Here is a 72,089-nt window from a genome sequence, read left to right as displayed (position 1 = left end):
CAATTTAGCTCAGCCCTAAAGGGAGGGTGTATCAGTGATTGGGATGGGGGTGGAATGAAGCAGCTTCATGGTAGTTTGGCCCTAGGGGGTAATACATAGCAGCACCTTGTGTCAAGGATGGTTTGCTACTGGGCAATTGTGCTGAAGTGGCAGCAAAACCTCAGAGATGGAGGGGTGAAATGGCTACTCACCCCTAGAGCAGGACATACTCTAGTAGTGGCTCCAATTCCAAGATGGTGCAGCACAGGCCACAGGGAGAGGGGAAGTGGTAGGACACAGCATCAACTCCTTCTCTGAGGGTAGCTCTAAGAAGCTCCCTGAGCTAGACTCAGAGCCTGTGAGGAATGCGGGAGTTTCTGCTAGTGAAGATGGCAGGTGTCTGCAGTGGTGATGGGAACTGCTGGGGTCCTTTTGCTTACCTTTGTGCTGCAAGAAGGAATCCCACTTGGTTCTGAGGTAATTCTAATCGAAGGAATGGAGTGACAGAGGCAAAATATTTCCTCCCCTTCCCTATGCAGCCATCTTGGGTTTCTGTACTTTACAGGACTTCTGATGCATTTTTGCTGTTCCCCAGAGCTCTTGTCTAGTTGTTTTGGTCAAAATGTAGTTTTTTTATTGTTTTTGTGTGTGGGGGAGCAGGGACAGAGAGTGCTAAGAGCTTCTAGTTGGCTGTCTGGCTAACGTCATTCACTCACATTTCTCTGATTTTCTTCTCTATATTTATTGTGGATATATTCTGTTATCCTTTTTTTAATATCTTATTTTGGACCCTCATCTGGCTCATTTTTATTTCATCTTTCCTTCTTTTTCAAAGATATTGATTTAATCTTATACATTTTATTTTACACACTACTTTAAGTGTATCCATCATTTCATCATTTTTATATTTTAATATAAAATCTTTCATTTTTTAGTTCCATTTTCTAATACCCATTTATGACTTCTCCTTTGTCTGTGAGTTGTTTAGAATAGTGTATGTTTATGGATATATCTGTGTGTTTTAATTTCCAGAAGTTTGGAGGTATTAGTTATCTTGCTTATTTTTAACTTTATTGAATCATGATCAGAGTTTGACGTCTCTATGAGCTAAGATTATTTGAAATGTGTTGAGACTTGCTTTATATCACAGAATATGGTTCATTTTCATAAATGAAATATTTTATTTTACCATATTTTGCACTAGTCTCTTCACTGTAAAATTTAACATAAATTTCTTAGATCATGATTGTTTAATTCTGTTTTTCAAATCATCTATAAGTTTAATTATTTATTTGTACTTATGCTTAATTACTGATAAATGAGTAAAACTCTTCCATCATGATGTTGCAAATTTCAATTTAAAAGGTTGTCAAGTTTTGCAATATATTTTTTGATGCTTTTATTCCTTTGGGTAATTTTAAACTTTTACACACACTCTTTAATCCTAGTAATAATTTTTACCTTAAATCTTACTTAAATGTGAAATCATGTAGCTATGCAAGCTTTCTTTTGATATTATAGGCCAGTATACATTTTTCCATTCTTTTATTTCAACCTTTCTGTATTATTATATTTTAGATATTTATTTCCTAAAGAGTATATACCTGGATCTTAGTTTTTTATTGAATCTGGAAATCTCCATATATTAACCAGAAAATGCACTTCATTCACATTTATTGTGATTTCTGATATATCTGGATTTATTTCTACCATTTTTTTTTGTTTGTCTGTGTTTCTGCTTTTTTCTAGATTGTGCCTTCTTTGGCAAGCAGTAATTTATTTATAATACTTATTTCACTTTATTATTTTTATTTTGGTAAAAAGCAAGTAAAAAAATAGAAAATTCACACTCAAAGTTTTTTTTTTTTTTTTTTTTTTTTTGAGACGGAGTCTCGCTCTGTCACCTGGGCTGGAGTGCAGTGGCCGGATCTCAGCTCACTGCAAGCTCCGCCTCCCGGGTTCACGCCATTCTCCTGCCTCAGCCTCCCGAGTAGCTGGGACTACAGGCGCCCGCCACCTCGCCCGGCTAGCTTTTTGTATTTTTTAGTAGAGACGGGGTTTCACCGTGTTAGCCAGGATGGTCTCGATCTCCTGACCTTGTGATCCGCCCGTCTCAGCCTCCCAAAGTGCTGGGATTACAGGCTTGAGCCACCGCGCCCGGCTCACACTCAAAGTTTAAGTGTACAGTATTGTATTGTCAACTATAAGTACAACAAATTTACAGAACATTTTTATCTTAAATGACTAAACTATAACAAATTTACAGAACTTTTCATTGTAAATGAACAAACTCCGAAACAGTCAGCAGAGTACAAAGACAACCCACAGAGTGGGAGGAAATCTTCACAATCTATACATCTGACAAAGGAATAATATCAAGAATCTAAAAGTAACTCAAACAAATTAGCAAGAATGAAACAAACAATCCCATCAAAAAGTGAGCTAAAGACATGAATAGACAATTCTCAAAAGAAGATATACAAATGGCCAACAAACATATGGAAAAATGCTCAACATCACTAATGATCAGGGAAATGCAAATCAAAACCACAATGTGATACCAACTTACTCCCACAAGAATGGCCATAATGAAAAAATAAAAAAAGAATAAATGTTGGCATGGATGAAATGGGAACACTTCTACATTGCTGGTGGGAATGTAAACTAGTACAGCCACTATGAAAAACAATGTGGAGATTTCTTAAAGAACTAGAAGTAGAACTACCATTGGATCCAGTAACCCCACTACTGGGTATCTACCCGGAGGAAAAGAAATCATTTATGAAAAAGATACTTGCACATGCATGTTTACAGCAGCAAAATTTGCAATTGCAAAAATATGGAACCAGCCCAAATGCCCATCAATCAATGAGTGTATAAAGAAATTGTGATTATATATATATATATGATGGGAAACTACTCAGCCATGAAAACGAACGAATTAATGGCATTTGCAGCAACCTGGATGGAACTGGAGACTATTATTCTAAGTGAAGTAACTGAGGAATGGAAAACCAAACATCACATGTTCTCACTTATAAATGGGAGCTAAGCTACAAGGATGCAAAGACATGAGAATGATACAATGGGCTTTGGAAACTCGGAGGTAAGGATGGGGTGTGAGGGATAAAAGACCACAAATTGGGTTCAATGTATACTGTTTGGGTGATAGGTGCAGCAAAATCTCACAAATTACCACTAAAGAAGTTACTCATGTAACCAAATACCATATGTTCCCCCCAAAACCTACGGAAATAACAATTTTTAAAAGCCAAAAAAAGAAATTATCCTTATTTTTAAATATTAAATCAGACATCCACCATAGATTTAGTATGGCTATCCTCTGTCAGAATTACAAAGTTATATTTTTAGTTTGCTAAAAGCTATTATCATAATGGACTTTGAATTTTATCAACTTTTTTTCCTTCCATTGAAATGATCATGTAATTTCACTCCTTCAATTTGAATTTATTATATGATCTTCAAATGTTAAACAACATCCCTAAATAAACTGAACTTGGTAATTAAAAAATGAACTCTATTTCCACTAAACTCTATATCCACTAAAAAGAAATTGGCCATTTCCCCTTCTACTCTAACCCCTGGAAACAATTATTCTAGTTTCTGCTTCTGTTAATTTATTGCTTTAAATATCCCACATAAGTGGAATCATGTATTATTTGTCCTTATGTGACTGGCTTATTTCACATGTCATAATGCCCTCAGGGCTCATCTATCTTGTAGCATAACACAGGATTTTCTTCTTTCGTAAGGCTGAACAATATTCCACTGTACGTGTATGCCACATTTTCTTTATTCATTCACCCATTAATGAACATTTAGGTTGTTTCCACCTCTTGACTATTGTGAATAATGCTACAGTGAACATGGGAGTGCAAATATTTCTTTCAGATCCTGTTTTCAATTCTTTTGGTTAAATATCCAGAAGTGGGATTGCTGAATCATATAGTAATATTATTTAAATTTTTTAGGAAACTTCATGCTGTTTTTTATAGTGAATATACCATTTTGCATTCCAGCCAATGGTGCACAAAGATTACAATTTTTTCCATGCCTTTGCTGACACTTGGGATTTTCAGATCTCTCTCTCTTTCTCTCTCTGCCTCTCTTTCTCTCTCTGCCTCTCTCTCTCTCTCTCTCTCATGTGTGTGTCTGTGTCTGTGTGTGTGTGTGTTTAAATAATGAATAATGACCATCTTAACAGATGTGAGGGGGTATCTCATTGTGATTTTTATTTGCATCTCCTGGATGATCAGTGATGCTGAAAGTCTTTCCATATATTTGTTGGCTCATCGTATGTCCTTTTTGGAGAAGTGTTTAATCAAGCCATTTGCCAATTGTTTAATTGGGTTATTGTTTTATTGCTACTGAGTTATAGGACTTATGTATTTTGGATGTTAACCCCTTATCAGATATATGATTTGTAAATATTCTCTCCCATTCCATGGTTGCATTTTTAATTTATTGATTGTTTCATTTGTTGTGCAGACACTGTTTAGTTTGATATAGTCCCACTTATCTATTTTTTCTTTTATTGCCTGTGCTTTTAGAGTTATATCTACTAAATCATTGCTAAGACCAATGTTACGAAGATTTTTCCCGATGTTTCCTCTAGTAGTTTTACAGTTTCCATTCTTATGTTTGTCTTTAATATTTGGAATTGATTTTTCTGTACAGTGTAAGACAGAGTAAAATGTTATTCTTACGCATGAAGATAGTCAGTTTTCCCAACACTATTTATTGAACCTACTGTCCTTTCCCTATCACATAGTATGACTCCCTTGTTAAAGATTAATTGACTGTGTATGCATGGATTTATTTCTGGGTTCTGTATTCTGTTCCATTGTTCAGTGTGTCTCTTTTTTTTTATATACTTTAAGTTCTGGGATACATGTGCAGAACGTGTAGGTTTGTTACATAGGTATACACGTGCCATGGTGGTTTGCTGCACCCATCAACCCATCGTCTACATTAGGTATTTCTCCTAATGCTATCCCTCTCCTAGCCCCCCACCCCCTGACAGGCCGTGGTGTGTCATGTTCCCCTCCCTGTGTCCATGTGTTCTCATTGGTCAACTCCCACTTCTCAATGAGAAGATGCAGTGTTTGCTTTTCTGTTCCTATGTTAGTTTGCTGAGAATGATGGTTTCCAGCTTCATCCATGTCCCTGCGAAGGACATAAACTCATCCTTTATTATGGCTGCATAGTATTCCATTGTGTATATGTGCCACATTTTCTTTATTCAGTCTATCATTGATGGACATTTGAGTTGGTTCCAAGTCTTTGCTATTGTGAATAGTGCTGCAATAAACATACGTGTGTGTGTGTCTTTATAGTAGAATGATTTATAATCCTTCGGGTATATACACAGTAATGGGATTGCTGAGTCAAATGGTATTTCTGGTTCTAGATCCTTGAGGAATCACCACACTGTCTTCCACAGTGATCAAACTAATTTACATTCCCACCAACAGCTTAAAAGCACTCCTATTTGTCCACATCCTCTCCAGCATCTGTGGTTTCCTGACTTTTTAATGATTGCCATTCTAACTGGCATGAAATGGTATCTCATTGTGGTTTTGACTTGCATTTCTCTAATGACTGGGGATGATGAGCTTTTTTTCATATGTTTGTTGGCTGCATAAATGTCTTCTTTTGAGAAGTGTCTGTTCATATACTTTGCCCACTTTTTGATGGGATTGTTTGTTTTTTTCTTGTAAATTTGTTTAAGTTCCTTATAGATTCTGGATATTAGCCCTTTGTCAGATGGAGAGATAGAAAAATTTTTCTCCCATTCTGTAGGTTGCCTGTTCACTCTGATAATGTTTTCTTTTGCTATGCAAAAGCTCTTTAGTTTAATTGGATCTCATTTGTCAATTTTGGCTTCTGTTACCATTGCTTTTCTTGCTTTAGTCATGAAGTCTTTGCCCATGTCTATGTCCTGAATGGTATTGCCTAGGATTTCTTCTAAGATTTTTATGGATTTAGGTCTTACATTTAAGTCTTTAATCTATCTTGAGTTAATTTTTGTATAAGGTGTAAGGAAGAGGTCCAGTTTCAGATTTCTGCATATGGCTAGCCAGTTTTCTCAGCACAATTTATTAAATAGGGAATCCTTTCCCCATTGCTTATTTTTTTCAGGTCTGTCAAAAATCAGATGGTTATAGATGTGTGGCATTATTTCTGAGGCCTCCGTTCTGTTCCATTGGTCTATATATGTGTTTTGGTACCAGTACCATGCTGTTTTGGTTGCTGTAGACTTGTAGTGTAGTTTGAAGTCAGGTAGCATGATACCTTCAGCTTTGTTCTTTTTGCTTATGATTGTTTTGGTTATACGGGCTCTTTTTTGGTTCCATATGAAATTTAAAGTAGTTTTATCTAATTCTGTGACAAAAATCAATTGTAGCTTGATGGGGATAGTGTTGAATCTATAAATTACTTTGGGCAATATGGCCATTTTTGCAATATTGATTCTTCCTATCCATGAGTATAGAATGTTTTTCCATTTGTTTGTGTCTTATTTCTTTGAGCAGTGGTTTGTAGTTCTCCATGAAGAGGTACTTCACATCCCTTGTAAGTTTTATTCCTAGGTATTTTATTGTCTTCATAGCAATTGTGAATGGGAGTTCACCCATGATTTGGCTCTCTATTATTGGTGTATAGGAATGCTTGCGATTTTTGCCAATTGATTTTGTATCCTGAGACTTTGCTGAAGTTGCTTATCAGCTTAAGGAGATTTTGGACTGAGACAATGCGGTTTTCTAAATATACAGTAATGTCATCTGCATCTTTTCACTTTGGGTCTGTATAACCTTAAATCTAAAATAAATCTCTTATAGACAACATAGAGTGTGATAATTTTTAATCCATTCAGCCACTCTATTTTGATTGGGAGCTCTAATTCATTTCATTTAAAGTAATTATTGATAGGAAAGGACTTACTACTGATATTTTGTTAAGTGTTCTGTCTATCCTTTTAGCTTTTTTGTTATTCTTTTCCTCTCTTGCTGTTTTCCTTTGTGTTTCTTTGAAATTTTTGTAATTTTGTAATGGCATGCTTTATTTCTTTCTCATTTTCTTTTGTATATATTCTGTAAGTATTTTCTTTGTAGTTACCATGGGGTTTACATAAAACATTGTATAGTTATAGCAATATATTTTAAACCAATAACAACTTCAATCTCATGAAAATACTCTACCCTTTTACATCTCTCCTCCTACTCTGTATGTTATCTATGTCACAAATTTTATTTTTATGACATATTTTAAAGATGTAGTTATTCTTTATAGTTTTGTCATTTAATTTCTATAGCAGCATTAAAAGTGATTTGCATGCCACTGTTACAGTATTACAGTATTCTGTAATGCTTTATGCTTTGTACTTAATGCTTTATACTTTTATGTTGCTGTTTAGTGTCCTTTCATTCCAGCTTGAAGAACTTTCTTTAGCATTTCTTTTTGGGCAGGTCTAGTGATAATGACCTCCCTCAGCTTTTGTTTATCCGAGAATGTCTTTATTATCCTTCATTCTTGAAAAATGTTTGGCTGGATATAGTATTCATGGTTGACACGTTTTTTGTTTTTTCTTTCTGCACATAGACTATATCATCCCACTCTTACTTGGCCTGCAAGGTTTCTCATGAAAAATCCTCTGATAGTCTTATGATGATTCCTTTGTACATGGTGGGTCACTTTTTTACTTGCTGTTTTCAACATTTTCTCTTTGACTTTTGACAATTTGACTATAATGTGTCTCGACAGGGATTTCTTTGGATTTATCTTAGTTGGTGTTTTTCAGCTTCTTGAATATGGATGTTCATTTCCTTCTCCAGATTTGTGAAGCTTTCAGATATCATTTCTTTAAATAATCTTTCTGGCCCTTTCTGTCTTTCTTCTCCTTCTTTAACTTCCATACTGCATAAATTAATTGGCTTGGTAATATGCTACAAGTCCCTACAGCTTTCTTTACTCTTTTTCATTCTTTTTTGTTCCTTTGACTGAGTAATTTCAAATGGACTGTCTTCAAGTTCACTGATTCTTTCTTTTGTTTTATTAATGCTGCTGTTTAATCCCTCTAGTGAATTTTCAGTTTGATTATTGTATTCTTCAGCTCCAAAATTTCTGTTTGTTTCTTTTTATATTTTCTGTCTCTTTGTTGATATTCTCATTTTGTTCATGCATCATTTCCTTGAGCTCATAGAGTATCTTTATAATGATTATTTTAAATTTTTGACAGATAGTTTATGTATCTTCAACTCTTTAGGATTGGTTTTTGGAGATTTGTTCTGTTCCTCTTTTGGACCACATTTCCCTGTTTTGTTTTTGTTTTTGTTTTTTGTGTGTGTGTATTTTATAACTTTTTGTCAGGATCTGCACATTTGAAAAAATGGCCATTTCTACTAGTGTTTATAGACTGGCTTTGTACAAGGTAAGAACTTCGCCAATCAGTTTGGCTCAAGATTTGTGTCTATCTGTGGCACTGAAAGTTCTCTATTTCTATAGCAGGAAGTCACTTTACTCTCTCCTGTTCACATCAGCCACCAAGTAATTGGCCACATCTTCAGTCAGTCAATACAGCAGATATCAGTCCCTCAAATAGCCCTCTAAAAAGCCAGAATGCTGAACAATGCTCCATTGCTCCTCTCTCTGTCTTCTGAGGAGAAGTCTCAAGTTGTGCACCTTCTCCAAGTTGTGTCAAGCCATGCCTTTTGCAGCAAACTGTCCCCTGCTCTTATTGTTCTCAGCAGTCCCTAAACATCTAAATGATATCAGTTGTATTAGCACTCCAAATGAGGCAAGACAGAAACCCGTACCTTGAGCAGCCCTTCAAAAGCCAGAACATTGGACACACAGTCCTCTCTTCTCTTCCATGAACTGGGGCATTCTCAGGAGTGAGCTGTACTGACTTAGGGAAGTGCTGACACTGGTAAAATAAAAGGGCTCTTCTTATCTATTTCAATATAGCTGTTCTCGGTTTTTATGCTTGCCTGGGGTACTATAGCTTCTTAACTGGATTCTCAAATCTCATAAAAGTATTTTGGCCCATATATCATTATTAAAAGGGTGTTTCAATGGGAGAACAATGTCTTAGACTTCCTATTATGTCATCTTGCTGACATCACTTCTCTGTATATATATTTTTAATTAATTGAGTTTTAAATCTCTTTCCTTCTATATTCAATGAAAAAAAAATTCATTTTTCTATTCTTTTCTTGATATCCTTGCAAATTTAGCATATATACCCAGCAATTTTTCAGCTTTTATTTTCTGGCCCTTTGACATTTGTATTCATCTCTTGTTAGCTTTTATGTGAATGTAAAGTGTTTGCTATATTTATCAGGGATGTCTAGTTTTTTGTGATACAATATTTTTCAGGATTTTTAGTTAGCTGTATTTCCAGAAACAGACTACCAAATACCTTTACAAAGGATTAACTTTATAAAGATACTTCTTAAATTTCCAGTGCATTTGAAATTTGATTACCATCAGGACAGATTTTATATCATTCTGTATTGTTTTCTGTGTATTAGTGAACAGAGATTATAAAATAATGAAACAAAGGAGAAATTGATGAGAAGATTGCTAACTAGATTTTTAATAGAGGGGAAATACATAACTGAAGAGGGGTACTTTTACTTTGAGTAAGGCCACTGAAACAATGAAAACATTCTCAGTCTGTTTTATCTAACTCTCAATCTTATTTATAAGCTCTTGTTTCTCCTTCTCCATTGTAATTGTTAGTTTTATGTGTCAGGTTTGCTAGGCTATTGAACTTCATTATTTAATCAAACAATAATCTTAGCTGTTGCTGTGAAGGTATTTCGTAAATGTGGTTAACATCTATAATTAGCTGCCTTCAAATAAGGGAGATTACTCTAGATAATGTGAATGGAACTCATCTAATTAGTTGAAGATCTTAAAAGTAAAACATAAGGTTTCCTGGAGAAAAAGAATTTCTGCCTCAAGACTACTGCATCAGCTCCAGGCTGAGTTTCCAGCCTCTTGGTCTGCCCTACAGATTTTGGACTTACCAACTCCCATGATCACATGATCCAATGCCTATAAATAAATCTGGAGAAGCCTGACTCTCTGCTCCCTCATTTACAATAAATGTCATCATCTTCCCCCTCTCATAAAACCATCTCTTCCTCATCATCACTGTTAACAACTGATTCTTTGAGTATAACTTCCCATGTATTAAAGACTTTGACATCTGGCTCAGCCTTTCTTTCCCAAATCACGTTATCCTCTTGGGTGACCCCAGAGTCCTTGTGGATGACCCATCCAACAACCTATTCTGTGCATTTTTTTGACCCCTCAATCCTAGTGACTTTTCAACTTCAGATTCACAGACATAACCTGAACATTAGTATCCTGGCTTCAAGGAATCAGTGTCACCATGGGAGCCAATTCCATTGCAGTACCGTCAGGTACCAACAGGGTATAGATACCTGGAATGATGTCAGAGTCGGAACATGATGGGGCAGTAGCCCGCTTATGCATTTTGCTGTTCCTCAACTTACATCATAGAAACAGATAGGTGTTCACACCTAAGAAGAATCATTCATACCAGGTAAATTGGAAAGCTAACATTTTGGGTAGCATGAAACACTTTTTTTTGTTGTTCTCTCTTCCCCAATTAAAAGAGTTATTCTCTCTGTCCCCTGATTTTTGAAAGTAGTATTTTCATGTACATATTTTTCTCATTCTAGTCTTCTAAATGCTTTCCCATTCATCTAATTGTACATTCCTAAGTGAGCTCTAATTTCCTCATTTCTGCAAGATTTTTGCGATTTATATGACACAGTACCCAATTCAACATCGTAAAATTCCTAGTGTCACAAAAATTACATTGAAAATGGGAGGAAATCACCTTTTTAAATGTAAGAAAATGTAAGGACATCAACTATTCAGGGACATTATGTTGAATTTAATACTCTACTCTACTATAGTTAACAATTAAGAGAAGGAGAAAAATATTTGATTCTTAGAAGGATAGAAAAAAATAAAGGACCTTAAGGCCTGTGATAAATCCTTAAAAAGAGGAAAAATAAATGCATACTGTACCACAGTGTCTACAAAGGATTTAGGACACCGTGAGTAGTCAAATGCAGCTAGGAAAACTCGAAACCATCTAGTTTTGAGCAGAGACAAACCAAAGTTACAGCGTCTTCTCTTTTCTCCCATATACCCAGAGGGTTAGAAAACTGGCAAAGGTAACTAATTTTCCTTTGCAAAAATTGAGAAGTAACATGTGTTCCTAGAAATCTCACAATGAACATTCTCTTCATCACCACTTTCAGAAAGTACAGCCAAATGGATTATCATTTGGACACCAAGGAGCTTATCTCTTGAGATTGGTTGTTGCAGGAAGTCAGGAACCCCAGACGGAGGTACTGGCTGAAGCCGCGGAAGAAGAACATAAATTGTGAAGATTTCATGGACATTTATTAGTTCCCCAAATTAATACTTTTATAATTTCTTATTCCTGTCTTTACTGCAATCTCTGAACATAAATTGTGAAGATTTCATGGACACTTATCACTTCCCCAATCAATACCCTTGTGATTTCCTATGCCTGTCTTTACTTTAATCTCTTAATCCTGTCATCTTCTGAAGAGGATATATATCGCCTGAGGACCATGTGATGACTGCGTTAACTGCACAAATTGTTTGTAGAGCAAGTGTGTTTGAACAATATGAAATCTGGGCACCTTGAAAAAAGAACAGGATAACAGCAATCTTCAGGGAACCAGGGAGATAAGACTTGGAGCCTGACTGCGCGGGTGAGCCAGGCGGAACAGAGCCATATTTCTCTTCTTTCAAATGCAAATAGGAGAAATATTGCTGAATTCTTTTCCTCAGCAAGGAACATCCCTGAGAAAGAGAATGCACCCTGAGGGTAGGTCTATGAACGGCCCCCTGAGGGTGGCCGCCTTTTATGGTCGAAGCTGAAGGGATGAACTAAGCCCCGGTCTCCGGTCTCCTGTAGCACTCCCATGCTTATTAGGAGGAGGAAAATTCCCTCCTAATAAATTTTGGTCACATAGGTTGTCTGCTCTCAAACCCTGTCTCCTGATAAGATGTTATCAATGACAATGGGTGCCCGAAACTTCATTAGCAATTTTAATTTCGCCGCATCCTGTGGTCCTGTGATCTCACCCTACCTCCACTTGCTTTGTGATATTTTATTATCTTGTGAAGTATGTGATCTCTGTGACCCACACCCTATTCGTGCACTCCCTCCCCTGTGAAAATCACTAATAAAAATTTGCTGGTTTTATGGCTCGGGGAGCATCACGGAACCTGCCGACGTGTGACGTCTCCCCTGGACACGTAGCTTTAAAAGTTCTCTCTCTTGTACTCTTTCCCTTTATTTCTCAAACCAGCCGAGATGCATAGGAAATAGAAAAGAACCCACGTTAACCTTTGGGAGCGGGTTCTCACGATAATGGGTCTATTATTTTCTGAATGTTCTAACCATTCAAAGTATTTGTAGTAATGCCCTCAATAGAAGAACTATAGCATAGTTCTGCAACCAGGACATTGTACATGCCCCCAAGAGCATATTTATTGTCATAATTCAGAAGAGTTAAGTTTACTTGTCAATTTCTTTACCCCTTAGGAGACATCAAAATGCTAAATTATCTATTAACAAGTTGCTTCCCAGGGTTATTTTAAGGTGGGAAAAGGCAGGACGGTTTCCCAAGCTCTAAATGCCAAAGCCACCTTTGATATCTATGTCTCACCGGGCTCTCCCCAAACATATCCTTTTACTAGCTCTTTCTTCACATTATCTCTTAGATCTTTAGATCTCGCCCTTCTTTTCCATATTCACTGCCTCAGCCTGGTTCTGCAATACACATCATCAAACTAGGAACATTACAATAATAGCCAGGCAGTACTATTCCCACATTTATTCTCTAGTATCCCTTCCAATTTATTACTCACACAGGACAAAGAGTCATATTTCTAAAACATGTCATGTCAGTCCTATATTCATAAAACTTCAATGATTGCCCTTTGGCTTTAAGATAAAGTTCAAAATATTGCAAACTGGTTTCTTGGCTGACTTGAGTAATTTATATACTTATATACAGCATAACATTTCAATTCTCTTTAACCATACCAACAGTTCTCTTTGATATCAAGTACTTAAAAGGAGGAGAGGGACTATACATTGAATGAGTAGACCAGACAGGAAAAGAGAAGCGGCGTGAAATTCCAGAGCTCTGGTTCCAAGTTTGAAGTTTCACTTAGACTTTGGCATTCTTTCTCTGGAGGATGGGTGTGGCTTATGGCTACCAGGGTGATATCGATGGATAAACCCCTATCTCTTCCAGTTTATGGAGAGCCAAAGGTTAGGGCTTTAACACTCAAAGCATGAGCCTAACTGAAAGGCTAAAAAACTTACTATGACTCTCAGTTCATGACAATGACTCAGACATTTTATAGTGCATAGAACTGCAAGGATCCTGTTCATTAGAGCAAAGCTAGCTTTTACCTGGTCCCTCTCCCACAGACTTTTAAGAACTAGAGGGACTCAAATCTCCTTCACTGAGTTTATTCTAAGACTCAGTACTAGAAATATGGTAAAGGGGGATCTCGACTGCCTACCTTACTTTTAGGGCCACTTTTAAGAAATCAAGGCATATTTTTCAGAATGTGCATTGCTGACCAAAATTATCTTTAGTGTTTAACACATGTTTGAGCCAAGCTTATTTACTATCTGAAACTTAAACATTAGTATGGCCTTTGCCATAAACGTTAGTATTGCTCTTTGGCTACAAGATAAAGTTCAAAAATACTGTAAAATAGTTTGTTGGCTAACTTCAGCAATTTACAAGCAGCCTAATATTTTAATTCTTCCTAGCCATGCCAGCTAAGGTAAATAACTCTAATAATATCCTGCCAAGGAAAATTCTAATTCACACACAGATAATGATGATATCTGATTTTTCAATTTTAGGAAACTTACAGAACTTTAAGAAATACCTTTTTCAAATCTCCCTTTTTCAATCAGTCCTTAATACACTTTAATTTTTTTCAGCCAGCATTCCCTCAGTTTTATTTAAATGAGCTAATATATGCAAAGAGTTTAGAATTATGTCTGGCACAAAACAAGCCTTATTCAAGTGTTTTCGATGATTAATATATTATTATTATTGGAAGTTGTATAATCTCTGGATGAAGACAGACCTTGATTTGGAGTCTATGTCTGGACTTACTAGGCTGGGTGATCTTGGGTGAATCATTTAGTCCTTCTAGGTCTTGGTCTTCTCTTTTGCAAAATAGAGATAATAATAACTACCATGAAGAATTGAAAAATAAAAGATAATGGAACCAAAATACCTAGTACAGGACCTGGTGATGCATATAGCAAGTGCTCCATAAGGAAAAGTTATTATTATTCATTGCTGTACTTTACTCGCTCTGCTCCCTAGACTAAAATACTCCTCACTCTCACTTCTATGCTCTCACTTGAATGAGGAACTAGACACAAGGGATTCATCCTTCTTCCTCCCCTTCCTCCTTAGATTTACCTGTACAACTCATTTGGCTCATACATGGCAAGCATATTAAATAGTAAGAACTCAAATCCAAATTTGCTAGACATCAAAGCCTTGTTTAGAAACAGTGTTATTGAAATATAATTTACATGCCATAAACTTCGCTCATTTAAAGTGTGCAATTCAATGGATCTTAACATGTCTACAGAGTTTATCCATCACCACAGTCTTCAGAACATTTTCATTATCCCAAGAAGAAACCCTACTCAATCATCACTTTCTTGTTTCTCCATCCCACACACCCCCAGCCCTAGGCAACCACCAATCTACTTTCAGTCTCGATGGATCTGCCTATTCCGGTCATTTCATATAAACAGAACTACACAATATGTGGTCTTTTGTGACTAACTTTTTTCACTTAGCATAATGTTTCCAAGGTTTATTCATGTTGTAATATGTGTAAATACATGTCTTCTTATTGCTGAATAATATTCCACTGTATGGATATAACATCAAAGCCTTTTTAGTTGTGCTTTTTAATTCAGTGTGCTACCTCTCAGAACATACTCCTCAGAGCCAATAGTTTCAATGTGAATGCCTATAGCAGGGGTAGGCAAACTATAGCTCACTGGCTAGTACCACCTTTTGCTTGTTTTTGTACAGCTCTGGAAATAAGAATTACTGTTACATTTTTAAAAGGTTGAAAAAAATCAAAAGAATATTTTGTGACACAGGAAAATTATATGAAATTTTAATTTTAGTGTCCATAAAAAAGTTTTATTGGAACACAACCATATTCATTCATTTAGGTATTGTATGAGTGTTTTCACACTACAATGACAGAATTGAGTAGGTGTGACAGAGATCACACGGCCCACAGAACCTAAAATATTTACTATTTGCTATTTTTTATAGAAAAAGTTTGTAGACCTCTAGTCTACAAAATCCAGGCAGGTAGTGAAGTTTGTGAAGTCAGTAGAGGTAATACAATAGAGAATGGTGGAAACTCTGGGAAAATGTGTGAATGTCAAGTACATGCCACCTATGTGAATGTATTCAAATATTGCCACACACACACCCACACACACACACACCCACACACACACCATTTTCAGGCAAAATTCAGCTACAACCTATCAGTTTCCTGCCTACTCCAATAGGCATAAAAGGTATATAAGAACATAATCATGAATTAGTTTAAACGTTTTTGAACACTTTATATCCTAGTTTGCGTTCCCTTAGGATTAGCCCTTGAAATAAGACAGAGCTCAAATGGTTTATTTGAGAGGTGATCCCAGGAAACACTAACAGGGGAGTGGGAAAATGAGACAGGGTAGGGAAGAAAACTAATACAAGATATGTGTTTCAAGAAAGTGTCCCCATAGGCAACTAGAGCTTAATTGCACTAAGGAAGTTCATGTAGAACATGCACCTCAGAGTTATACACCTCAGAGTTATACCAAATGAGAGGATGGAGGGAAGCTGAGGTTTTATTTCACCAACTCCTGTCAGCCAGTAGCTGATGGCTCCACCTGGAGAGTGTTAATTCTTTGCCTTCTGGCCTGTCATGTGCTGCAGAGAACAGGCTGTGATGGCCAAAGAAATTCCTTAGGTAAAGACATAAAAGTGCTGGCAGTTGTAGGTCAGGCTAGTGTTCTCTGAAGGGTAGACACTGAGGGTATAGGGGTGGGGAGGGGGCTGTGTCTCCTGCACTTTCTTCACTCATACAAAATGAAAGAAATATAACAAATATTAATTGATGTTTTCTATGTACCAGACAGTGTTCTAGGCACAGAGATTACAATTGCGAATAAAACACAAAAATTTCTGCTCTCAAGTAATTTATATTCAGGTGCGAGAGAAACAGTAAATAACATAATAAATCATAGAGTCTATTGGAAAGGGCCAAGGACTGGAGTGGGAAGTGAGATGAATAAGCTGGAGAGTGCCCTGCTAAATAAGGTGGTACTGGAAAAGTGATATATGAGCAGAGTTCAGGTTTCTTGTTTTATCCTCCATTCTCCTCTTAAAGATATTTTAAGATAACCACCAAGTTTAAAGATTTTTAAAATCACTTCCACATCCTGTCTTCCAGAGGAAGGGACTTTTGTTAATATTCAAGGACTCTCAGCAATGTTTCCCATTAATTAAGCTATGAGATACAGACAGCTAGGAAAATAATAGAAAGGAAAAGAGAAACCAGTCGTGACTGAGTTGTAAAGCTAGGCAGCAAATTCTCCCTTTCCCCCATCTCTGCTTCCATTTTTTGTTTGTAGTCAAAAACATATCTTAACTGCAGCCTCTCTGCAGACACTGTACTCCTTCTAAAGCTTCTCCTGGCACCAGTAGCAGCAGGTGCCCACTAAAAGAATAACAAGCAGGCACCTCCAAGGAAAGCCTTGAGTGGAGAAATCCATACTGCATGTAGAATCCAGAGCAAAGCAGCCTCTCTTCCTCTTCAAAGAACTCTTTCCAACTAAGGTCATTTCAGGTTTCACATGGTGGGTGTGTCTGTTCCTGGCCCTGGGGGGACACATTCTCATGGCTCCTAAATTTTCTGTGCCACAGTGTACGAGTTTGTACAATGAAATAAACTCCATAGGCTTCTTCCTGCCTCCAGTGACTAACACAACCTCTTTAACACTCTCTTCTGCCTGCTTTTTCAGGCTCATCTTTTGCTGTCTCCCAAGCAGCTGCTGGGCTGGAGATGGTGGTGGGCAGTGGGGAGAGATGCTGCTGACACACAGGACTATCTTTGGCTTTTGGAATGTTCCCTCTCTGTAAAACCTTTCAAGATTATTCCACCCTCCTCAGGCTTCATCTTCTCACACACGTTTCAAGTAGAGTTAGCCTCTCCCATTCTTTGAAAGCATCTTTACAATAGCTCATTGTGTTGAAGTTAATTTTTTACCACTCTTGTAGCAGCTAAGCTGTGACCATTTCCATCCATATTTTAGCAACCAAGGCCTTCTGCAGTCTGTCTTTCCTTCCTTCCTATCCAAGCTCATCATCTTTTTTTTTTTTGGCCACAGGCTCTCTGACTGACTAGTCTTTTCTGTTCATTATCTCTTTCACTTCCACCCACCTCAAATATTCTATGTTCATGAATCCCTTATGCTGTGGTCCTCAAGTGATGATTATTTATAGTCTGTCCCTCTGAATTTTGGAACAATTGGTAAAAGTATATAGGAATAGAATAGGGATCAAAACACCAGTTTCATTTCTAACTAAAGAGGCCTTGGCAAGTATGGCTGAAATCTAAAGCCAGAATGGACTTTCTACTTCTTTACCCCAAATCTAGATCTTCGGACCCACGCAAGGGGAACTGGATCTGCAAAGAAGGTGCTCAGCTAGGCAGGGAAACTTGGCCTGCCTCACACTTTGTCAAGCATAGATGGGCCAATTAAAAAAATGGCTCACAGACCGAATGATTTCTAACCCATCAGCGCAGTCCTGTAGAGAAGCATGGACCCAGGGTTGTCACAGTCTAACAGTTCACCACTCAGGTAAGTAATTTATGTTCACACGGAGAACGTTGTGTAAGAAGAATAAAAAAGAATGAACACATTCTCTTCAATACTCTCAGCAGAGTAGAGGTTTCCATTTTATGGACTGTGACAAGCATATGAGAGAGACAATTGATTCCCCCGTCAACTGTACATTTCTTTACTCATTTGCTTCCCTTATCCTGAAATCCTTCCCTCTTCCTCTCTGTTTTTACAAAACTTCCTCATCTATCAGGTCTGAATTTAAGTTCACCTTTTGCCTAAAGTCACATCTAATCACTTAAGCCTACATTTCCTTTCTTTTGGATACTGACTGTGTATTTATAAATGATCATGTAGGCCGGGCGCGGTGGCTCAAGCCTGTAATCCCAGCACTTTGGGAGGCCGAGACGGGTGGATCACGAGGTCAGGAGATCGAGACCATCCTGGCTAACACAGTGAAACCCCGTCTCTACTAAAAATACAAAAAAAACTTAGCCGGGCGAGGTGGCAGGCGCCTGTAGTCCCAGCTACTCGGGAGGCTGAGGCAGGAGAATGGCGAAACCCGGGAGGCGGAGCTTGCAGTGAGCTGAGATCCGGTCACTGCACTCCAGCCTGGGTGATAGAGCGAGACTCCGTCTCAAAAAAAATAAATAAATAAAAAAATAAATAAATAAATGATCATGTAGTTTTATGTGTGTTTATGTTATTTACTATTTGTTTCATATGATCGTTCTCTCCAATTGGATGCTATGCTCATTGAAGGTTTACAATGCTCACTTCACCTTCTAACTCAGAGCACCCAACAATGCTATGTACAGAGTAGATACTCAACTGGTAGTTGTGGAGAGGGATGGAATGAAATGGGATGGAATAGAATGAAAAGGAATGAAATATGATAGGATGGGATGGGATGAAATTGCATGGAGATGGAATGGAAAGCTAGATTAAAACATAAAAAGGCTGAAAGTCAATCAAGTACATGTTAAATAAAATGTTTTATTATAAAATGTGATTAAATATTCATTGAAAACTGTGATTTAATAGAATCCTTTAGGAGCCCAGACATTATGCCTTAAGAAGCAGAATAGCCATTTGAAGTTTACCAAGCCTACTTCCTTGCATTTGAGAAAGGCTGCACTCTATCTTCCCAGAACAGTAAACTCTCCATCCTGATGTCAAAGGTGTTCCACTATTGAGAATATTCCTCCTGCCCTAACGTGATTTCTCTTTAGAGAACTGAAGCCATATCACAAATAATGTCTTATTTCCAAGGGGAAAGTTTAAAGGCAAGTTTTTATGTCCACTTCCCATGACCCTTGAAACGGACTCCAGTCAAAATTGTGAAACTTAATAGGTTTATCTTTAGAATATTTCCATGACTGTGAAAAGGCTCCTCTTTTTCCCCTAATACTACCTGCACTTCAAGCATCTTGTTGATGGGATATTTTTGGGTGAAAGGATCGTTCTTGGTATCTCTCATACCACCTCACAAAGGCCTGAGATAGATCTTAAAGAAAAATCCAGGTAAGCTGACTTAACTGAGGTAACAAGAGCTTCAGAGACAAGCATAGAACCAAATCAAAGCGTTTCATAAATGCTATCTGACTCACCTAAAAAACACACACTTCTTCCCTAAGATTATTATATCCACACAGTCCCTGTTTTTAAAAATATATGTTGTTTTCAGGTCAATAACTATTTTGCAGTTTCCTTCTGTTCTTACAAACAAAAATACAATGTCCAAATAACAAGTATATAGCTCCAGATTTTTTTTTCAGAACAAACTTAAGGCTCAATGCTGTAGTGACAAATCAGTGTCAGCAAAGGCTAGAATGAGGTATAAAATAACAATAATGAGAGACCTTCTAGGCAGAGAGATGCAGACAACTATATTTATGACCCAAGCAAACTCTGCTTTCTAGATTTTCTAAAAGGGACATTGATTTCTTGGGCATAACATACATGTATATACTTCAAAGATAAACCATATATATTATTATAGGAATATATATATAGGGATATATTCCAATAATGAAATATATATATTTTATATAAGTTTATATACATATTAAAATATAAATTTATATATATATTTTCCTACAGTGAATCTCTTTCTCAATTAGGAATTTGATTTTCAGACCCCTTTTCATGTTACATTTAGGCAAAATAATATACCATAAACATAATCAATATAAGTTATATGTTTTGATAAAGAAACAACCTACTATTACAATACTCACATGCACTCCCGTACATAACATTTTGGTAAGAGAAACTACCAAGGGTAGGTTAGAGTTAGTTTCCAAAGGTAGGTTAAAGTTTAAGGTTTTTTTTGAAAAAACACTGATGGTCTATATCAAGTAAGTACTGCACATAATGACGCGTGTCCCTCCAGGATCTTTCTCCACCATTAGAGTGGTAGTATATATAGAACTATTTTGTCTCTTAATATGGACATCTGGATACAAACAGTGGCTACTTTTCATTGCCAGCTGTTTACGGTTCTGCTAATGTGATGCTGTTTATTAAATGTCTCTGCTTCACTTCTCACTCTCTTTACCTGCTCATTTAATAACATCTGTCAAAGCAGACAAACAAATGGCAGTAGTTGCATGTACTAGCACATGCTCAGTCTGCTGTAGGACATTTTTCATTATATTTTCCAGTAGCCTACTGTCCAATGAGAGCCAGCACTGCCAGTGTGGATCAAAGAACAACAAATGTATAAATAATTCTGGAGGAGGGTAAAAACTAGGAATGGCTTGGGAATTGTTCTTAACTAAATGTAGTGAAAGAGAGAGGCCATGAATTGCTATCGGACCTGCAGAAGTTATTTCCAGTTTTTGAGGTTTTTGCTGGTCTCTCCCCCAATTATCTATGTGAACAATGCTTCTTCCTAGGAATACTGCTCATAGCCAGTAGTTGTTTATGTCAATGGGCTACAGAAACCACTATAATCACCTATCCCTCCACATATATATTGTATTAGTTCATTTTCACACCTCTATAAAGAACTACCCGAAACTGGATAATTTATAAAGAAAAGAGGTTTAATTGACTCACAGTTCCACATGGCTCAGGAGGCCTCAGGAAACTTACAATCGTGGTGGAAGGTGAAGTAAAAGCAAGCACCTCCTTCACAATGCGGCAGGAGAGAGAGAGAGGGAGAGAGAGAGAGAGAGAGAGAGAGAGAGTGAGCGAGCAACGGGAAAAGTGCCACACTTTAAAACCATAAGATCTCATGAGAACTTACTCACTATGATGAGAACAACATAGGGGAAACTGACCCCATGATCCAATCACCTTGCACCAGGTCCTTCACTTGACCCATGGGGATTACAATTTGAGATGAAATTTGTGTGTGGGGGGGAAACTGAGGCAAACCACATCACATACACATACACATATACATATGACCACTCCAAAATGCAGTGGTCTTCTACTTACTCAGCAATATATCAGCAAAATCTGGTTAGAGCCAGCCATCCAGGCAGAGATGTAGTCCATAAAAATGTCCCTTCCTTTGCCATGGCTATAATGAGAATTTCTCTTTTCTCTTCCTTACTGTTTCCTCTAGACTGGAATCGGCAACTCTTTTTTTTCTATAAAGAACCATACAATAAAAATTTTAGGTTTGCAGGTCCTATAAGGTCTCTGGTGCATATTCTTCTCTGTTTGTTTGTTTGTTTAAACAACCCTTTAAAAATGGTTGTTTTTAAAATGGTTTTATTAGCTCATGAACTATACAAAAATAGGCCATGGCCCAGAGTTGGCTAACAGGCCATAGTTTGACACCCTCTATCCTAGACTATAAGCTACCAAGTGAATTAGTCAGTTGTTGACGTATAATGTTATTTAACAAACCACCCCAAAATTCAGTGATATACAACAATAAGCATTTCTTCTCCCACCACAGATATGCAGATCAGTTAGGGGAGTTCTGCTTATTTCTCAGCCTTAGGACATACATGTATGTCCTAAGATTATTATACCCGTAGAGTAATTGTTTTTATAAGATTTGTTTCATTTTTAATTGATGCATAATAAGTATACATATTTATGGGGAACAGTGTGATGTTTCAATATGTATGTAGATCATGTAATAATCTAATCAGGGTAGTTAGCATATCCATCACCTCAAACACTTGTCATTTTTTTGTGGTAAGAACATTCAAAATCCTCTCTTCTAGCTATTTTGAGGTATACAATACATTATAGTTGACTATAATCACCCTACTATGCAACAGAACTCTGGAGTCTCTGTTTTTAAAGGAATTTAGACAAGAGACAATATAGCTGTTTTGGAAAAATGCATTCTTATTTACAAAGGTAAGTCACAAAAGTTAAGACTCTTCTGTATTGGAAAGGAAACATCAAGCTAGTTGAATTTCTTCTATGCTTGCCATCCGATTTCTTTTAAATGATGAAGGTATTATATGTATTAGCACATACTATGTGCCAGGCACTATACTACTCCAAGCCTTATAAACATATAACATATTTAATCACTGGAACTATTATTTTCAAACCAAGGCCATTGCTCAAGGTTATACTTCTAGGAAATGGGGGAGTCTATTAATTACCAGGCTATATTACCTTTCAAGATTTCTTTAAAGCCTATGATAATCCTCATGGCACTTTTGCTGCATAGAATAATAAGATAAATAAAAAATAGGGGTCTGTATTTAGATTTAAGGTTTAAATTTTTTAATAAAACTAACTATTTTGGGATACAAGATAAGTGATTGTGTGAATTAGACTTACCTTTTTTATAATGCTCACATGTGAGATAAGTTTATAAAGACTTTGAGCTATTTGAACAAAAGAATGACTGTATAATTACCAATCATTTTTGTTATGACAACCAATCATGTCTGTCGAAGTTTGATCATTTTAGACAAGCACATGTGTTGAACATTGAAACACATCTGGCTTTAGCCATTTGAATATAAATGGCTTAAGGAAAATTGCTTCCGTATTTTTATAACAGTTTATACTGGAGTTAATTTTCTTTGAGTTATAATAGAAATAAAGTAAACTATGCAAAATGTGCTAATCATAAGTGTGCAGCTTGGTAATTTTTACTGTATACATACACATTTTCCCCAACCTTCCCTCTCCCCTTCCTATGGCCACTAGATAGGTCAAGATATACAATATTTCCACTACCCTTCCAAGTTCCTTCCTCCCCCTTCCCATTATATACTCCCATATCCACTCACCCCCAGATAATGAATACTCTATCTCTTATCTTCATCAGCTAGTACACCTCTTCTTGAATTTGATATAATTGAAATCATACATATGCATTCTTTTGTATATGGCTTCTTTCACTCATCGTAAAATATGTAGAGTGCATCCACGTTGTTATGTGTATCAGCAGCTTGTTCTTTTTGTTGTTATATAGATTTCCATTGTATGAATACACTACCATTTACTTACTCATTCTTTTGTTTACTAGCATTTGGCTTATTTCCAGGACTTGGCTATTATGAATAATGCTCATAAATATTCTTATATTTCTCTTTTTGTGGACACATGTGCTCATTTTTCTTGGGCATGGAAAAGAGTAGAATTTCTGGGTCTTATGTGTTTAGCTTTGGTAGGGTTTTCTAAAACGATTATGTGGAGTCACATGCTGAAATACCTAAGAAAGATCTGTAACACTGCTTAATGGCAGTGCTCTGGTTCAGTTGTAAATAAAGTTTTTATATCACACACAGACACACACACACACAAACACACACACACAAAGCAGATAAGGGAGTGCTTGTGCCATTCCTGCCCCAAGCCCAGGCTGCACAGCTCATGGGTCAAAAAAGACTCCTTCATTCTGCTTGAGGACAGGAGAGAGAAAAGTAAAGAAGAATTTGTCTTGGATCTTGGATACCAGCTCACCCACAGTAGAATAGAGTATTAGTCCATTTTCACACTGCTGATAAAGACATACCTGAGACTGGGCAATTTATGAAAGAAAGAGGTTTAATGGACTTACAGTTCCACGTGTCTAGGGAGGTCTCACAATCATGGCAGAAGGCAAGGAGGCACAAGTCCTGTCTTACATGGATGGCAGTAGGCAAAGAGAGAGAGAGAGCTTGTGCAGGGAAACTCCCATTTTTAAAACCATCAGATGTCATGAAATGTATTCACTATCAAGAGAACAGCATGGGAAAGACCCACCCCCATGATTCAATTACCTCCCATTGGGTCCCTCCCACAACATGTGTGAATTCAAGATGAGATTTGGGTGGGGACACAGCAAAACTATATCAAATAGGGCATCAGTCACAGATGTGAGGCTTCCTTTCGAGGTCTTAGCTCCAAAACAACATTTCTAGACATATCCTGGGTCAGGAGTGAGCCCACTGTCTTAAAGGGAAGGCCCCAGTCTTGGCAGGATACATCACCTGCTGTCTAAATAGTCCTTGGACCCTGAGTAACCAGCAGTGATATCCAGGTAGTATGCTATGGGCCTTGGGTGAGACTCTGAGATGTGCTGGCTTCAGATGAGACCCAGCACACTCCGAGCTGTGGTGGTTAGGGTGAGACATTCCTTTTGCTTGAGAAAAGCACAGGAAAGAGTAAAGAGAACTGGGTCTGGCACTTTAGGTACCAGCTCAGCCACAGTGGGGTAGAGCACAAAGGGGCTCTTTGGGCCCCTCATTCTAGGCCTAGGTCTTGGACAGAATTTCTGGACCTGCCCTGGGACAGAGGGGAGCCCACTACCCTGAACGGCGAGTCATAGGCCTAGCAGCATTTACCACAAGCTAACTGATGAGCCCTTGTGCCTTAAGTGAACTTTGGTGGTAACATGACAGTATTCCCCATGGGCCTGTGGTGGTGATGGCCAGAGAGTGAGACTCCTCTGCCTGCGGAAAGGAGGGGGAAGAGTGGGAAGAACTGTGTTTCATGGTTTGAGTGCCCACTCAGCTGCAGTACCATAGAACACCAGTTAAGTTTCTAAAGTATTTGACTTCAGTCCCTGGCTCAAGAATGGCATCTTTCGACCTGCCCAGGGCCTGAAGGAACTTGCTGCCCTGAAGGGAAGGACATAAGCTGGCTGGCTTTGCCACCTGTGAGTCATAGAGCCCTAGGGTCATAGTCAGTTAGTGGTCACAGTGGGCCTTGGGTGAGACCCAGTGCTGTGGTGGCTACCGGTCTGACCCAGCACAGTCTCACTAGTGGCAGCCACAGGCATGCTTGTGTCACCCCATCCCCAGGTTCAGGTGGCTCAGCGCAGAGAGAGAGAGAGACAGACATCATTTGTTTGGGTGAAAGTAAGGGAAGATAACAAGAATCACTACCTGATAATCTAGATAATTTTTCCAGATCTTATCTAAGACCACTAAGGTGGTACTTCTTCAAATCTTCAAAAACCACAACCTTACTGGGATGGGGGCCCAAGTGCCTTTGAATACCTGAAAAGCCTTCCCAAAAAGGATGGGCACAAACAAGCCCAAACTGTGAAGACTACAATAAATACCTAACTCTTCAATGCCCAGACACAGACGGACATCCACAAGCATCAAGACCATCCATGAGAACGTGTCTTCACCAAACAAACTAAATAAGGTACCAGGGACCAATCCTGTAGAAACAGAGATATATGACCTTTCAGGCAGAGTATTCAAAATAGCTGTGTTGAGGAAACTCAAAGAAATTCAAGATAACACAGAGAAGAAATTCAGAATTCTATTAGATAAATTTAACCAAGAGATTGAAATAATTACAAAAGAATCAAGCAGAAATTCTAGAGATGAAAAATGCAATTGGCATACTGAAAGAATGAATCAGAGTCTCTTAACAGAGGAATTGATCAAACAGAAGAAATAATTAGTGAGCTTGAAGACAGTTATTTGAAAATAGACATTAAGAGAAGATAAAAGTAAAAAGAAGAAAGCACCCCTACAATATCTAAAAAATAACCTCAAAAGGTCATGTGTAAAAGTTATTGGCCTTAGAGAAGAAGTAGAGAAAGAGAGAGAGATAAAAAGTGTATTCAAAGGGATAATATCAGATAATTTCTCAAACCTAGAGAAAGATATCAACATTCAAGTACAAGAAGGTTATAAGACACCAAGCAGATTTGGCCCAAAGAAGACTACTACAAGGCATTTAATAATCAAACTCCCAAAAGTCAAGCATAAAGAAAGAATCCTAAAAACAGGAAAAGAAACAAATAACATACAATGGAGCTCCAATATCTCTGCCAGCAGACTTCTCAGTGGAAACCTTGCTGAAGGAAAACGCTTTTATCCTAGAATGCTACATTCTATAAAAATCTCCTTCAAAAATTAAAGAGAAATAAACACTTTCTCAGGCAAACAAACGTTGAGGAATTTTATCAACACCAGAACTGTCCTACAAGAAATGCAAAAAGGAATACCTCGGTCAGAAAGAAAAGTCTGTTAATAAGCAATAAGAAGTCATCTAAAGATACAAAACTCACTGGTAACAGTAAGTAAACAGAAAAACAGAATATTATAACCCTATAACTGTGGTGCATAAACTACTCACAGAGACTAAACGATGGACCAATAAAAAATAATAACTACAACAACGTTTCAAGACAGTACAACAGTTATAAATAGAAACAACAAAAAGATAAAAAGCAGAGAGACAAAGTTAAGATGTAGAGTTGTTATTAGTTTTCTTTGTGCTTATTTTTTATTTGTTTGTTTATGCAAGCAGTGTTGTTATCAGCCTAGAATAATGGGTGATAAGATAGCATTTGCAAGCCTCATGGTAAACTCAAATCCAAAAACATACAACAGATACACAAAAAAATAAAAAGCAAGAAATTAAATGATACCACCAGAGGAAATCACCTTCACTAAAAGGAAGAAAAGAAGAAAAGAAAGAAGGAAGAGAAGACTACAAAACAACCAGGAAACAAATAGCAAAATGACAGGAGTAAGTTCTTACTTATCAATAATAACATTGAATGTAAATGAACCAAACTCTCCAACAAAAAGACATACAATGGCTGAATATATCAAAAGAAAAAACAAAACAAAACAAAAACCAATGATCTGTTGCCTTAAGAAACACACTTCACCTATGAAGACACATATAGACTGATAATAAAGGGATGGCAAAAGATATGCCGTGCCAGTGGAAAACAAACAAACAAACTAAGCAGGAGTCGTTATACTTACAGCTTTTGTCTTGAAGTCTATCAGAAAAAAACTGATTTCAAGAAAAAAACTATAAAATGAGACAAAGAAAGTCACTACATAATGATAAACAGGTCCATTCAACAAAAGGATGTAACAATTGTAAATATATGTTCACCCAACACTGGAGCACACAGATATATAAAGCAAATATTATTAGAGCTAAAAAAAGAAATGGACCTCATACAATGATATCTGGAGATTTCACTCTACTTTCAACACTGGACAGCTCTTCTGGACAAAAAAATCAACAGAGATATATTGGACTTAATTTGCATACAGACCAAATAGACCTAATAGATATTTACAGAACATTTAATCCAATGGCTACAGAATACATTTCCTTTTCCTCAGCACATGGATTATTCTCAAGGATAGATCATGTGTTAGGTAACAAAACAAAGCTTAAAACATCCTCAAAATTTGAAATAATGTGAAGCATCAACTCTGACCACAATGGAATAAAATTAGAAATCAATAACAAGAGGAATTTTGGAAACTATACAAACACATGGAAATTAAACAATATGCTCCTGAACAACCAGTGGGTTAATGAAGAAATTAAGAAGAAAGTTGAAAATTTCTTGGAAAAAAATAATGGAAATGCAACATACCAAAACCTATGGGATATAGTGAAAGCAGTAGGAAGTGGGTAGTCCATAGCTATAAGCACCTACATTAAAAAAGAAAAAAAAGACTTGAAATATATATGCCAATAAATTGGAAAATTTAGAAGTGGATAAATTCTTAGACACATACAACTTACCAAGATTTAACCATGAAGAAATCCAAAACCTGAACATACCAAGAACAAGTAACAAGATCAAAGCCATAATAAAAGGTCTCCTAGTGAAGAAAAGTTCAGAACCTATTGGCCTCACTGCAAAATTCTACCAAACATTTAAAGAACTAATGCCAATCCTACTCAAACTATTCCAAAAAATTAAGGAGGAGGAAATACTTCCAAACTCATTCTATGATGCCAGTATTACCCTGATACCAAAACCAGATAAAGGAACATCAGGAAAAAACAAAACAAAACTATAGGCAAATATCACTGATAAATGTTGATGCAAAAATCCTCTAAAAATATTAGCAAACCAAATTCAAAAACATATTTAAAAGATCTTTTACACATTGATTTTGTATTTTGAGACTTTGCTAAAGCTGTTTATCAGCTTAAGGAGCTTTGAACCTGAGACTATGGAGTTTTCTAGATATAGAACTATTGGCTGGGCGTGGTGACTCAAGCCTGTAATCTCAGCACTTTGGGAGTCTGAGACGGGCAGATCACTTGAGATTAGGAGTTTGAGACCAGCCTGGCCAACGTGGTGAAACTCCGTCTCAACTAAAAATACAAAAATTAGGGCATGGTGGTGCACACTTGTAATCCCAGCTACTTGGGAAGCTTAGGCAGGAGAATCACTTGAGCCAGGGAGGCGGAGGTTGCAGTGAACCGAGATCACATCACTGCACTCCAGCCTGGGAGACAGGAGTGAAACTCAGTCTCAAAAAAAGTAAAAAGAAAAATAAAATAGAATCATCATCTGCAAACAGGTCAAGTTTGACTTCCTGTCTTCCAATTTGGGTGTCCTTTATTTCTTTCTCTTGCCTAATTGCCCTGGCTATGACTTCCAATACTATGTTGAATAGGAGTACTAAGAGAGGTTCCTCGTCTTGTACCAGTTTTCAAGGGGAATACTTCTAGCTTTTGTCCATTCAGTATAATATTGGCTGTGGGTTTGCCATAGATGATTCTTACTATTTTGATCTATATTCCTTCTATACCTAGTTTATTAAGAGTTTTTAACATGATGGGTTGTTGAATTTTATCAAAAGCCTTTTCTGCATGTACTGAGACAATCATGTGGTTTTTGTATTTAATTCTGTTTATGTGTTGAATCACATTTATTGATGTGACTATGTTGAACCAACCTTGCATCATCCCAGGGATAAAGCCTACTTGGTTATGGTGGATTAGCTCTTTGATGTGCTGCTGGATTCAGTTTGTAAGTATTTTGTTGAGGATTTTTGCACTGATGTTTATCAAGGATATTGATCTGAAGTTTTCTTTTTTTTGTTGTGTCTCTGCCAGGTTTTGGTATCAGGATAGTTCTGGCCTCACAGGATGAGTTAGGAAGGAGTCCCTCCTCCTCAATTTTTTCAAATAGTTTCAGCAGGCATGGTACCAGCTCCTCTGTGAACATCTGGTCGAATTCAGCTATCAATTCATCTGGACTCAGGCTTTTTGTTTTGGTTGGTAGGCTATTTATAACTGACTCAATTTCAGAGTTCATTATTGGTCTGTTTAGGGATTCAATTTCTTCCTGGTTCAGTCATGGGAGGCTCTATTTGTCCAGAAATTCATCCATTTCTTCTAGATTTTCTAGTTTATGTGCATAGAAGTGTGCATAATATTCTCTGATGGCTATTTGTATTTCTGTGGGGTTAGTAGTAATATCCCCCTTGTTGTTTCTGATTGTGTTTATTTTAATCTTTTCTCTTTTCTTCTTTATTAGTCTAGCTAGTGGTCTATCTAGTTTATTAATTTTTTCAAAAAACCAGCTCCTGGATTTGTTGATCTTTGGAATGTTTTTTCATGTTGCAATCTCCTTCATTTCAGCTCTGGTTTTGGTTATTTCTTGTCTTCTGCTAGTTTTGGGATTTCTTTGCTCTTGGTTCTCTAGTTCTTTTAGTTGTGATGTTAGGTTGTTAATTTGAGATCTTTCTGACTTTTTGATGTGAACATTTGAGGCTATAAATTTCCCTCTTATCACTGCCTTAGCAGTGTTCCAGAGATTCTGGTATTTTGTATCTTTGTTCTCATTAGTTTCAAAGAACTCCTTGATTTTTGCCTTAATTTCATTATTTAATCCAAAAGTCATACAGGAGCTGGTTACTCAAATTCCTTGTAATTGTACTGTTTTAAGTGAATTTCTCAGTCTTGATTTCTAATTTGATTGTTCATTACGGTTTCAGATTTTTGGTGCTTGCTGAGGAGTTTTTACTTCTGATTATGTGATCAATTTTAGAGTATGTGCTATATAGCAATGAGGAGAATGTATATTCTGTTGTTTTAGGGTGGAGAGTTCTGTAGATGTATATCAGGTCCACTTGATCCAGTGCTGAGTTCAGGTCCTGAAGACTGGGTAAAGAAAATATGATACATATACACCATGCAATTCTATGCAGTCATATAAAAAATGAGATCACGTCCTTTGCAGGAACATGAATGGAGCTGGAGGCGATTATCCTTAGCAAACTAATGCAGGAACAGAAAATAAAATTCTACTTGTTCTCACTTATAAGTGGGAGCTGAATGATGAGAACACATGGACACATAGAGTGGAATGACACACTGGATTCACTCAGAGGTTAGAGGGTGGGAGGAGAGAGGAGATTATGAAAAATAACTACTGGGTATTAGGCTTAACACCTGGGTGATTAAACAATCTGTGTGACAAACCCCCATGGCACAAGTTTACCTATACAACAAACCTACACATGTACCCCTGAACTTAAAAGTTAAATTTAAAAAATAAAAAGATCATTCATCATGACCAAGGGAATTTATCTTAGTGATGCAAGAATTGTTCAACATATTCAAATCAATCAATATAAAATATCACATCAACAGAATGAAGAATAAAAACCATATGATGATTTCAATTGATGTTGTAAAAGCATTTTGTAAATTCAACATCCCTTCAAGATAAAAACCCTCAAGAAACTGGGTATAAAAAGAACCTACCTCAACATAACAAAAGCCATATATGACAGACTCACAGCTAGTATCAGACTGAATAGGGAAAAACTGAAAGCCTTTCCTCTAAGATCTGAAACACAACATGGATGCCCATGTTCACCATTGTGATTAAACATGGTACTGAAAGACTTATCTAGAGCAATCAGACAAGAGGAAGAAATAAAGGGCATCTCAGTTGGAAAGGAAGAAGTCAAATTATCCTTGTTTGCAGATGATATAATCTTATATTTGGAAAAACCTAAAGGCTCCATTAAAAAACAATTAGAACTGGTAAACAAATTAAGTAAAGTTGCAGGACATGAAATCAACATACAATAATCAATAGCATTTCTGTATACCAACAGCAAACAATCTGAAAAATAAGTCAAGAAAATAATCCCATTTAGCATATAGACAAATACAATAAAATACTTAGGAATTTACCAAATAAGTGAAAGATCTCTACAATGAAAACTTTCAATCATTGAGGAATGAAATTGAAGAGAAAATATAAAAAAGGAAAGCTATTCCATGTTCATGGATTGGAAGAATCAATATTGTTAAAATGTCTATAATACCCAAGGCATTTTGCAGATTCAACACAATCCCTATCAAATTACCCACGTCTTTCTTCAGAGAAATGGAAAAAATAATTCTGAAATTTATATGGCACCATAAAAGACCCAGAATAGCTAAAGCTATCCTAAGCAAAAAGAGCAAAACTGGAAGAATCACATTACCTGACTTCAAATTATACTACAGAGCTATAGCAACCAAAACAGCATGGCACTTGCATAAAAACAGACACATAGACCAATGGAACAGAATAAGAAACCCAGAAACAAATCCATACAGCTACAATGAACTCATTTTTTTTACAAAGGTGCTAAGAACATACAATGGGGAAAAGATAGTCTTTTCAATAAATGGTTCTGGGAGAACTGGATATACCTATGTAGAAGAATGAAACTAGCCTCCTATCTGTCACCATATTAAAAAACCAAATCAAAATGGATTAAAGGCTTAAATGTAAGACCTCAAACTACGAAACTACTACAAGAAAATATTAGAGAAACTCTCTAGGACATTCGTCTGGGCAAAAATTTCTTGTGTAGTACCCCACAAGCAGAGGCAGCCAAAGCAAAAATGAACAAATGGTATCACATCAAATTAAAAGGCTTCTGCACAGAAACAAGAACTACAACAACAACAAAACAATAAAGTGAAGTGGCAACTGATAGAATGGGAGAAAATATTTTCAGACTACCTATCTGACAAGGGATTAATAACCAGAATATACAGAGAGCTCAAACAACTGTATAGGGAAAAAGTTCTGGTTAAAGATGGGCAAAATATTTGAATAGACATTTTTGAAAAGAAGACATACAAATAACAAACAGGAATATGAAAAGGTGCTCAATATCATTGATCATCAAAGAAATGCAAATCAAAACTACAATGAGATAGCATCTCACCCCAATAAAAATGACTTTTATCCAAAAGACAGGCAATAACAAATGCTGGTGAGGATGTGGAGAAAAGGGAACACTTGTATACTATTAGTGGGGATGTAAATTAGTACAACCACTATAGAGAGCAGTTTGGAGGTTCCTGAAAAAACTAAAAGTAGAGTTATCCTACAATCTAGCAATCCCACTGCTGGGTATGTGCCTCAAAGAAAAGAAATCAAGATATTGAAGGGGTATCTGCACTCCTACGTTTATTGTATCACTATTCGCAACAGCCAACATTTGGAAGCATCCTTTGTCCATCAGCAGACAAATGAATAAAGAAAATGCAGTATGAGATAGAGAATAGAAGGATGCTTATCAGAGGCTGGGAAAAGCAGTGGGGGTGGTGGTGGGGGTGGGGGTAGGGTGAGTGGGGATAGTTAATGGGTACAATAAAGTAGTTAGAAAGAATGAATATGAACTAGTATTTGCTAGCACAACACGGTGACTACGGTAAAAAATTTTAATTGTGTGTTTTAATTTAATTTAATTGTACATTTTAAACAGCTAAAAGAGTATAATTGGATTGTTTGCAACACAAAGGATAAATGCTTGAGATGATGGATATCCCATTTACTCTGATGTGATTGTTACACATAGCACGCCTATATCAAAATATCTCATGTACCTCATAAATATATATGCCTACTATGTACTGCCAACAAAAAAAAAATTAAAAAAATAAAGGTGATCCCAGGAAACATTGTTGTGGAAGAGGGGAAGTGAGAAAGGGAAAGAGAGGAAGTCAATAAATGGTGTATTATTAATAAATTAATATCAGTGGACAACTGGGCCTGGGGTAACTCAGGAGCTGCCAGTTCTTCCACTTGAGATACAAGGGAGCTAATGTATTTAGACACAGATGGCAGAGAGTTATTGGTTGAGAAACATTCCTGAGGTGTTAGTTCTTCAACATTTTCACCTTGCTCTGTGCATCTGCAATTTCAGACATTACATTCAGGTGAAGAGTGAAAGATATGATATTGGTAGCTGAAAACAGGCCAGAACACAAGAGAGAAAAAATTCCAGAATAATTCCATTAGGTCAACAATTTACTAATATATGTATAAGATATTCTCTTCTTCACAAAAGATCTTTATTTAGTGAACTTCCTTCTTTATGGATTGATTGGGGTAACGGGAGTAGGAGTCTCTTACTAAGCTCTGAGAGGATGCCTGGAAGTATCTTGGCCCTGACATTAGAATGTAGGGATAGATAGTTAACACTTATTGTCCTCAGCTTTGGAACTCTAAAGAAAATTCAGACAGCAGAAATATTTTTCAACATAAGTTTTATGGAGCATTTGACATACAGAAGTAGTAGAAGGACAAACTAGACACTATGCTAAAAACAAAAAAACCAAAAAAAAACCAACAAAAAAACGGAGAGCCAAAATATATGTGCAATGAAGTAGTATTGTTTATAATTGTAAAAAAAAAAAAAATGAAAAAACCTGAATATCCACCAGTAAGGAAAAGTTAAATAATTTTGGGGCCTCCACACATGGTAATATATCAAATATATAATGCTTTCAGAAAATGAAGTGTATATATCTACACTAACTTGGAAAGGCTGCTAAGCAAAACATCAAACATCAAGATACAGGATATAGAATAAAAGTTATAGAATATAGAATAATTCTATAATATGCATACACATAGACTTAGACTTTAATATATATTAAAATGTAAATACAAAATTCATTACCCGCCACCTCACCCCACAATCCTGTCTCCTTCCTAAGGAGGATTTTTATTTGTTTGTGTCTCTCTGATCCTGAATCTTTGTAGTGTTGTTTAGAGGTAATAGGTGAAAATGCCAATTAAGGGTAGCTTAGAAACTCTAATTTGATTATCATATAGGCAGAGTATGGAACTACCTGAGGGAAGAAGAAATAGGTAGGCTGGAGCTTTTTGAGAGAGGAAAAAAGACATCATGGTGACTTTGAAGGAGAGAATTGTTTAAAGAGGAATTTTTGGAAATTCCTGTATGTATAGAGAATATGGGGATATTATTCCCCACTCCTCATTCTCTGTTCAAGATGCTTCAGTAAAAGCAGATATTAAATTTTAAAGCATTAGCTAGTTAAATTTGGATTTCTTATGGATATGACATTGTGATGAGATCAGTTTAAGGTAGTAGCAAAAAGGTTTTGTTTTATTCGTAGGATATACAGATATATAATTTGTAGGATATGTATGTTAAATATATTATTTATTATATAGGGTTAGGGTTAATATTGTTTTTCTTATTACATATATTTTATAGGCATAGAAAATGTTTTTAAAATATCCAACAAACCATTGTTAGCCACAAATGGTTACTTCTAGATAATTAGGTTGAGTGGGGATATTGGAGAGGAATGAAGACATGCTTTTTGTTTATTGTATGTTTCTTCTATACATTGTTACTTGTTAACAGCAAGACTATATTCTTTTATAATAAAAAAAAGAGTAACAAAGAAAAAGAAAAAAGTATGACCTGTTCTGGGGTCAATTAATAGAGAAATGTGTGGCCGGATGTTAGATTCTTCAGCTGAAAGGGATGTTTAGAGATGAGACTAAAATGTTAAGCTGAAAACAGATTATATACTTTCTTCTGCTTCACCAAAGACTTACATCTTGACCCTGTTGGCAATAGAGGACTTCAGAGGAATTTTTTTGCCCTGAAATAACTTGATTAGAGCTGTGATTTAGAAAGAGAACACACTTTCTCTTCATGATGTTTTTCTAACATCATTTAACTTACTAGCTTTTTCAACTCTTCTTTACTTCTTTCATTTTTGTTTGTTTCTAAATAATTATCTCATGAACACAGTAATTTGAGCATTTGAATAACATATGTAGTAAATTCTTTGGAAACTATAAATAATAATATACATGTTAGTTATTTTATTATTATTATAACATTATCCAACTTTAATTCATGGTTTATGTATTTAAATCATTGTTTTTGACTTATTTCTGGGTTGCCAATTACGGTCCCATTACATAATTGCCCCATGAAGCTTTCTGTGTTCTTTTTCAGTATCTCTCAGTTTAGTGTTCCATTCCAATTAAAGTTGTGTGGAATTTTAAATAACATATCCAGCACCGTTTACTTATTCTTTCAATGTTTGCACACGCCTTCCTTTTCTGCTTTATGTACTACTATTTGTAAAACCCTACTATTTTTCATGATTGTCCATTATTAAATAAGTACTCATTTCATCACAGGGAGAGGGCATGCACAAGTATCAGACAGTGCCATCTGATATGTGCTATTAGAGACCTTAATCAGGAAAAAGAGGCATTCTGAGCAAGAGCAGAATTGTGATTAAAGGTGATGTAACTGAAAGACCTATGTAATGTCAATATGTATCTCCCAATTAGTTAAATCTTAACAAACGTTCCAGGACTTTCTGAACCTCAGAAAAAAGAGAATGTTTAGCATTAATCAAACAAATTCCTAGCAGATAGCAAACAGCCATGTACCTGAAGCAAAAGGAAGAAAGCAAAAGGAGAGGTAGTCCAATCTTTGTTTGGAAATATGAATAGACTCCTTTTTTTCTCATAAGAAGGGAAGGCCATTCTAATCAAGACATTAATCAAACTCCCACTAACTCTTTTAAGAAAAGAAAGATCTACAAAAACCAGTAACTTGAGCTACTTAAGCTGTTTCCCTCTTAAAGGGCTTAATGAGAATTCATTTTACCTCCAATTAAGTCCAACCACACTACTCACTGCACGCCAGAGAGAGGCTCATCCCAGATAATAATTCAGAGAATCAAACAAATTTGCTAGATTCTCCTGGTAAGAAATCTCATTCCACATTAGTCTCCTGGAAAAATCACAGTTAGAATTTTCCCAGAGAGATATAAATGATGGCACTTTGGACCTCATTTACCTCCCCAGAAATAGTGAAGCCAAACATTCTGTCAACTGTACAAATATGCTCAAGGAGCCTGTTTGAAAGGTAGCAAATATTTTTTAAATTCAGATTTGCCTGCCGTTAGTATCTGTTTATACTCATATCAACCTCTTTTGAAAAATATTTTTATAATTGTCATTGTGATATCTTACACATTATCCATGGATAGTAATTTCATTTTTCAAATGGAACCATCCAGTTTAAGCTTTTAGGAGTACACAATTTGAACAAGGAATAGTTAATACACTGAATAGAACAAAAGCACTGTTTTGTGACTCCTGGGGTTTTGGGGGAGGGGGTGGAGGGATTACAGAGCGGTGTTTTTTGGAAAGCTAGAGATTATAAAGCAGGGTATTTAAAGACATATGCAAGAAAAGATAATTTAGCAGGCTTCCATTTCAGGTTGTATATCAAATTATATAGCATGAACTACCCTCTCTACTGAAACACTAAAATTCTTGATAAAATAGAAAGGGTACCATAGTTGTTGAGCTCAAATAAAAGTAGAAAATCAATGGAGAAAAAAAAAAAAAAGCTAAACCATGAACCCAGAGGAGATGGGAGTGGAGTGAGTGCTAAAGGCAATTTTCAACCTTGAGTTTTTGCCAAACTTTGGAGATTTTAAGCTTCTTCTTTTCAGTACTGCATATGATGTAGAAGATAGGACCAGGGCAATTTCAAATGGGGTTTTCTCTAATTCATTTCCCACATATACATAGGGCTCCAAAGGACTACACCCACCACACCCATGAAATAAGGGTGAAATGAAAATTAAACACCTTTACAATTAAACTTGGCTATCATTGCACTACTTCTAGCTGATAAGAATATAAAATACTTCCTAAGAATTCATACTACTTATAATGTCCAAAAACCTCAAGTGGGAAATTAAATTGACCATAGTACAGGTTTGGCACCATTCCAAACAGATTGCAGAAGCAAACAGAAATTTGTTCTAGAAGAACCCAACTTCAATCCAGACTTTCAAGAATTAGCAAATATAAAGTTTTAAATGAAAATGAACATTTCAGAGTTAAAAATCATAAAATATACCAGAAACAAAGTATCGTAAGTGAGAATCAGAAAAACCGACAGGCAGTAGAACCAGACACCATGAAGCTTGGGATATTAGATTTATCAGATACAAAGTAAAAAATATTGATGTTTATAGAAATAAAAGAACAAGATGAAAGCAGATATGAAAACAGCTAACTAGAATTTCTAGAAGTGAAAAGTAAAATACCAATTTTTAAACTTTTCTTTTTAAATAATTATAGATTCACAAGAAATAGCAAAGGTAGTACAGAGAGGTCCCATATTGGGTCCCTTCACCCAATTTCATCCAATATTTACACCTTACATAACTATAATGCAATGTCAAAATCTGGAAATTGATATTGGTATAAAATGTGTACTTCAGGGAGAAAGAAAATACATAGTTCTATGTCATTTAATCAAAGATATAGAATCTATAACCACGATGGCAATCAAGATACAGAACTATTCCATCACCACAAAGAACTGCCTTTTATAATCATATGCATCCCCTCACCCTGCCCCTTTCCTAACCCCTAGAAACAAATGATCTGTTCTCCTTCTCTATAACATTGTCATTTTGAGAATGTCATAAAAATGGAATCGTACAGTATGTAACCTTTTGAGTTTGGCTTTATTCACTCAGCATAATGCCCTTGAGATCCATCCAAGTTGCTGTGTGTACCAATTGTTCATTCTCTTTTATTGCTGAGTAGCATTCAATGGTATAGATGAACCATAGTTTGTTTAGCAACTTAACAATTATAGGACAATTTGACAGTTTCTCATTTTTGGCTATTATAAATAAGTTGCCTTAAACAATCATGTATAGATTTTTCTCTTTGTGAGGATATAGGTTTTTATTTCTCTAGGATAAATGCCAAGGAGTGTGATTGCTGGGTCACATGATAAATATATGATAAATATATGTGCAGTTTTTTTAAAGAAATTGCCAAACTGTTTTCTAGGGTGGCTGTACCATTTTGCATACCCATATTTTCCTATCATCCTTTCCAGCATTTGGTGTTGTCACTATTTTCAAATTTAGCTGTTCTAATAGTTGTGTAGTAATATCTCACTGTGGTCTTAATTTACATTTCCCTAATGGCTAGTGATATTGAACACATTTTCATGTGATTATTTGCCATCTGTATACCCTCTTCAGTGAAATGCCTTGATGTCTTTGCCTGTTTTCTAATTGGATCATTTGTTTTTTAAGTGTTGAGTTTTGAGAGTTCTTAATGAATTATAGATATGAGTTCTTTGTTGGATATGTGGTTTGAAAATATTTTCTCCTGGTCTGTAGCTCATCTTTTCATCCCCCCAACAGGATTTTTACAGAGCATAATTTTTATTTTCGATAAAGTCAAAACTGTCAAGCTAGAATTGTCTATACTACACAACTCTAAGGAAAGGGGTGAAAATAAACACAGTTGTATACATATAGAAATTATTAACATTGGGGTACTTCCTGACACCTCTATGGGGGATTTGTGTAGAAGCATTTGTGGTTGTTAAAATATCCATAGATTTTGCTTTCAGCATTTAGTTGGTGATAGCAAGGGATGCTAAATATCTTGCAATATGAAGACAGTCTTGAATGACAATGGCTTATTTCACTCAAAATGCCAATAGTACTCCTTTGAAATATACTGACAGAAACAAAAATTTAAAAAGATTACTAAAACACACCTACACCAAATGCACTTCTAAATGACATACCTCAGAAAGAAGAAAAATAATTTTATTAGGAAAGTTTGAAATGCAGAGTAATCATAAGAGGGGAAAAGGTGAATATGAACCAAATTTAAATAATTATTATTTTATAAAATAACCATAGTCATGTATAATTTGAGGAGCTGAAAAAAAACACAGAACTACAATATTAGACAGTAATAGCAATTAAAGTAGGAAGAGGGATTGTTGAAATTAAACTTCTAAAGTTCCCATTATCATTCATATTGGTGTTTAAATGTAGGTTTACATTAAATATGTGTAGTAAAATTTCAAGGGTAACCCCAAAAAGAATAAGAGATGGAGTTTGAAAATGATAGAAGACAAAGAAAAGTATGAATTCCCTCGATCATATTTTATCCAAAAACAGGTCAGACAATTTTAAAAAAGACTTTTTTTCCAAGTAGTGTAGGCAACCAGAATATCCATCACAAAATATGTTACTTTGGCAGAAGGATACTTTTGAGCTAAAGGCAATTGAGAAGAAGCAGATACAAGAAAAGCCCTCTGTTCTCCTTTCATTTGTCTAAAATCAGGACAAAAATGTACAAAGGCAAAGGTGTCTTTTCTCTCTACCAGGAAGGACAAAGGTTGATCACCAAAGACAACTTTAGATGTTTATCAGTCTGAAGAAGGCACCAGAGGAATCTACATGGCAAACTTATTAACTAGGCTTTACCTAATATATTTACCTTCCCACAATCTGTCACTCTTAGAGATTAAACTCCTTTTTCTTTGTCTTGTCATTGCTCTAAAAATTTACTATTCTTTGTTAAAGATGCTAAATAAACCAGAGTTCTAAGCTACTTCTTTGATAATTACTTATTACCTGGGTATCTCCCATGTATATATAAAATATACATGATAATGAACTTCTGTTTACTTTTCTCTTGTTAATCTATCCTTTGGTCAAGGGACCCCACCAATGAACTTAGAATGCACAGAAAAAGAAGCAATTTTTCCTCTACTACAGTAGGATAAATATAAATAAAAAGTAAGATTGTGGTAGTAAGCCCTATATATAAATAATCTCATTAACACAAACATACTAATTAGCTAATAAAAAGACAGAGACTCTCAGAGTAATTGAGAAAAAAAAAATCTAGTTATATGCTGTTTGCAAGAGGTGAACCTGAAACAGAAAATTATGGAAAGGTTGCAAGCAAAAGAACATAAAAGAAATAAAAAATAGTAACCAAAGTAAACCTGAGCTTGTCCTATTAATATCAGTCAAATAGTCTATAACAGAGGTTGTCAAGCTACAACCTAATCTAGCTATTGCTTGTTTTTGTAAATAAAGTTTTATTGGAACCCAGTGGTGTCTATTTGTTTACACCTTATCTATGGCTGCTTTCATGCTACAAAGGGAGAGTTGATTCATTCTGACAATATTGTAGGGTCCCCAAAGCCAAAAACATTTACTATCTGGTCCTTTATGGAAGAAGTTTGCTGATCTCTGGTCTGTAAGATAAGAAGGGAAGGTTATTTCAAATCACTACATCACCACATATGGACAAAAGCTTTACTTTTTCAATAATATATAACAATTTAAAATTTGTACATGTTTAATAAATTACCCCCAAAATGCAGCAGTGGACCATCTATAAGTCATAATAAATAGTACAAATACTCCAAACTAAGTGCCATATTCACTTCAGGTGGCCTGAGTTTCTCTTTGACTGCCATATCAGCCTATAGACTGGGGTTAGACAGGATCTAAATAGATAGTCAAATTACAATCATGGAGACCTGAACCTCTCCTTTTGTAGAAACCGCTTTTAGGTATAATGTGCTTTGAAGGAAAGGAGGGTATAAGGGAGGGAGAAACTTGCTTAACAAAGCCAAAACTAGGGTTAACAGGCACCAATAACCAATCAAACAAACTTTAGTTTTGTGAATGGTACTGCGATGAATGAGGCAATAAATAATATCTAGTCTGAATCTTCAAATAGTTTATAATCTATTTAAGAAAACAGGAGCTAATATATACTTGGGGGTAAAATTAAATAATCAATTATGACATACATAGAACTCTAAATCAAAAATACAAGAAAATTTCCAAGTTAGCCAGTTGAATATCATTCAGTAACGCCAAAGGAACTCCAAGGTTAGAGTGATTCTTGTGTGTTGCACTTCAGAGGGCTTTAGACTTAGGGACTTTATGGATCCCTTCAGGTACACAAAAAATATCCAAAGGGAATGTGGGCATGGGTAACTTTAAATAAATCAATTTCCAGATCCTCAATTCTCCTATGTATTCTTTCCTAAAATTGATCTAACGGAGAATGTGCCTGCCATAATTCTGTTGTTCTTTTCTGACTTTTGGTTTTAAATCATACTTTTTCCATTTTACAAAAAGAAAAGCCTATTTCTCAATCATCCTGAACCTGATTGTTGGGCACTGATTGCACTGGGTGTGGAAACTTTCCTATTGCCAAGCAAAGGATAATTCAAAATCTTGATTTCATTGTTGTCAAAGTGAATGATTCTAATGAGAAGCTAACAAATCCCTTGCCAAGTCAGTTTCTAACTGTGCTTTTGAAAAAACTGAAAAAAAACTTAATCAAGTTGCTCACTGATAGATCAATAAAAGTAGCTTTTGATGATAAAGTACATGTAATCTTTGTGGTGTAGAATCCAGAAGACATTCAAAAAACGAGTGACATTGCTGGAATTAAACTCTTTTGCTTCTTATCTACCTCTGTATGGTGCAACATACATGACATGTAAAACTGGAAGACAATTGATACTGGCCCTTCCGTCATTCTAGCAATAAGTAATAATCATCTTTAAACACACATTTAAATGAAAAAAAGCCTCATTCTTGTTATTAAGAGATGAATTCTCTTTAAAATTTTTTTTATGTTGAATGATTATCAAAATGTTTAACATATTTGTATTATCTTGGACATATAATAGTATTTGCAAGTCAAGAGGTCTGGGAATTTTCAAACTCCTTAAGAACAGTAAAGACCCTTCCCATAAAAACACTTTAAAGCCTCCTACCATGCTTGCATTTTTATCTGTTCCTTTATTTTTTCATGATTACAGATACAGATTATTGTTAAAATACTTCAATGTGTTGCAATTAAAATTTTCACCAAAGCAACCGTTATAATGGGTCATCATGCTCAGTGGGACAAGCATGTGGGGTAGCATATGGTGCTAGGAAGAGTTAAATATCCAGAGCTGTGAACAGCCAAGCTTTGCAACCATCTAAAATATTTTCTTTAGTTTAGAATTTGGTTTTCATTAGCTAGTGTCTTATCTCCAGCTGATTTGAGATTTTTGTCTTACAAGTCAGAGTTTATTCTCAAGCCTATATCAGCTGTAGTTTAGACAAATAAGATGCTAAGTATTACCATATCTTGGCTCAAACTCAGCTAATTTGGCTCCTATGAAGTGACCTGAAAGATGGATGGAATGGCAGAGGTATGGAGAATGTGCAGACATGAGATAGGCAGATTGTTTACACACGCAGGCACCAAGATAGGTTAATCTGGACCAGGTGGTGACAGTCATTTGGCTAAAGAAACCAACAGTGAAGAGTGGCATGACCATCCAAACCAAGAAATAGAAGAAGCTGGATGTGAGTGATCAGAGTTCCTGTGTTGGCACAAGTCAGAGACAGTCAGGAGCTACCATAAATAGGATGGATGCATGAATCAGTAATAGAAAAGTCATTCCTTAAAAACAAGGCAGGCCTCAAATTCCCTGGGGAGCAAGGCAGGGTCTAAGCAAATAAATATGTAGTGATTACAAGGCAAAATACGTTGATAGTCTTAAGAAAAGTTCAGTGAAGTTTTCATAATGATTTATATTTATTTGTTGGAGTCAGAAAAGGCTTCCTCTGAGATGTGACATTTAGATGGGCAGAACGGTTGTCTGTTTTTAAAAGTCCTGCAACACATTCACCTCATGCCCACGATCCTTTACCATTAATACTATACTTAGAAGCCTGGTGGGAGGTTATGGCTTAGGAAAAATTGCACAGAAAAAAATTTTCCATAACAAAAATATCAGAAGGACATTAAGACCTGAGATTGCCAGTAGTCAAGTCTTAGTGGTTGGACAAAATGTGTAATATAACCATCTTGTATTCTCCCTAAACCATAAAGTGTGATACAAACAAAAGCTATAGTTAGAGGTTGCTTTGGGAAATGAGGAGACAGTTCACTGTTCCATGTTAGGGTTGACAGAGAGGGAAGAGGTCTGTCATTGGAAATGACGTGAGGATGTAGAGCTTCGCTGGCCAACAGACAACTAACAGCATGTGGATATTGAGCACTTGAATTGTGGTTGGTGCCATATGTTGAAATGATAATATGTTGGACATACTGGGTTTTAAAAGATAAAATATTAAAATTAATTTCACTTATTTAATTTTACTTAATGTGGTTATCAAAATATTTTAAATTACATGTGTGTTTTCATATGATGAAATCACACATGTAATTTAAAATATTTCTATTAATCAGTGTTGAATAGATCAACTGATGACATGTAGAAATGTGTCGATCTCATAGAATTCTTAGAAATATTGGGAAACACTGTGTCCCACAATATGGGATATGAACTCAAGTAATTTTATTTAAGTATTAAATTCAAGGTAACCTCCAAAGTTTGAAGAATTTGAGGGTACACAGATACAGGGATTACATAAACTATTTTTAATCCTATAATTATTTTGTATTTTAATAAATGATAACATTTAAAATTTGCTAATGAAGGTTAGAAATGTGTAAGTTATTTCATTACTTTAAAAAATAACTGTATATTCTCATAAAGCAAAATAGCATCCTGCTGTTTACACGAAACTCTGCACTGTATTCTAAGTGTAAAGATGCTCCCAGTTCCCTCTTAACTGCCACATAAACCGTAAAATTATCCCCTCACAGTGTCTACAACATAGCATCTTTGGTGGGAGAGAAATGACAAGAGATAGTCAATAAAACAGTTTTGTTAGTAGAATTGTTTATTTTCTTTCCCCTCCCTGCCTGAAGCAAGAAGTATTGGAAGAAACAGCATGATAAGGCTAGCCCTTAGTTCTACAGAAACTAATAAATATTATGACTGATATTTGCCTCTCCTCTTCCTTTCCCTTGGATATAGTGGTGAGTAATGTTTGTTAAAAACAATGCCATTCCACCTGGGAAAATTCTGAGAAAGAGAAATGATGTTCCAACATATCTTTTTCTCAAAATAGCACTGGGTTTTTGTATGTAGAGATGAGGAAAAAGGGATAAGGATAAGCAGAGGAAACCACTTCTATTGTAACTCTCCTCAGGAAAGTTAAAAGGAGTCAGTATAGAATAGTGGGATTTTAAGTATGGTGCAAAAGACTAGTCTTAATTACAATCAATCTATCTGGAAACCTATGCCTGGATAATACCTTCAAATTCAGATGGCCTACCTTCCATTCTTCACGTAGAACCCAATCTAGGCTGAACAACAAGGTTTGCTACTTGGAAAAACATCCAATGAAGATTCTAAAATAATCAATTTTCACTGTTTGGAAATTCTTTCTTATATCTAGCCTTATAGGAAGCTACTGTGCAGAATAGGATATTTCTTTTTTTTTCTGAGTTGTTAAAATTAAAAAAAGTTTTTTAATTAAAGGTAGTTAGCACTGGAAAGTATGCTCAACACTTCCATTAGAGTTCAGAAGTAGCCCTTGTTCTATTATGTGATTATGATGAAGAGCCTACCTACCTCATGCATCACTTTATCCCTGCTTCACATTACATTTTTTTCTGATAATCATTTATTTCTTTATCAACTCCTTTCTCCTACTCCTCCCAGGACCAATTACCCTCTCAATAATCCCCTTCTCCCCCCACAATCATCCTGGAGCATCTCATCTTCTCTCTGGCAATGAGCAATCAGGGCACCCATGTTAAGAGCTATCCTAAATGGCAATGAAGTTTGTGTGAGCTCTTCGAATACGCTGGTAATTTCTTTTTACACAAGAAAGGAAATGTAATATCCAGTTTGGGTTGTCTCTGTAGGAGACTTGTTCCCTTTGTCCTTTCAAAGAGTACATGGCTACCTGGCTCCTCCACATGGTGCTTCAGTGCTTCAGAGAAGGTTGGCTCCATCCCTAGCCTCAGTGGATGACTATTGAGTTAATAAAGCCAAACATAGTGATTTTGCCATCATCTCATTCTGGCCAGTGACTGGTCAGTGAGATAGGAAATCTTGTGGTCAGGTGGGGCAGAGACATATTTGACAAACGTTTCTTATCTCTTAAAAAGGAAAAGAAAAAACATATAAACATCTTTTCTGTCTCTGAACTCTGGTGTACCAAAAAGTGATGATGGAGGTACTGCAACCATTTTATAATCTTGATGGGAGCTACCATACAGAACTTTAAGAATCTAGGTCCATTGAACAATTGAAATAATAAATCATGGACCCAACTTCCCTCCAGATAGTTTATCATGTGAAATAATAAATGCCCTATGGCTTAAGTCATTTTGAGTTCAGTTTTCTGTTACTTGCAGCCAAAAACATTCTAATGTATGTGACAATGTAGCACATAACTTTGAAAACTGGTGCTAATTCAATCACAAAGGACTGTAGGAGGCATGCAATACTCACATCATTGATAGTATGGCTGCAAGGCCAAATGAGAAAAATGCAGATGCATTCAAAAGGTGGGAGCTACATGAGAACTCATGAACACAGAGAAGGGAAAAACAGACACGGGGCCTACTTAAGGGTGAAGGGGAAGGGTTAGAAGACGGAGGGGAGCAGAAAAAATAACCATTGGGTACTAAGCTTATTACCTGGGTGATGAAATTATCTGTACACCAAACTCCCATGACTTGAGTTTACCTATGTAACAAACCTGTACATGTACCCCTGAACCTAAAATAAAAGTTTTTTAAAAGTAAAAAAAAAAAAAAAAAAAAAAGAAAACTGGTGCTAATTAAGCCATTCTATCTGTGCTTATATGCCACATAATATTAATAATTCTAGTTTTCTTCAATTTTTCAAAATGGCCTTAGGAAAACCTCTAAGTTTGGGTTTAAAATGGACAGGCTAATAAATAAATAAAAATTTACAGACTTAAGATGGAAAGAACAAATTGTGTTTTTTCTCTCTCTTTCTCTGTCTCTCTCTTTCTCTCTCATCAGGTTGCCATTCTTTTTCTCTGCCCAAACCCCTCCTTTTCCATTTCCTACCCAAGATTTTTGGTCCACTTCCTGGCTGCTTCATCTATCAGAGCCCTCTCTTCCATCAGAGACCTATTTGCCTAGACCCCCGATAGTTGCAGCAAATATAGCCTGGGCAACATGAATAGTGGTTGTAGCAGCAGTAGCTGCTGCAGATGCTTTCTAGGAAATACAACAGAGAATCAAGATTGGCTATTGGGAAAGTTGAAGGGACATTAAAGCATGACTCAACCAAAGTTATATGTAACATCTGTGCTTTCTCTATGAAAAAGTCATTTTTGCTAACAAAATTTCAGAGGCTAAAATTTCAGTTTAAAAAAAACAAGTACAAACAGGACTCAAAGGAAGCTATTTGAGACTTCTGATTCTTTCAAACTTGTCCTTAGGGGAACAAGTCATTTGGGTAAAAAAGATATTTGTAAGTGAGTAATTCCTTAACATCATCAGATTTATTTCAAGAAGCCTTCACTGAATGCCTAGTGTTAGCTCATCCCTGTGCTAGGTGGTTGTCCTGGACATAGAAGATAAGAGGCTCAAGAAGCTCAGACTTGGTCCTGAAAATAGCTAAAAAGTGCTAAATTAAAATACAAATAAGGGCTAGATGTGGTGACTCATGCCTGTAATCCCAGCACTTTGGGAGGCCAAGGAGGGAGGAAAGCTTGAGCCGAGGAGTTAAAGACCAGACTAGGCAACATAGTGTGACCCCTATCTCCTAAAATAAAAAGAAAAAATGTATAAATATGGTTCTTTATATGTATAAATATGGAGCAAAAAACAGTGGGTTATCAGTGCTGACTTGAGGACCAGGAGGTGTTTCACAAAGGAGATTGCATTTGAACTATATCATAAAGGATGAGTAAGATCAATAGGGAAGAATGGAACCCAGGTGTGTAGATTTGAGTGGCAAAAACATAATACTGGAATGAAAATAGAGATGTAGTTAGGTTGTATGGTTTTTATGACTTCATCTTTGGAAGTTAGATAAACAATGAAATTCATTTTCTCATCTTTCTTTCCCCGACTTGCCAGATGTTAGGATTTCTCCCATTTTTAGCTATTGTTCAGCTCCTCAGTTTGAGAGCTGCAATTTCAGTCTTACTGTCTATTCTTTGTGTAACAGTTCTTATATAAAATGCATTCACAGTCCTTTTTCTAGTACTTATTTTTGATGCAGGGAACAGGTGGAAGAAGCCAAAGTCATTTCTCTTTATGTACCATTCAAAATGTAGGAGAGAGAGGTGGATGCTATGACATATGACTGTTACATTGTTTTCATTTAAATCATTTGATGGTTTTGAAGAAGTAATAGCCATTTTCCCTCATTTATATTTGAACAAGAAAGGGTAAATTACCATCAATTTTCAGTCTTTTCCTAATTTTTTTCCAGATTTTAAATACGATGGTTTGATTTAACCTTTTAATATGAAAATAGTACTGACATAATATTCTTCTTTGGCATTTGCTCAGTCCCACCTCCCCAGATTTTGGTCTTGTCAATATATAACATGTATATGTTAAGCATCTATGTGTGTTTGACCTAGGAAGTACAAAAATTACTACAGTGGGAGATAGATCATTAAACATATAAACTTAAGCAACATTATGATGATGATTATCAGCCTAGATGAGATATAGTTTGGGTTTAAATTTGAGATCCACTACTTGATGGCAATGTGATCTTGGATAAGTCATTGCAGCTCACTTTACCTTAATATCCTCATTTTTCAATCAGGATATCAACATTTAGTTCCTAAAGTTACCATAGAGATTGCCTAAAATAATGTTATATCGGGAACTTAGCACAGTGTCATAGAATAAATGGTGACTATGGTCATTATATACAGGGTGCCACACTTGTAACACGGCCTGGAAAAGTCAAGAAAAATCTCACAGAAGAGTCACTATTTGCATTAAGAGCAGAAAAACAAATAGGGCTGCCTAGAAGACAGGGGCATAAAGGGTGTTCTGGGCAAAATGAGCAACATGTGAAAAGGCAATATAGACAATAAGTGGTTTTAGATCATTTGAGGAACTGAAAGTGTTCTGGTATAGCTTTAACTCAGAGTAAATGTAAAAGAATGGGAATCGGGACAGAGGAGTAGGTAGATGAGCCCAAGGAAATAGGTAGAGGCCCAAACACAAAAGCTTTTGTATGCTATTTTAAAACATTTATTCTTTAACTTGTAGCTGATTGAGAATAACAAGAGTTTTAAATAGAAAAGTGACATGATGTATTAGTGTGTTCTCATGCTGCTAATAAAGACATACCCCAGACTGGGTAATTTATAAAGAAAAAGAGGTTTAATAAACTCACAGTTTCACATGGTTGGGGAGGCCTCATATCATGGCAGAAGGTGAAGGAGGAGAAAAGGCACATCTTACGTGGTGGCAGGCAAGAGAGTGTGTGCAGGGGAACTCCCTTTTCAAAACCATCAGATGTCGTGAGACTTATTCACTATCATGAGAACAGCAGGGGAAAAACTCACCACCATGATTCAATTACCCCCCACCAGGTCCCTCCCAGGACATGTGGGAATTACGAGAGCTACAATTCAAGATGAGATTTGGGTAGGGACACTGCCAAACCATATCACATGGTCATATTTTCTTTTAGGGTCCAGGGCAAGGGGGCTAAATATGAAGGAGGGTGATACTAGAAGCACAATGGCCATTAGAATCTGGCTATTGCAATAATCCATTTAAGAAACCGAAGGGACTGAATTGAAGTAGTGTAATAGGCACATAGAAGAAGTGGAGGGTATAAATCAGCAAGGTCATCAAAGATAGGCCCTTATAACTAATAGTAAAGAGCAGGGGAGTGGTGAGAAGGGAGAAACATCTAGGATATCTCCCATGTTTCTAATTTAGAAAACTAGGTAAATTGAGAGGTCATTAAGTTGGAATAAAAACTCAGTTTTGAACAAGTTGAGTTTGAGGGCTCTGTCAGACATCTAAATAGAAAGATCAACATGGCAATTCTACAGTTCAAAAGACACAATTGGACTAAAGTTGTGGATTTAAGAATTTATGTGTAAGTAGCAGTCAAATCTAAACTAAATAGGACGTAATTATTGCAAGGATCTATTATAAAGAGTCTGACTCCATTTTTTATGTTTGACTGCTGAAAGCTTTAAAACCCCACCACTCCCTCTTTTCCTACATTTGGGCAAGTTGAAAAGAAAGCCTGAATACCCCCTACTTTGGTGTTAGGGGAAAAATCATACCATGTAAGCCTCAGTCCATGCAAGGGAATCTTCACTCCAGTCCCACCACTTAACCACAATAAACTCCAAAGCCAGTCACTCTTTTCTGCTATGTGGAGCCATTTTTGGACATGTTTGGGAATCCACCCTGCTCTCTTCAGAAAATCTCATTATATGAGTAATAAATCTCTTCATACCCACTTGGTACACGTGTGGTGTCATCAGTCTAAATTTCCAAACCAATTTTAGATGGAACAGCCATTCTGTCTCTCTTGTATAGTAACAACAGGGTCAAATTGTGTCCATTATGTAAAGGTTCAGTGTTTTGTGTCTTTCTTGTGATAATATATAACCTTTGGATACTTAGGTGATTAAGACCATAGCAATGGAATCACCCAGATTTGTTACATATAATGTATAATCTGTACACATAAAACAAAAGGTGGTCAGGGCATGGAGAAGCCTGAAAGAAAACAAGCATTTGAACATCCGGCAGAATAAGAGGAGCTTATGAAGGAGTCTGAAAAAGACTTGGCAGAAAACTGGGAGAGAAGGAATTAAAGTTAGAAGAACATTTTAAGAAGGAGAAAGAATTTGTCGGAGTCAAATGAAGCAGGATTCAAATTAGATTTGAAAACCTATTGTTTTGGTAAATAGGAGGTGACCAGCATAATTAAAGTGCTGTTTGATTCACAGAACATCTCCATATGAGAAGAAACAATGTATCTCAAAGGTTTGACCAATGTTATTCTTGGTCTACTTTTCTTTCAGAGAATTTAATAACTCTCACTGAGACAATCATGTGGCCTATGGAGTTTAACTTCCTGAATAAATCTGGATACCTGGCTCTCTTCCTGAAAACGATTATAAAATAATTAAACAAATTCCTTAAACCAGATTCCACTTAAGTTTCAAGGATAGCAATGTTTAGATAAACATAAAGTAATATGAAACTAGAATATCTAGCTCAAAAGGTATAACCTGCTGCCAGAAATCACAGGTTTTTTTCCTGTCTAAATTCTAGTCTGACTCCCAGTCTTCAACACCAGCTTAGGACCCAGCTAGACATCTTCACTTCTAAAATTCTAGAACCAATAGAGCCAGCCCAGCAGCTTTGTACCAGAGTTAAGATTTCCCATATGAATGGAGCTTCATGTCCTCTGTGGGTTCACAAACTCGTTTCATATTATCTGCCAATCTCAATCAGTGTCAGTGGTTGCCTGAAGTTCTGGGTTGAGGAAGATTCTAATGTCACAGTAGAGTTTGGTGTATTTTCTGACTTGAAATTTTTCACAGTGAGCAGAGATTTGTTCTGTTGTCTGCTGAGTGGCCATAACCACATCATGCAATCCTGTTGACTCATTGCTTTGCCTTTACACCTCACAAGCTTCTCTGTTCTGCCTCCAGTTTCACAACTGCAGGATCTATCTCAGTTACATCCCAAAGCCAGTATGTGGCTTACAGTTTTTGTATGAAGTTCTTTTTAATACACTCCTGAACCATCTAAGAAACAGGCAAAATTAGCAAGCACTCCCCACACTATGGATTATTTGAGTTAAAGTGCACATTCAAAGTTGTTTGTTTTTCTTATTAAATACAGGAGTTATTTATTTTTGTGGGTTAGAATCATTGGCTATGGAATCAGACAGACTTTTGCTCAAATCCAAGTTTCACCTCCTCCAAGCCATGTGATTCTGAGTGAGTTACTTAACTTTTATTTGCCTGAACCTCAGTCTCTACATCTATAAAATGGGGATTAAAATTTTCCATCTCATAGTTTTAAGAGTGTATATGTGTATGTATGTGTGTGTGTGTGTGTGTGTGTATGCTTAGTGCAACACATGACACAGATAAAAACTTTACAAATGACAATGCTAATCTAAAAAATTTAGGTGGTAGTTGCTATTATTTATTAGACCCATTTTATAGATCAGGAATCTGAAAATCTATTTGAAGAAGATAAGTAAGCTGTCCAAGGCCGTGTAGACAGAAAGTAGTGGAGGTGAGATTCCCAATGAGATCATTTGATTCCAGGGCATGTAGCAAAACTTCTGTGTGTTGTTAGCTCATAGCAACTCATTTCCTGCACTGTCTTTGCAGATCTAAACTGAGCTAATAGAGTAGCAGAAATCATGCATTCAAGTATTGTGGACATAATTGATTCATTATGATGTCAATGTTCTGGTTTATTTAACAGATCTACTCATTATCTCATCAATGTTGAGGTCCTGCTCAAAAAAGAGGGTGGAACTCCCTCATTTAATCACCAAGTTGGGGAAAAAAGGCCTTTGTAGACTGAAGTCTGGCCTTTTATTTCAGTTACTTCAAAAGACATCTTCAAATGACATCTTGGGTAGTTTTTGGATGGTTGAAGTTTTCCAGTATTTACACATTGAAATCCACCTTGATTGTCTGTTGTCTCTCTTGGAAAGCGCAACATTAACATTTCTTTATTTGTAGGTATAGCACCTGGTTTCTTAAATATGCATCCACTGAGGATTAATCCTTCAGTAATAGGACCAAGCAAAATAATAACTAAAAACCACTAGTCTATACAGTATTTTCAGAAATACAGTATTTGTCAAATAAATATTCATTTCTTTAAAATCACTGTGACTCCAATGGTTATATCTTAAATCCATATATCATGAATAACAAATGCCACATGAGCATAATATTTGACTAAAAGTTGAAATGACTTAAGCACAATAAATTTTGAATGAAGACTGAAACTTTTAGAGGAGTTCCAAGTTATTTAGCAAATCATTTTTCTCAATAAAATTGTTATATTATAAAGCTTCATTTCCCAGTTACCTTTTTTTAAAGACAATTTTTAGAGCAGTTTTAGTTCACAGCAAAATTGAGAGGAAATGATAAGGATTTCCCATATACGGTCTGTTCCTCCACACACACAGCCTCCCCCGTTATCAACATCCCCCACCAGAAGGTACACTTGTTATGATTGATGAACCTACACTGACATGTTATAATCACCCAAAGTCCTTAGTTTATATTAGGGTTCACTCTTGGCGTTGTACATTCTGTGGGTTTGGACAAATGTATAATGAGACGTATCCAGCACTATAGTATCATACAGACTATTTTCACTGTCCTAAAAATTCCCTATGCTCTGCCTATCTATCCCTCCCCCTACTACCCTCAACCCCTGGCAACAACTGATCTTTTTACTGTCACTGGTTCAAAAATATTTAAGCAAATTATTTCTCTCAATTAAATTGTTAAATTCCAAAACCTCATACTTGGGGTTTCCCAGTTACTTTTTAAAGCAATTCCTTATGAGGTTCCACATTCTGATTTTTCATGTTATTCTATGTCATATAAATGTCAGTGTGCTGCTTCTTTTTCACTTACTATGACAATATTTATGTCATAAATTGCTTAAGCTATGCATAATGTAGACACCAGAAATTGAGAGTTTGGGGGGGTGACTTTGGGTCATTTCATTAGTCCATTCTCACACTACTATAAAGAAATGCCTGAAACTGGGTAATTTATAAAGAAAAGAGGTTTAATTGACTTACAGTTCTATATGGTTGGGGAGGCCTCAGGAAACTTACAACCATGGCAGAAGGCACCTCTTCACAGGGCGGTGGGACAGAGAATGAGTGCCAGCAGGGGAAATGCCAGATGCTTATAAAACCATCAGATTGGCTGGGTTTGGTGGCTCAGGCCTGTAATCCCAGCACTTTGGGAGGCCAAGGTGGGTGGATCACTTGAGGTCAGAAGTTTGAGACCAGCCTGGCCAATATGGTGAAACTCCATCTCAATTAAAAATACTCATAGGAGCATGGGACCATCACTTTACCACTGTGTGTTGGTAAATGCAATATGCTAACCGGCTTAAGCTTAACTGTGTATGTTATCTATTCCAGTGCCACCCTCAAGTTCATGGGCTATAAATAGGAGACAGGAGAATTCACAAAGGCCCTTATAGATATGATAAATAACCTGGCTACCAAACAGTAAAAACTTTATCCTTGCTTCTTTACACTTTGTCATGAGAATCTTTAATATACCCCTCACACTACAAGAGGGTCATGAGGTAAAGATGATTATTTCTGTATTTAATTTCTGCTAACAGGTACTCTTTAAGGAAAAAAAATGCTCAAGTAGCAGCTCCCAGAATATATATTGTAGAAGTTGGCTAATAGGATTCTTCTGTATTCTTCTGCCACCTGTCATCTTGGGATCTCTCACTATTCATTATCTGGTAGCAGGCCTGCAGTGTACAGATGGAAAAGTCACCCCAGAGGGAAGAAGGCTGTTACACTCTACCCCCCTTCTGGTTCCACTTCTGTGCAGTGCTAATTTAATCAGGCACATGATTCACTCACTCACCTTAAGCTCAAACCAGATCTCATTCTATTTTCAATATTTTAATTTTATTATTCACCCACAAATGTATCCATCTCAGTTTAAGTATTTCTCAACAGTCAGAAATATAAGCTGAAGGATAAGGTCTTCTCTCCTCATTCCTATTCCAGTTCTCTCCAGATCATTCCAAGTGCGTTGTAACATAAGTGCTTTGGGCAAAGCATGGTGGCTCACACCTGTAATCCTAGCACTGTGCGAGGCTGAGGTGGGAAAATTGCTTGAGGCCAGGAATTTGAGACCAGCCTGAGCAACATAGTGAGACCCTATCTCTACAAAAATTTTTTTAAAAGATTAGCTACGCTCCCGCTTGTGCCCAGGAATTGAGGCTGCAGTGAGCCATGATCATGCCACTGCACTGTAGCCTGGGCAATAGAGCATGACCCTGTTTCTCAAAAAAGAAAAAAAAATTGTAAGTGCTTTGAAAGGATTAGAAAGTTACCTTGAAACCAGAATTGGGCTCAAGGAATAGCATGCTAACTGGAAATCCAAGTCAATATCCAAAATGGTCCTTTCTAGCAACCCATCTGGAAACAAAGGCCAAACCAACAGGGAAACTTCAGCAGGTTCACAAGGGGCCAGGTTGGCATATTTGGTTTATCATTCAGAAACTGAAAGCCTTTGGTTTTATTATCAGATTTGTTGTGATCGATCTCAGAGTCTACAGAGGAAAATGTAGGTAGAGAAGTGGAAGCAAGAGAAAGGAAGGCGGTAAAAGCCCAAGTAAGTCAGTAAAATCTGCAATCACTACCTCTGGATAATAGAAAGACCAAAGCAAAGCTTAGGAGGAGGGACTTGAAAAAAAAAAAAAAGAACTGGCTGATAGGTATGTTCCACTAAGGTCTCACACAGCTAATTAAAATTCCTTTAGCCACAATAGTGACTGTGGGTAGGTGGGGACTATAATATACTGCTTTTAATTAACCATTAGAACTTGGTCAATAGCACATGAGTCACAGTCTTCATTTAATAATAATAATTATATTTGATTTAGTTATAAAGAAATGCTTAGTTGCACCAGTGAAATTCATACTATATTGATAAATGCTTCAATCTCATTTTCAAGATGAAGATAGAAATATGGAAAAAATGATAAGATTATTTGCTGTCATATATATTCATGGCAAAATGTGTTCTGTTTATCTTCACAATATCCTGATTTATGGGAGTAAGAGAAGAAGGGAGTTGGTGAAATATACAAAATAATAGTAACATCTAACAGCAAAATTTACATGAGACACTGCCATATAAACAACATTTTGAAAACATCACTCTTCAAAGGGAGTCTCCTGCATGATAAACACTTTTATGTAGAATCAATAACTTCTTGAAGCACCGAAAATTATTTTAGATATTCTCAGGATATAGGAAAGAACAAAATCAGGTTCTCCTACCACACCCTCACAGTACAGAACACTTTTGACATCAGATATGGGGTTTTATTTATTGCTCACACACCAAGCAAGCAAACAATTTTGCAGTGGACACCAGCTGGGTGTCCTCTAACTCAATTTGATTCTGACACTATCTACCTGGAGAGAGTGACAGATCCTAAAAATTAAGGACTTAGTCCCACAAGACCGCCCCCACCTCTGATGCCAATCACAAGTAATAGGTTGTCACCTACACTTCTGACTGATTTGCTATATATTGGGTTTCCTACTACTCCCTCCTCAGGTTCAACTTTGCTGGAGTAGCTCACAGAACTCAGTGAAACACTTTACTTATATTTACTGGTTTATTATAAAGGACATTACAAAGAATACAGATGCAGAGATGCATAGGGCAAGGTATGGGAGAAAGTGTGTGGAGCTTCCATGCCCTCTCCAGTTGTATTATCCTTCAGGAACCTCTACTTGTTTGACAATCCAGAAGCTCATCCAAATTCTGTCCTTTTGGAGGCTACATTACTAAACATAATTTATTAAATCATTGGCCATGGGTGATAAATTTAACCTCCATCCCCTCTCTCCAGCCAAGAGGTTTTGGGGTAGGGCTAAAAGTCCCAGCCCTACAATTATGTCTTTGTTTTGCCTGTGAGCAGCCCCCACATCCTGAAGCTACCTAGGGACTGCCAGCCATGGGTCAACTGATTAGCAAAGAAAAAGACACTTACCACTTTGGAGATTCTGAGAATTTTAAGAGTTGTATACCAGGAAACAGAACTGTATTTCATAATATTACAGATAAATTCTTTTTTTTTTTTTCAGGAATACAAATTGCAATTTTATTAAAAGTTAATCATGCACATTTTAAAACTCTTTGCGTATTTATAATTTATTCTGAAATCAGTCCCCTGAAGCATAGGTATTATTTTCTCCATTTCACCATTGAAAAATTGGAATACTCACTCAAGATTTTATAGTTAATGAGTGACACAGCTAGAGTTTGAACGCAGATATTTTCGACTGCCATGCCAGGGTTCTTTGCCGTTAATGGTTCTCTGAGAAAAGAAGGTAACCCTTAATCAATTATGAGTTCTTATCACAGATATATTCTAAAATTCCGTTAGAACCTGTCAAATACAATAATGAAAGTTATATTTTAATACATTTCAGTTTACATGTTATATATTAGCTAATTGAGAAAATTATTTCTAGAAGAAAAATAGAATGCTGTGTGGATTTTTAAGTAACTAATATTTTTAAATGTCTCATTGTAAAGTTTCACATCTACAAATAGCAGTTTTTAAGTCTTGCTATCTATTTACCATGAAGATATTAATTCTTTCTTTCTGTGAAGTTTTTAATAGTCATGGAATATATAATTGAAAAGTTTTACCATCTAAAGCTGCTCTTCATATATCTTCAATTTAATGAGAAACATTATTGCACATTTTTCACATGCAATTAAACCAATAGTTTTTGAATGCCTACTATTGAGGAAACAAATTACTCGGGGTTGTGGGAGACACAAGAGCTTTCTAGATGCCTAAAAATTGGTGTGAGAAAACAGACAATTATATAAATAACACTTAAAACAAGGCAGTGCTATAATAGAACTGCCTTTATTTAAATACTAAAGTATTGTAAATAATATTGCTGCATTTGAAGTAAAAGTAACTTTAAATGTTAATTTTTCTAGTTGGCCATTAATATTGTAGTTAATTACCATACTACCTTCCATTAAGGTCTTCCAGATAATTTTTCTAGTTGGCCATTGTAATTAACTACAATATTAATGGCCAACTAGAAAAATTCTCTAGAAGCCCTTAAATGGAAGGTAGTATGGTATAATGCAATGATTATCAAACACAAATGTGTGCCAGAATCAGAGAGGGCTTATTAAAACACAACTTGCTGTACCCCACCTCATACTTTCTAATTCAATAGGTTTGAGGTGAGGTCTAACAATATGCATTTCTAACAAGTTTCCAGGTGATGCTGCTGCTGGTCTGGGGGTCACACATTAAGAACCAGTGGAGAGTGTGGGTTCTGGTGCCAGACCACCCAAGTCTAAATCCTGGCTCTAAGTAATTAAAGCACTCTGGCAGAAACTGCTAGACAATTACCAAACTTTCATTCTCTTCTTATTCCCATCCTCCTCTGATGTTTAGTGTGGATCTGTGATTGACAGCCAAGGAATATGAGCAAAAGTGATGTGCATCACTTTCAGGCCTGACTCCTAAGAACTCCCACACACATCTTTCATGCCCTTCCCAGCACTTTTGGCTTGTGCCAGATGAGCATGGTAAACTTGGAAGCTGTAAGTTTCCATAGGAGAGCCACAAGATGGTAGCAACATGAAGCAACACTTGGAAGAGAGCTGCTTGCCAAACAGTAACATCTATTTGGGCTTTATATGAGGGGGAATTTGACCTGTTCTTCTTGGTATCCCTGGTATCTAGCATGCTATCTGAGACACAGTTGCTCAGTGAAAATAATTGTTGAGCTGTTAAAGAAAACCTTTTAAAGGAATAGATCAGTGTAACAGTGCACACAATTGGATATAATAAATTCCACCTCAGGGTAGAGTATTTTAATAAAACTACAAAGTTACCAATGAAGGGTTATATAGAAACTATTCCTCAATAGGCAAAAGGTTAGGGACGATTACCTCTAGGGACCTTTCCAAATATAATATTCTATATTATCCCCTAAATTTAAATGACTAGGAGGTAGCTTCTGGGAGCTATATCTTTTTTCTCAGTTCCATTATGTTCCACTCCTTTTGTTTTCTTCTTTTCCAAATATTTCATCTTTCCTTGTTAATCATTCAGCATTTGTAGAGCATGTAAAATATGACCAGCCCTGCCCACATGGTGCTTCCCATCTAGTTGGGGAGGGGGCTTGTGAAACAACACATTTGAAACAATTAATAAGCAATATAAAGAGATCATTAAATGCTCTGGTAAATAGTTGTTGAGTGAGTTGCTTCAAATGTGTAATTTGTGCACATTAAAAGCATACAGCCAGCTGGATGGGCAATCAAAAGGCTAAAATTCAACTTGCTTTTCTGTTGATAAGCAGTGCAAACGTGGGAAAGTCATTTAGCCTTTCTCTCTTTTATAAGATAAAAACAACAATTCTGTCCAATTAACTAGGGAGCAGAGTGACAAAGATTTGATTCACGAATTAGAAAACATGATACCTTAGAATAGAGTACTCTATTTTGGAAGCTTATGTTCCAATTAGTCTTTACTTGCATTGCTTATTTTCTTTCTATATGTAATCAGGATTTTTGCTGTTACTGACAGTTCATTTAAGAGTTCTTCTTTCCATCTGGGTGCAGCACCCAGAAAACTGGCTGTCTTTGATTGTGTTGAAAAAGCACAATAAGGCTCTGGCCCTCCACGGCAAAGAATATGATCATAAGTTTGGACTTATGGCTCCTTCAGCAGCCAGTTGTCACTGCTGGCTGTTGACCTGCCACCTGCTTGAGCTCAGGGTAGAGACAGGAGACTCAAATGCTTCAGCAGGATTTTTTTTGTCCAACTGAAGATGACTAAGTTGGAGATTACATTTCAGGAGCATTATTTCATATTGTGGCAGATACACTAAATATTCTTTCATATCTGAAGGGATAGCAAAGAAAAGTTACAAAGAGGAACATTTAATGTTTTTGAAATGCCATAATATGATAATCATTGATGTGAAATTGGGTAAGTTTGCCCTGACTAGCTAAACTTCTTCCCTGCCAGCTGTAAATGCTGCCTCCAGCTGCATTCTTTTTATGAGGAAACTGTTTGAGTTTTGTTCATTTTATCGGACTCATTTTAAAAGCATTTTCAAAATGTTTTCCACTGGTTTGGTTTTGAAGATTTCTTGCATCTGTAATATATTTCTTAGATTTTTTTCTCCAATTAGACTCTTTGAAAAAGAAATGAATGAAAAGTTCCATTTCAGCTTTTCCAAAAGTTTGACTCTGTTTCAGATGGCCTCTTCAACCTCTATGAGAGGTTTGACAACCTAACCCATTTTGAACAATGTCTTCAAACCAGGGAATTAGAGGATTCTCACTTTAGATGTGAAATTCTCAATTAAAAACAAAATAATTGGAGACAAATAAAACTTCCTAGCCTTGTCTGAAAATTATTTAGAAAGTATACCCTACACTTTTTTGCACTAATGACAACATAGCATATGGCACACAGTAAAAACTATATTAATATTTGACTTAAATTAGTGTTGATCGATTTACCAGATTTTGAATGGTGTTTTCTCCTTGAATTTCCTGATAAACAAAGTAAAATAATATTTCCTCAATTCTTATAATTAACAATCTTTGTATATTATATGTATTGTGTACTTATTCTATCAATTACTTGGAGAGGTTAAAACATCTTTAATTATGCTTCTGGATTTGTTTGTTTCCCTTGAGTTCTATCAGTTTTGCTTCATATATTTTTGAAACTCTGTTATTAGGTATATATATATTTTTGGATCATTATACCCTTTTTGGTAGATTGACCCTTTTATTACTATGAAATTACCCTCTATCTCTAGTATTACATCTTATCTTAAAGTCTACTTTGCCATTAATGTAGCAAACCAATGTAGCCACACCAGACTTCTTATGCTTAATGTTTATATACTGTATCTTTTTCCATCTTTTAACTTTCAATCTATCTGTGTCATTATATGTAAAGGACATCTTTTTTTGTTCAGGGTAAATAAAGTTTAATTTCTCATTTTACATCCATAACTTTAAAAATATGTTCCGTTTACTACTGCAGCAGTTGTTAAAAAGGACCTGCCTGAACTTTTCCAGAAAAAAAAATTTAAGAAATATTGTCACCTTTTTGGTACTTTATGTTTTTCGTTTATTTATTTATTTATTTATTTAGAGACAGGGTCTCACTCTGTTGCCCAGGATGGAGTATGGTAGTGAGATCTTGGCTGACTGCAGCCTCTGCCTCCTGGGCTCACACTATCCTCCCACCTCAGCCTCCTGAGTAGCTGAGGCTACAGGCACACATCACCATGCCTGGCTAATTTTGTTTATTTTTTGTAGAGATGGGGTCTCACTTTGTTATCCAGGCTGGAAAGGACATCTTTTATAAATGGCTTACAGTTGGATCTTGCTTTTTTATTCAGTCTGCCAATTTCTGCCTTTTAGTTGGAGTGTTTGGTCCCTTTACATTTAATGTAATTACTGGTATGTTTGGATTTAAGCCTACCATCTTGCTATTTGATTTTTGTCTCATTTGTCCTTTCATCCTTGGTTCGATAATTGTCCTTTGCATTGCAAACTGAATGAAGTGTTCTTAGCCCAAGAACAAAGACTCGGGGAAGAAAATTAAGTATCTAATTGTTCTGTGTTGTTAACTTAGCTAGAGAGGAGGGACTTTTTCACAAATGTTGTAGTTCATGCCTTCAATACTTCAGTGTGCATATAATTCACTCTAGAATCTTGCTAAAATGCAGATTATGACTCAGGAGTTCTTGGGTGGGGCCTGAGTGTCTGTACTGCTAACTCATTCACAGGTGATGCCGATGTTGTTGGTCCAAAGCTCTAAATTTGTAGTAAACTTTCATCTTCTCATTGCCCATCCATCGATTCCACCTGTGTCTCAGCAGATCTTGCTGTGAGAATGAGTTGAACCAGTTTTTCAGAACTCTTCACAAAAGTAAGGAGATTGACTTTAAAACAACTTTTAAGAGTTAATAAAAATAACATTGAGGTAAACACAAAGTAGAAAGATGTCCTGGTAAGAATGGGTCAAAGGCACTTGAGATTCAATTAAGGAAAGAAAACCAATCTCTTTTGTATGGCATTCAGATGTAGAGAAAATAAAATATTATTAGAGATTGTTTGGTAAAGAGTTATTCACTTTTTCTTGGTGCAACCTCTGGATGAAATCTATTCCCCAGGATACCAAGAAATATCCTCCACTCAAGATGTTTTACTTTTTATTGAATTTAGTTGCTTGCTCAAGGATGTAAACATAAACAGACAATGGTACTCTTAATCATTTTAATCCAAGAACCTGTTTGGCCCCTGTCTTCCAATTTTAGAATCTCTTTCAGCAAAGTTCTGATTGTCAAAGATGAAGCGTACTTAGTCTTTTCAAACTGCTACATCCACACAGAAAGAAGTGATGTACTCTTCCCCAGTCTGCTATTGGTGTCTTTAGATGCCCATTTTCACAGATACCATCCAGTGCATTGATAACCATTGATTATTTTATAGGCAAATTCAAGGTTCTTAATTATGAATATGCATTACACAGACAATGAAAGAATCCCAGACAGAAGGACAGCCACCTAACAAAAAGTAACCAAAGTTATAGAAGGGATGTAATACAAAGCTGATAGCAAATGAAGTCAATGGTTGTTGTTCTCATTTACCTTTATACTGTTGAAGGCTGCTCATGCACATCTCTTCTTTATCAAATGACAGCTATAAAAGGAAAATTGTGAGAAGTAAATGCTTCTTTCTACCTATTTTTTCTACCCACTACTATTTCTCCTACTATTCTTTTATTCTTTCAGAGTTTGCTTTAGCATAATTATTTGATCAGATTCTTTGTTACTACTCATTTTTACAGACCCAATGGCTACTACAGTGACATGACATAATTGATACTTAATAAATATTTGCTAAATGAATAAATGAGTATATTACATATATAGTAATTCATTATTTAAACCTCTTTGCTACTTTTCCTGACTCACTAAGAAAATGGAAAAAATGTACATTGACATTTAAACACATATGTACACTGTAAAACTGGAATGAGTAATCAATCTATTTGGTTTTTATTCAGAGTAGAGGATAAAAATGCACTTCTTTTTCTTAATTTTCTGAATACCAAGACCAGTGAAATGATTTCTTATACTGAGCAGAATCTCTTAAATTTATTTGCCTCAAGAAGTAGTTAATCAAGCCAGGCGCAGTGGCTCATGCCTGTAATCCCAACACTTTGGAAGGCCAAGGCAGGTGGATCATCTGAGGTCAGGAGTTCAAGACCAGCCTGGCCAACATGGTGAAACCCCATCTCTACTAAAAATACAAAAATTAGCTGTGTGTGGTAGCACACACCTGTAATCCCAGCTACTTGGGAGGCTGAGGCAGGAGAATTGCTTGAACCCGGGAGGCGGAGGTTGCAGTGAGCCAAGATCACACCATTGCACTCCAGTCTGGGTGACAAGAGCGAAATTCTGTCTCAAAACAAGCAAACAAACATACAAAAAAAGAAGTAGTTAATCAAATAGAAACATGTTTTCCTAATTTAAAAATAAAAATTGAATCTTACTTATCTAACTTTGGAACTCTGAAGCCTTTACTATTTGTGGTGGACACAGTGATGTGCCACCCTGATTCTGCTTCAGTAAAGGGCTTGTTGTCTCAGCTGTTGGCAGTACTGTTAGCAGGCGGCCTTCAGCTCTCAGCCCCTTCCCACTTGCCTCAGCCACAAAAAGTCATCTGACCCAATGTCACATCCCTTACCCAATGATCCACATCCAGTGACCAGTCATTGCGAGGTTAAAATGACCTAACAATCTTGTCCCAACTTGGAACAACTCTGAAGGGCCATTCTAGTTTTAGAGCTCTCTCTAGAGTCAGCCATGGGTATCTTTTGACTTGTCTTGTACTTCAACTTCTCCCTCTCTCCAAGCTCTGCTTCCTTCCCCTAATACCCTAAGGGCACTCCCTAATAACTATTTTGCATGTTAAACTTCATGTCAAAGTCTGCTTCCTGAGGAGTTAAACTATGATAATATGATTTCCATATTCTTTTTTATACACAATAGAAAAAATGTTTAAAGTATCCACCGAGGACAAATTGCTGTATTTTGTGGAGTCTACTGTTTGAAAGGACACTTGTGTTGGGTCAGAGCTGCTTAACAAAAATCCATGTTGCCAAGGTTACTGCTACTATTTTTACTGTTACTTTTTGGTTTCATCATTGTGTTCATGGTGCAGGGGAGTGGGCTGGGAGTCACAATGCCATGGTGATTCTCCAGCAGTGAGAATCACCATTTGAGTTGTTTCCTTGTACAACAGGGTTAGAGTCGGTGATGCAGTTACCAAGTTGACTCTTCTCCAATCATGCTGACATGAGCTAGGATCTGGAAATTTCTCTCATCCCTGGAGAAGATATGTGGTGTCCAGAAACATAACTTTGAAAGATCAACCTTAGAAATTCTCTCTGAATTACTAGGTCATCCCATCACCAGTCCTGGGGCTCAAGCCTGCTTGCTTTGTGGTCTTCCTTCCCAAAATTATTTCTGTATCTTTTTTTATGATATGCTGATAACTTCAGGTAGACAGGGTTGGGGAGAGGTCTCTATGGTGAGAGTTCTTTGGTTGTCTCCGTGGTGATCCCTACATAGGTAATAAATCCACAACTTAATTTTATTTATCTTGAATTTTATTTCTTATCTTATCTTACCACTGGCTTCAGCTTTGGAATATGTGTGGGAGAAACTATTGGGGCTCATACAGTAATTTGTGAAGCAGCTTGTGCCAAGCTTCATTGGAGACTTAGTCTCTCTTTTCTATTTCTTTTTCCTTTCTTCAGGAACCCAATGTCCTTATGTGTTTTGTACTCTGTCTCCTCCTGGTTCCTTTATTTAAAAAAACCAAAAACTGAAGCCAAGGTATAAACAAACGATAAAGCAATATATTACCTCCCGCAGGAGATGGCTTTTTAAATGGAAACAAGGTAATGAATCTCTCTAATTTTGCAATTTTAGGCATTGAAAAACTATGTGAAATAGGGAAGAATGAGAAGATGTTGAGGAACAAGACCTGTGTACTGACTATTCTGTGCCCTATTTTCCCCATCTGTATTATCTACTTCTGAGGGTTGTCATGTGGGCAAAATGAAATATAACATGTAAAGTGTTTAGAACAGTGTTTGACTTGTCATTTAGCTATTTTTATATTAATATTTATTTTTACTCATTAGGACAATTAAGAAAAGTTTCCTTCTGCATCTTTAACTTGAAGTCTGTTTTTTCCCTTTATGGGGAAGGTATAAAACTTTGCTATTCAAACAGTGGTTCATAGACCAGAAGCATAAGCCACAGACAGGAGCTTGTTAGAAGTGTAAAATATCAAACCCCATTCCAGACCCAATAAAGCAGAATCTGTAGTATAGCAAGACTCCCATGTGATTCTTATATGCATTAAAGTTCGAGCAGTCTTGAATAAGTATAGTGGTTCAAAACAGAGGCCTTTGAATCAGACAGCCTAGTTCCAATTTACTAGCTTTGGAATCTTGGGCAACTTTCTTAAATTCTCTGAGTCTTAGGTCTTTCATGTGTAAAACCTGGGATAATCACATCTATTTAGTAGGGTGGTTGTTAGGATGAAATGGAAAAATATGTAAAGCACTTATTGATGCGCCTGTTGGGCAAATACCAAGTGTGTGATGAATTGTGGCTATCACTGCTCTCAAAAGAAGCTGTGAGCTTTTGATACATGCAATTTCAAGCCCCCAAGGGCAAAGAATTTGACCTCATTCAATGCAGGATTTTTCATACATTCACATATTTTTAAAGATACACAAGGAATGTTAGGACTATCTTTGATAAATCAAAAAAAAAAAACAGTTAGGTGTATTTGTATTGGACAAATTCTGCCTGTTTGGGCCTTCCACTGCCTTGCTGGGTAAGATATATTCAGGTTAGACACACAAGTGATTAGTTGGCTATGACATGTGGAAGAAGTACCAGCAGGTCCAGCCAACACATTTGAGTATTTTAGACATAATTCTCTCTGCCAGTGAGAATGGCCAGCTTTTTGGGGGTCTGTGAACCTGAATGTAGTACTTCCAGAAACTTTGGAAACCGGGCTTTGAAGTTTTTGAACTTGGATTGGCAACCACAGGCTCTACATTCTCAAACTCATTTCACATTAATCTCATGGATAAGAGCAGAAGTTCAGGAGCCAAATCATCAGAGTTCAGATTGCATCATTTGTGAAATAAGAAACATTATAACTCCTCTAATTAAGGATGGCTAGGAGAGTTGAATGAGATAATCTATGTAAAGGGTTTAGCACATTATCTGCCTCAAAATAACCACTCAATAAAAGTAAGCTTTTGCAAAAAGAACAAAGTTGGAGGCATCACATTACCTGACTTCAAAGTATACTACAAGGCTACAGTAACCAAAACAGCATGGTACTGGTACCAAAACAGAGATATAGACCAATGGAACAGAGCAGAAGCCTCAGAAATAACACCACACATCTACAACCATCTGATCTTTGATAAACCTGACCAAAACAAGCAATGGGGAAAAGATCTCCTATTCAATAAATGGTGCTGGAAAAACTGGCTAGCCATATGCAGAAAACTGAAACTGGATCCCCCTTTCTTACAAATTATACAAAAATTAATTCAAGATGGATTAAAGACTTAAATGTAAACCTAAGACCATAAAAACCCTAGAAGAAAACCTATGCAATACCATTCAGGACATTGGCATGGACAAAGACTTCATGATGAAAACGCCAAAAGCAATTGCAACAAAAGCCAAAATTGACAAATGGGATCTAATTAAACTAAAGAGCTTCTGCGCAGCAAAAGAAACTATCATCAGAGTGAACAGGCAGCCTACAGAATGGGAGAAATTTTTTTCCATCTACCCATCTGACAAAGGTCTAATATGCAAAATTTACAAGGAACTTAAATATATTTACAAGAAAAAAACAAACAACCCCATGAAAATTGGGCAAAGGATATGAACAGACACTTCTCAAAAGAAGACAGTTATGCAGCCAAAAAATATTTGAAAAAGCTCAACACCACTGATCATCAGAAAAATAAATGCAAATCAAAACCACAATGAGGTGCCATCTCATTCCAGTCAGAATGGCAATTATTAAAAAGTCAGGAAACAATAGATGTTGGTGAGGATATGGAGAAATAGAAACACTTTTACACTGTTGGTGGGAATGTAAATTATTTCTACCATTGTGGAAGACAGTATGGTGATTCCTCAAGGATCTAGAAACTGAAATACCATTTGACTCAGCAATCTCATTACTGAGTATATACCCAAAGGATTATAAATCATTCTACTATAAAGACACATGCGCATGTATTTTTATTGCAGCACTATTTACAATAGCAAGGACATGGAACCAACCCAATAATGCCCATCAATGATAGGCTGGATAAAGCAAATACGACACATATACACCATGGAATACTATGCAACCATAAAAAGGAATGAGATCATGTCCTTTGCAGGGACATGGATGAAGCTGGAAGCCATCATCCTCAGCAAACTAACACAGGAACAGAAAACCAAACGCTACATGTTCTCACTTATAAGTGGGAGTTGAACATTGAGAACACATGGACACAGAGAGGGGAATAACACACACCAGGGCCTGTTTGGGGTTGGAGAGTGAGGGGAGGGAGCTTAGAAGATGGGTCAACAGGCGCAGCAAACCACCACCATGGCACACGTATACCTATGTAACAAACCCGCACTTTCTGCACTTGTATCCCTTTTTTTTTTTTAGAAGAAATAAAGAAAAATAATAATAAAAGAAAAAAGATAAGTTTTTGTTGTTATTGTTGTTGTTGTACTATCATACTTATCAAACATCTATTTTCCTTCAAATCCTGTTGTTTTGTATGTCTGACTACAGCTGATATTCTTGACCTCAATGCTGATATGTGGGGTATAATATCCAGCCTCTAACTAGATCTACCATAAGTTTGGTTGGAAGAATTAGAATTAATATCATGACACACCAATGAAAAAGGTAAGACAACTTAGTATATTTCCTTATAAAGGCATTTCCTAGATGACTGAGCATTTGAAAAACAAATTTCAGTGTTGTTGACATGCTAGTATATCCAGACTCTAAGAGACTCAGCCATCTTCCAGCTTTTAATGAGTTCCCCAAGGAGAAGCAGAAGCTACTATCCCAGCAAGCCTTTTTGCCACGCCTGAATTGTTTGCTATTCAGTTCCTAAGGCTCTGGAGACTAACACATTGGTACCCTTTTCTGCAGAATACTGAATTGACAAACTTAAACAAATTCTTGATCAATCACTGCTGGCAGTGTAAACATGTTTGGAAATAGAATGGAGTGGGTAAAATGAAAACTTGGACTATATACACAGAAGTTATCCTGAAATAGAACACATTAAGGATTTGGGAGCCTTCAGTCACCTGAACTACTCAATCTAAACTGGCACCAATGACAAGGTTTTGGATGAGCTTCTGCAGCCTGATAGAAATATTACTTCAAGCATTAGTAGTAGATATAAAAAACACCTTACTAAACTTTGCCTGGCTTCACAAATGTTTCCTTAGGATAGATTCTTAGAAGTAGAATGCATCAATCAGAGGTAGGAATGTATTTCAGATAATCAGTACATTTGCCAAATTGTTTTACAAAAGGATTGTTACAAGTATATCCTCCCATGAGCAGTGTGTGAACATGCTCTTCTGAGAGCACCAGTGATTGCTCAGAATGTTAGGTTTGGTCATTCTTCCCTAATTTTATGGTTACAATGGCTATCTCATTATTTTACCATTCTTTTATTTAATGCAGTTTATCATTTCACATATAAATGTATTGATCATTTGTCATTTTTTTTATTTTGTGATTCATTAATGACCATAGTCCATTTTTCCTACCAGTTTTATCTCATTGTCTTATTAGTATCTTTATATATTAAAACATGTTACTCCTTTGTTATATATATTTTTCTCACCATGTATTTTGCCAATAATTTTAAGTGGGATTTTTACTGTTAACATCATATAGAAATTTAGAATTTTTATGCAGACAAATCTATCTAACCTTTTGTTTATGATTATTTTTCACATTGCTTTTATTCTTGTAAACCTTTCCCCATTCAGAGAACAAATGAATATTTACCCATATTTTATCTTAACAAGCACAAAATGCTTTTATTAAATATAAAAATGCTTATTTGAAGGCACAATGTGGTCAGAATGATTTCACTTTACTCACCATAAATAAATGCTTCATAAAGTATATGAATTTTGAGGCACTCATGAATTGAATGTAGATATAATTATTTCAGGGCATCAATAAAATTACCTTTAAGATAATTTTATAGAGTACTTGGCAAAAAAGATCAAAAACACATGTGAGAGAAGAATAGTAACTGTTGTAAAAGTAAAGTTGCAACTAGACTGTTCAGAGAAGTTCCATAGTTCTGATTCATTAAATACTTTATATCATTATTCTTATTTTCAGTTAGCTTCATGTGCAACAAATATTTAGCAAATATTCATACATTCAGATATCATTGTATTATATTAACAATATTGTCTAATACCAATTGACTTTGCAAAGATCTTGCTTGCGATGCAACAAACAAACTTTAAAATAGAAGAAGCCACAATTGTAAATGTGTTAACAAGTTTTAGCCTAATAATCCATGTTCCCATAACGAATACTCACACAGAAGAATGTATGAACTCTTATGTAAAATAAACACATGAAAGGAAGTGAAGGAAGAAGAGAGGGGGGATGTAAAGAAGACAGCTGAATTCATTAGTTCCTGTAAAAGGCTAATAATATTTTCACTCAGTCAAATTTATTCTCTGAAAGATTGAAAGTGATGTGTAAGTCTGTGCCCACATAGAAACAGAAAACAGAATCTACATAGGGAAAGAAGAGGGAAAAGCATGGGTTGTTAGAAAGTCACCACAGTCTCTGTCAACACCATATCACTGACATCTGGTTTTTCATAGGGCACCTTCAAGGAACCATTAAGCAGAGAATAATGAGAACAATAAAAGGCAATGATTTTCAACCATTTACATATAAGTGACAGTAGATTTTTGTGGCATGTATACTATGTGCATGAGTAGTGTGAAGGACCACACGATCTTAATAAATACATGGTAGAGTTTGGAAGACTGATTACAATATTAGCCCCAATTTTTCATGTCTGCTTGTATCCATGGACTTTGACAGTACCCCTCTACAATGACTTTGGACCCAGCCACATAACTTGCTTCACCAAAGGAATAGTAACAAATTTTATGCAATCAGAAGCTTGAGAAGGCAGTTGTGTGGTTATAATTACTCTCCTGGTTCATGCAACTATCGGGAAAACAAGTACAAACTAGTCTGTTGAAGGATGAGACCATGTGGGAGAGAATCAAGCGATCCCACTTGAGGCACTCCTAGGTCAGCCAACCCCAGCCAACCTATCTGCTGACTATAAATATATGATCAAGTCCAGCCTAGATCAGACGCTCTTGGCTGAGATATCAAGAACCTCCCAGCTCACCCTACGCTCATGAGCAAAATAAATGGTGGTTTTTTTTTTTTTTAAATAAAGACTCTTTTTTTAAAAAATTATTATTATTATACTTTAAGTTCTGGGGTACATGGGCAGAACATGCAGGTTTGTTACATAGGTATACATGTGCCATGGTGGTTTGCTGCACCCATCAACCCATCATCTACATTAAGTATTTCTCCTAATGCTATTCCTCCCCGAGCCCCCCACTCCCCAACAGGCCCCGGTGTGTGATGTTCCCCTCCCTGTGTCCATCTGTTCTCATTATTCAACTCCCACTTATGAGTGAGAACATGTGGTGTTTGGTTTTCTGTTCTTGTGTTAGTTAGCTGAGAATGATGGTTTCCAGCTTCATCTATGTCCCTGCAAAGGACATGAACTCATCCTTTTTTATGGATGCATAGTATTCCATGGTGTATATGTGCCATATTTTCTTTAGCCAGTCTATCACTGCTGGGCATTTGGGTAGGTTCCCAGTCTTTGCTATTGTGAATAGTGCCACAATAAACACACACGTGCATGTGTCTTTATAGTAGAATGATTTATAATCTTTTGGGTATATACCCAGTAATGGGATTGCTGAGGCAAATGGTATTTCTGGTTCTAGATCCTTGAGGAATCACCACACTGTCTTTCACAATGGTTGAACTAATTTACATTCCCACCAACAGTGTAAAGGCATTCCTATTTCTCCACATCCTCTCCAGCATCTGTTCTATCCTGACTTTTTAAAGATCACCATTCTAAGTGGCGTGAGATAGTATCTCATTGTGGTTTTGATTTGCATTTCTCTAATGACCAGCGATGATTAGCTTTTTTTCATATGTTTGTTGGCTGCATAACTGTCTTCTTTTGAGAAGTGTCTGTTCATATCTTTAGCCTACGTATTGATGGAATTGTTTGTTTTTTTTTTCTTGTAAATTTGGTTAAGTTCTTTGTTGATTCTGAATATTAGCCCTTTGTCAGATGGATAGATTGCAAAAATTTTCTCCCATTCTGTAGGTTGCCTGTTCACTCTGATAATAGTTTCTTTTGCTGTTCAGAAGCTCTTTAGTTTATTTAGATCCCATTTGTTAATTTTGGCTTTTGTTGCCATTGCTTTTGGTGTTTTAGTCATGAAGTCTTTGCCCATGTCTATGTCCTGAATGGTATTGCTTAGGTTTTCTTCTAAGATTTTTATGGTTTTAGGTCTTATGTATAAGACCTATTAACCATCTTGAGTTAATTTTTGTGTAAAGTGTAAGGAAGGGGCCCAGTTTCAGTTTTCTGCATATCGCTAGCCAGTGTTCCCAGCACCATTTATTAAACAGGGAATCCTTTCCCCATTGCTTGTTTTTGCCAGGTTTGTCAAAGATCAGATGGTTGTAGATGTGTGGTGTTATTTCTGAGGCCTCTGTTATGTTCCATTGGTTTATATATCTCTTTGGGTACCAGTACCATGCTATTTTGGTTACTGTAGCAGCCTTGTAGTATAGTTTGAAGTCAGGTAGCGTGATGCTTCCAGCTTTGTTCTTTTTGCTTAGAACTGTCTTGGCTATATGGGATCTTTTCTGGTTCTATATGAAATTTAAAGTAGTTTTTTTTTTCTAATTCTGTGAAGAAAGTCAATGGTAGCTTGATGGGGATAGCATTGAATCTATAAATTACTTGGGGCAGTATGGCCATTTTTACAATATTGATTCTTCCTATCCATGAGCTTGAAATGTTTTTCCATTTGTTTGTGTCCTCTCTTATTTGCTTCAGCAGTGGTTGGTAGTTCTCCTTGAAGAGGTCTTTCACATCCCTTGTAAGTTGTATTCCTAGGTATATACCACTAGCCAGGCTAAGAAAGAAGAAAAGAAAAAAGAACCAAATAGACACAATGAAAAATGATAAAGGGGAGATCACCACTGATCCCACAGAAATACAAACTACCATCAGAGAATACTATAAACAACTCTATGCAAATAAACTAGAAAATCTAGAAGAAATGGATGAATTCCTGGACACATACACCCTCCCAAGACTAAACCAAGAAGAAGCCGAATCCCTGAAGAGACCAATAACAAGTTCTGAAATTGATGCAGTAATTAATAGCCTACCAACCAAATAAAGCCCAGGATCAGATGGATTCACAGCTGAATTCTACCAGACGTACAAAGAGGAGCTGGTACCATTCCTTCTGAAATGATTTAAGCAATAGAAAAAGAGGAGCTCCCCACTAACTCATTTTAGGAGGTCAGCATCATCCTGATAGCAAAACTTGGCAGAGACACAACAAAAAAAGAAAATTTCAGGCCAATATCCCTGATGAACATCGATGCGAAAATCCTCGATAAAATACTGGCAAACCGAATCCAGCAGCACATTAAAAAGCTTGTTCACCACAATCAAGTTGGTTTCATCCCTGGGATGCAAGGCTGATTCAACAAACACAAATCAATAAACATAATCCATCACATAAAGAGAATCAATGACAAAAACCAAATGATTATCTCAATAGATGCAGAAAAGGCCTCAATAAAA

Source organism: Macaca nemestrina, chromosome X, assembly GCF_043159975.1.
Source record: "Macaca nemestrina isolate mMacNem1 chromosome X, mMacNem.hap1, whole genome shotgun sequence".
Classification (NCBI taxonomy): Eukaryota; Metazoa; Chordata; class Mammalia; order Primates; family Cercopithecidae; genus Macaca; species Macaca nemestrina.
Note: the sequence above shows the minus strand (reverse complement) of the source record.